This window comes from Leptodactylus fuscus, chromosome 8, assembly GCF_031893055.1.
Source record: "Leptodactylus fuscus isolate aLepFus1 chromosome 8, aLepFus1.hap2, whole genome shotgun sequence".
NCBI lineage: Eukaryota > Metazoa > Chordata > Amphibia > Anura > Leptodactylidae > Leptodactylus > Leptodactylus fuscus.
This window is the reverse complement of record NC_134272.1, coordinates 68,865,107-68,937,195: the sequence shown is the minus strand read 5'-3', so window position 1 is coordinate 68,937,195 and position 72,089 is coordinate 68,865,107.

Below are 72,089 nucleotides of genomic sequence, written 5' to 3'. Positions count from 1 at the left end.
TGGGAATTCAAAGAATATATTGGGGTTACGTGCACCCACAATTTTTACTACTGGTATACAGTGCCATTGTCTGACTGGGAATTCAAAGAATATATTGGGGTTATAAATACCCTCATTTCTTGCTACTGCCATATAGTGCCAGTTTCTGACTGGTAATTCAAAGAATATATTGGGGTTACGTGCACCCACAATTTTTACTACTGGTATACAGTGCCATTGTCTGACTGGGAATTCAAAGAGTATATTGGGAATACAAATACCCTCATTTCTTGCTACTGCCATATAGTGCCAGTGTCTGACTGGGAATTCAAAGAATATATTGGGGTTACGTGCACCCACAATTTTTACTACTGGTATACAGTGCCATTGTCTGACTGGGAATTCAAAGAGTATATTGGGAATACAAATACCCTCATTTCTTGCTACTGCCATATAGTGCCAGTTTCTGACTGGGAATTCAAAGAATATATTGGGGTTACGTGCACCCACAATTTTTACTACTGGTATACAGTGCCATTGTCTGACTGGGAATTCAAAGAGTATATTGGGAATACAAATACCCTCATTTCTTGCTACTGCCATATAGTGCCAGTGTCTGACTGGGAATTCAAAGAATATATTGGGGTTACGTGCACCCACAATTTTTACTACTGGTATACAGTGCCATTGTCTGACTGGGAATTCAAAGAGTATATTGGGAATACAAATACCCTCATTTCTTGCTACTGCCATATAGTGCCAGTTTCTGACTGGGAATTCAAAGAATATATTGGGGTTACGTGCACCCACAATTTTTACTACTGGTATACAGTGCCATTGTCTGACTGGGAATTCAAAGAGTATATTGGGAATACAAATACCCTCATTTCTTGCTACTGCCATATAGTGCCAGTGTCTGACTGGGAATTCAAAGAATATATTGGGGTTACGTGCACCCACAATTTTTACTACTGGTATACAGTGCCATTGTCTGACTGGGAATTCAAAGAGTATATTGGGAATACAAATACCCTCATTTCTTGCTACTGCCATATAGTGCCAGTTTCTGACTGGGAATTCAAAGAATATATTGGGGTTACGTGCACCCACAATTTTTACTACTGGTATACAGTGCCATTGTCTGACTGGGAATTCAAAGAGTATATTGGGAATACAAATACCCTCATTTCTTGCTACTGCCATATAGTGCCAGTGTCTGACTGGGAATTCAAAGAATATATTGGGGTTACGTGCACCCACAATTTTTACTACTGGTATACAGTGCCATTGTCTGACTGGGAATTCAAAGAGTATATTGGGAATACAAATACCCTCATTTCTTGCTACTGCCATATAGTGCCAGTTTCTGACTGGGAATTCAAAGAATATATTGGGGTTACGTGCACCCACAATTTTTACTACTGGTATACAGTGCCATTGTCTGACTGGGAATTCAAAGAGTATATTGGGAATACAAATACCCTCATTTCTTGCTACTGCCATATAGTGCCAGTGTCTGACTGGGAATTCAAAGAATATATTGGGGTTACGTGCACCCACAATTTTTACTACTGGTATACAGTGCCAATTTCTAACTAGGAATTCAAAATGCGCAAGGCTCCCGGAAAGGGACGTGGACGAGGCCGTGGGCGAGGTCGGGGGAATGGTTCTGGGGAGCAAGGTAGCAGTGAAGCCACAGGGCGTCCCGTGCCTACTCCTGTGGGGCAGCAAGCATTGCGCCACTCCACAGTGCCAGGGTTGCTTGCCACATTAACTAAACTGCAGGGTACAAACCTTAGTAGGCCCGAGAACCAGGAACAGGTCTTGCAATGGCTGTCAGAGAACGCTTACAGCACATTGTCCAGCAGCCAGTCAGACTCTGCCTCCTCTCCTCCTATTACCCAACAGTCTTGTCTTCCTTCCTCCCAAAATTCCGAAGCTTTACAGAACAATAACCCAAACTGTCCCTGCTCCCCAGAGCTGTTCTCCGCTCCTTTCATTGTCCCTCAACCTGCCTCTCCACGTCACGATTCCACGAACCTAACAGAGGAGCATCTGTATCCAGATGCTCAAACACTAGAGTCTCCTCCATCTCCGTTCGATTTGGTGGTGGATGACCAGCAACCCACCCTCATCGACGATGATGTGACGCAGTTGCCGTCAGGGCATCCAGTTGACCGGCGCATTGTGCGGGAGGAGGAGATGAGACAGGAGTTGGAAGAGGAAGTGGTGGATGATGAGGACACTGACCCGACCTGGACAGGGGGGATGTCAAGCGGGGAAAGTAGTGTGGATGTTGAGGCAGGTGCAGCACCAAAAAGGGTAGCTAGAGGCAGAGGCAGAGGTCAGCAGCTTAGGCGAAGCCAGGCCACACCCGGAATCTCCCAAGATGTTCCAGTTCGTACCCAGCCCCGAAAAACTCCCACCTCGAGGGCACGTTTCTCGAAGGTGTGGAGTTTTTTCAAGGAATGCGCCGAGGACAGATATAGTGTTGTCTGCACAATTTGCCTCTCGAAATTGATTAGGGGCTCTGAGAAGAGCAACCTGTCCACCACTTCAATGCGCCGTCATTTGGAATCCAAGCACTGGAATCAGTGGCAGGCAGCAACGGCAGGACAAAGGCCGACTGCCGTTCACGCCACTGCCACTGCCTCTGCCTCTGCCTCTGCCACTGCCACTGCTGACTGTGCTGGCGATGCACTCCAGAGGACGAGCCAGGACACCACTTCATCTGCCTCCGCCACTTTGTTGACTTCTACCTCATCCTCCCCTGGTCCTGTCTTATCTCCTTCTCCTGCACCATCAAAGGCACCATCAGGCGTTTCTTTACAACAACCCACCATCTCTCAGACATTGGAGCGGCGGCAGAAATACACTGCTAACCACCCACACGCGCAAGCCTTGAACGCCAACATCGCTAAACTGCTGGCCCAGGAGATGTTGGCGTTCCGGCTTGTTGAAACTCCCGCCTTCCTGGACCTGATGGCAACTGCGGCACCTCGCTATGCCGTCCCTAGCCGTCACTACTTCTCCCGGTGTGCCGTCCCCGCCTTGCACCAGCACGTGTCACTCAACATCAGGCGGGCCCTTAGTTCCGCGCTTTGCACAAAGGTCCACTTGACCACCGACGCGTGGACAAGTGCATGCGGACAGGGACGCTACATTTCACTGACGGCACACTGGGTGAATGTAGTTGAGGCTGGGACTGCTTCCCAAACTGGCCCGGTGTACCTCGTCTCCCCGCCTAACATTCCTGGCAGGGACACGAGAAGAACACCCCCCTCCTCCTCCTCCTCCTCTACCGCCTCCTCCTCCGCCACCGCCTCCTCCTCCGCCACCGCCTCCTCCTCCGCTGTTAGATTGACCCCAGCTACGAGTTGGAAACGTTGCAGCACTGGCGTTGGTAGACGTCAGCAGGCTGTGCTGAAGCTGATCAGCTTGGGGGACAGACAGCACACTGCCTCCGAGGTGAGGGATGCCCTCCTCGATGAGACGGCAATATGGTTTGAGCCGCTGCACCTGGGCCCAGGCATGGTCGTTTGTGATAACGGCCGGAACCTGGTAGCAGCTCTGGAGCTTGCCGGACTCCAACATGTTCCATGCCTGGCCCACGTCTTCAACCTAGTGGTGCAACGTTTCCTAAAGAGCTACCCCAATGTTCCAGAGCTACTGGTGAAAGTGCGGCGCATGTGCGCCCACTTTCGCAAGTCGACAATAGCCGCTGCTAGCTTAAAATCTCTCCAGCAACGCCTGCATGTGCCACAACACCGGCTTTTGTGCGACGTCCCCACACGCTGGAACTCAACGTTTCAGATGTTGAATAGAGTGGTTGAGCAGCAGAGACCTTTGATGGAATACCAGCTACAAAACCCTAGGGTGCCACAAAGTCAGCTGCCTCAGTTTCACATCCATGAGTGGCCATGGATGAGAGACCTTTGTGACATCCTACGGGTCTTTGAGGAGTCCACAAGGAGGGTGAGCTCTGAGGATGCGATGGTGAGCCTTACAATCCCGCTCTTGTGTGTTCTGAGAGAATCCCTGATTGACATCAGGGATAACTCAGATCACACAGAGGAGTTAGGGATAGCATCCGATCCGTCACAGCTGGAGAGTAGGTCCACACATCTGTCCGCTTCACTGCGTTTAATGGAGGAGGAGGAGGAGGAGGAGGAGGAAGAAGAGTTGTCCGATGATGTGATGGTGATACAGGAGGCTTCCGGGCAACTTCGAATCGTCCCATTGTTGCAGCGCGGATGGGTAGACATGGAGGATGAGGAGGAAATGGAGATTGAACTTTCCGGTGGGGCCAGAGGAGTCATGCCAACTAACACTGTGGCAGACATGGCTGAGTTCATGTTGGGGTGCTTTACAACCGACAAGCGTATTGTCAAAATCATGGAGGACAACCAGTACTGGATCTTTGCTATCCTTGACCCCCGGTATAAAAACAACATCTCGTCTTTTATTCCGGTAGAGGGGAGGGCCAATCGCATCAATGCTTGCCACAGGCAATTGGTGCAGAATATGATGGAGATGTTTCCAGCATGTGACGTTGGCGGCAGGGAGGGCAGTTCCTCCAGTAGGCAACCAAGTTCTCACCGGTCCACACAAACGAGGGGCACACTGTCTAAGGTCTGGGACACCTTGATGGCACCCCCTCGCCAAAGTGCCGCCACGGAGGGTCCTAGTGTCACCAGGCGTGAGAAGTATAGGCGCATGTTGCGGGAATACCTTTCCGACCACAGCCCTGTCCTCTCCGACCCCTCTGCGCCCTACACGTATTGGGTGTCGAAGTTGGACCTGTGGCTTGAACTTGCCCTATATGCCTTGGAGGTGCTGTCCTGTCCTGCCGCCAGCGTCCTATCTGAGAGGGTGTTCAGTGCAGCCGGTGGCATCATCACTGACAAGCGCACCCGTCTGTCAGCTGAGAGTGCCGACCGGCTCACTTTGATAAAAATGAACCACCACTGGGTAGAGCCGTCATTTTTGTGCCCACCTGTGTAAAGCACCCCAACATGAAACTCCATGTCTGTACTCAACCTCTCCAATTCCTCCGCATCCTCATACTCATCCACCATAAGCGTTGCACAATTCTGCTAATACTAGGCTCCCTCCACCCTGATTTCCCCCAACTCTGCTGGTTAGAGGCTCCCTCCACCATGAATTTGCCCAAACTGGGCTGTTTAGAGGCTCCCTCCACCATGAATTGGTCCAAACTGGGTTTTTTAGAGGCTCCCTCCACCATGAATTTGCCCAAACTGGGCTGTTTAGAGGCTCCCTCCACCATGAATTGGTCCAAACTGGGCTGGTTAGAGGCTCCCTCCACCATGAATTTCCCAAAACTTGGCTGTTTAGAGGCTCCCTCCACCATGAATTTGCCCAAACTGGGCTGTTTAGAGGCTCCCTCCACCATTAATTGGTCCAAACTGGGCTGGTTAGAGGCTCCCTCCACCATGAATTTGCCCAAACTGGGGTGGTTAGAGGCTCCCTCCACCATTAATTGGTCCAAACTGGGCTGGTTAGAGGCTCCCTCCACCATGAATTTCCCAAAACTTGGCTGTTTAGAGGCTCCCTCCACCATTAATTGGTCCAAACTGGGCTGGTTAGAGGCTCCCTCCACCATGAATTTGCCCAAACTGGGCTGTTTAGAGGCTCCCTCCACCATTAATTGGTCCAAACTGGGCTGGTTAGAGGCTCCCTCCACCATGAATTTGCCCAAACTGGGCTGTTTAGAGGCTCCCTCCACCATGAATTGGTCCAAACTGGGGTGGTTAGAGGCTCCCTCCACCATGAATTGGTCCAAACTGGGGTGGTTAGAGGCTCCCTCCACCATTAATTGGTCCAAACTGGGCTGGTTAGAGGCTCCCTCCACAATTAATTGGTCCAAACTGGGCTAATTAGAGGCTCCCTCCACCATGAATTGGTCCAAACTGGGTTTTTTAGAGGCTCCCTCCACCATGAATTTGCCCAAACTGGGCTGTTTAGAGGCTCCCTCCACCATGAATTGGTCCAAACTGGGCTGGTTAGAGGCTCCCTCCACCATGAATTGGTCCAAACTGGGGTGGTTAGAGGCTCCCTCCACCATTAATTGGTCCAAACTGGGCTGGTTAGAGGCTCCCTCCACCATTAATTGGTCCAAACTGGGCTGGTTAGAGGCTCCCTCCACCATGAATTTGCCCAAACTGGGGTGGTTAGAGGCTCCCTCCACCATTAATTGGTCCAAACTGGGCTGGTTAGAGGCTCCCTCCACAATTAATTGGTCCAAACTGGGCTAATTAGAGGCTCCCTCCACCATGAATTGGTCCAAACTGGGTTTTTTAGAGGCTCCCTCCACCATGAATTTGCCCAAACTGGGCTGTTTAGAGGCTCCCTCCACCATGAATTGGTCCAAACTGGGCTGGTTAGAGGCTCCCTCCACCATGAATTTCCCAAAACTTGGCTGTTTAGAGGCTCCCTCCACCATTAATTGGTCCAAACTGGGCTGGTTAGAGGCTCCCTCCACCATTAATTGGTCCAAACTGGGCTGGTTAGAGGCTCCCTCCACCATTAATTGGTCCAAACTGGGCTGGTTAGAGGCTCCCTCCACCATGAATTTCCCAAAACTTGGCTGTTTAGAGGCTCCCTCCACCATTAATTGGTCCAAACTGGGCTGGTTAGAGGCTCCCTCCACCATGAATTTGCCCAAACTGGGCTGTTTAGAGGCTCCCTCCACCATGAATTGGTCCAAACTGGGTTTTTTAGAGGCTCCCTCCACCATTAATTGGTCCAAACTGGGCTGGTTAGAGGCTCCCTCCACAATTAATTGGTCCAAACTGGGCTAATTAGAGGCTCCCTCCACCATGAATTGGTCCAAACTGGGTTTTTTAGAGGCTCCCTCCACCATGAATTTGCCCAAACTGGGCTGTTTAGAGGCTCCCTCCACCATGAATTGGTCCAAACTGGGCTGGTTAGAGGCTCCCTCCACCATGAATTGGTCCAAACTGGGGTGGTTAGAGGCTCCCTCCACCATTAATTGGTCCAAACTGGGCTGGTTAGAGGCTCCCTCCACCATTAATTGGTCCAAACTGGGCTGGTTAGAGGCTCCCTCCACCATGAATTTGCCCAAACTGGGGTGGTTAGAGGCTCCCTCCACCATTAATTGGTCCAAACTGGGCTGGTTAGAGGCTCCCTCCACAATTAATTGGTCCAAACTGGGCTAATTAGAGGCTCCCTCCACCATGAATTGGTCCAAACTGGGTTTTTTAGAGGCTCCCTCCACCATGAATTTGCCCAAACTGGGCTGTTTAGAGGCTCCCTCCACCATGAATTGGTCCAAACTGGGCTGGTTAGAGGCTCCCTCCACCATGAATTTCCCAAAACTTGGCTGTTTAGAGGCTCCCTCCACCATGAATTTGCCCAAACTGGGCTGTTTAGAGGCTCCCTCCACCATTAATTGGTCCAAACTGGGCTGGTTAGAGGCTCCCTCCACCATGAATTTGCCCAAACTGGGGTGGTTAGAGGCTCCCTCCACCATTAATTGGTCCAAACTGGGCTGGTTAGAGGCTCCCTCCACCATGAATTTCCCAAAACTTGGCTGTTTAGAGGCTCCCTCCACCATTAATTGGTCCAAACTGGGCTGGTTAGAGGCTCCCTCCACCATGAATTTGCCCAAACTGGGCTGTTTAGAGGCTCCCTCCACCATTAATTGGTCCAAACTGGGCTGGTTAGAGGCTCCCTCCACCATGAATTTGCCCAAACTGGGCTGTTTAGAGGCTCCCTCCACCATGAATTGGTCCAAACTGGGGTGGTTAGAGGCTCCCTCCACCATGAATTGGTCCAAACTGGGGTGGTTAGAGGCTCCCTCCACCATTAATTGGTCCAAACTGGGCTGGTTAGAGGCTCCCTCCACAATTAATTGGTCCAAACTGGGCTAATTAGAGGCTCCCTCCACCATGAATTGGTCCAAACTGGGTTTTTTAGAGGCTCCCTCCACCATTAATTGGTCCAAACTGGGCTGGTTAGAGGCTCCCTCCACAATTAATTGGTCCAAACTGGGCTAATTAGAGGCTCCCTCCACCATGAATTGGTCCAAACTGGGTTTTTTAGAGGCTCCCTCCACCATGAATTTGCCCAAACTGGGCTGTTTAGAGGCTCCCTCCACCATTAATTGGTCCAAACTTGGCTGTTTAGAGGCTCCCTCCACCATGAATTTGCCCAAACTGGGCTGTTTAGAGGCTCCCTCCACCATTAATTGGTCCAAACTGGGCTGGTTAGAGGCTCCCTCCACCATGAATTTGCCCAAACTGGGGTGGTTAGAGGCTCCCTCCACCATTAATTGGTCCAAACTGGGCTGGTTAGAGGCTCCCTCCACCATTAATTGGTCCAAACTGGGCTGGTTAGAGGCTCCCTCCACCATGAATTTGCCCAAACTGGGCTGTTTAGAGGCTCCCTCCACCATGAATTGGTCCAAACTGGGCTGGTTAGAGGCTCCCTCCACCATGAATTTCCCAAAACTTGGCTGTTTAGAGGCTCCCTCCACCATTAATTGGTCCAAACTGGGCTGGTTAGAGGCTCCCTCCACCATGAATTGGTCCAAACTGGGGTTTTTAGAGGCTCCCTCCACCATGAATTGGTCCAAACTGGGGTTTTTAGAGTCTCCCTCCACCATGAATTGGTCCAAACTGGGGTTTTTAGAGTCTCCCTCCACCATGAATTGGTCCAAACTGGGGTTTTTAGAGGCTCCCTCCACCATGAATTTGCCCAAACTCTGCTGGTTAGAGGCTCAATCCACCCTGATTTTCAAAACAAATGTTGGTGCCAACCTCAACTTACTACAAGGGCCAAATTCACTGCTGGTGACAAGCTCTCCTCACTGCAAGTGCCAAATACACATGTTTCAAGGTGTTTTCCTACTGTCAGAGAGGTGGTATTGAGTGTGTAAAGTGTGTAGTTGTTAGGCTGTGATGTTGGGGTAATAGAGGGTCTTTGGTGTGTTAGATGCCCCCAGACATGCTTCCCCTGCTGTCCCAGTGTCATTCCAGAGGTGTTGGCATCATTTCCTGGGGTGTCATAGTGGACTTGGTGACCCTCCAGACACGGATTTGGGTTTCCCCCTTAACGAGTATCTGTTCCCCATAGACTATAATGGGGTTCGAAACCCGTTCGAACACACGAACATTGAGCGGCTGTTCGAATCGAATTTCGAACCTCGAACATTTTAGTGTTCGCTCATCTCTAGTCAGCAATATTAGATTGTTAGGGGTCAAACTTCTAGCACCCCCTCCAATAATCGGATATTTGCATAGTGTACAGAGCTGGAAATAGACAGCACTGTACACTGTATAATGTCCGTGTCATCACTTGGATTTTGTGCTAGTGCATATATATATATTTATATATATTTATATATGATATTGTACTGCAGTCTTTTTATATGTAGAACGGACCTATAGTATTGCAGTATATAGAATTGTACTATAGTATCACAGTATTGTTCTATAATATTGTAGAATATAATAATGTTCTGTATTCTTGTAGTATCATATTGTACTATAGTACAATATTATGTTATATACTACAAGAATATAGGAAAAATATTATAAAATTATATGCTATAGTATTGCAGTCTACATTATTGCACTATAGTATTGCAGAATATAATAATTTTCTGTATTCTTGTAGTATATAATATTGTTTTATAGTATTGTAGTATACAGTATTGTACTATAGGATTGAAGAACATAATATTGTTCTGCAGTCTTGTAGTATATAGTACTGTATTATAGTATTGAAGTATGTAGTATATAGTACTGTACTATAGTATTGAAGTATGTAGTATATAGTATTGTACTATAGTATTGCAGTATGTAGTATATAGTATTATACTATAGTATTGCGGTATGTAGTATATAGTATTGTACTATAGTATTGCAGTATGTAGTATATAGTATTGTACTATAGTATTGCAGTAGGTAGGATATAGTATTATACTATAGTATTGCGGTATGTAGTATATAGTATTGTACTATAGTATTGCAGTATGTAGTATATAGTATTGTACTATAGTATTGCAGTAGGTAGGATATAGTATTATACTATAGTATTGCAGTATGTAGTATATAGTACTGTACTATAGTTATTGCAGTATGTAGTATATAGTATTGTACTATAGTATTGCATTAGGTAGGATATAGTATTATACTATAGTATTGAAGTATGTAGTATATAGTACGGTACTATAGTATTGCAGTATGCAGTATACAGTATTATGCTATAGTATTGCAGTATGTAGTATATAGTATTGTACTATAGTATTACAGTATGTAGTATATAGTATTATGCTATAGTATTGCCGTATGTAGTATATAGTACTGTACTATAGTATTGAAGTATGTAGTATATAGTACGGTACTATAGTATTGAAGTATGTAGTATATAGTACGGTACTATAGTATTGAAGTATGTAGTATATAGTACAGTACTATAGTATTGCAGTACGTAGTATACAGTATTGTACTATAGTATTGCAGTATGTAGTATAGAATATTGTACTATAGTATTGCAGTATGTTGTATATAGTATTTTACTATAGTATTGCAGTATGTTGTATATAGTATTATACTATAGTATTGCAGTATGTAGTATACAGTATTATGCTATAGTATTGCAGTAGGTAGGATATAGTATTGTACTATAGTATTGCAGTATGTAGTATATAGTATTGTACTATAGTATTGCAGTAGGTAGGATATAGTATTGTACTATAGTATTGCAGTAGGTAGGATATAGTATTGTACTATAGTATAGCGGTATGTAGTATATAGTATTGTACTATAGTATTGCAGTATGTAGTATATAGTATTGTACTATAGTATTGCAGTAGGTAGGATATAGTATTGTACTATAGTATTGCAGTAGGTAGGATATAGTATTGTACTATAGTATTGCAGTAGGTAGGATATAGTATTGTACTATAGTATTGCAGTATGTAGTATATAGTATTGTACTATAGTATTGCAGTATGTAGTATATAGTATTGTACTATAGTATTGCAGTATGTAGTATATGATATTGTACTATAGTATTGCAGTATGTTGTATATAGTATTGTACTATAGTATTGCAGTATGTAGTATATAGTATTGTACTATAGTATTGCAGTATGTAGTATATGATATTGTACTATAGTATTGCAGTATGTAGTATATAGTATTATACTATAGTATTGCAGTATGTAGTATATAGTATTGTACTATAGTATTGCAGTAGGTAGGATATAGCATTATACTATAGTATTGCAGTATGTAGTATATAGTAATGTACTATAGTATTACAGTATGTAGTATATAGTATTGTACTATAGTATTGCAGTATGTAGTATACAGTATTATACTATACTATTGCAGTATGTAGTATATAGTATTATGCTATAGTACTGAAGTATGCAGTATATAGTATTGTACTATAATATTGCAGTATGTAGTATACAGTATTATGCTATAGTACTGAAGTATGTAGTACTGTATATTGTTATACATATTGCTGTGAAAACTGTAAGAAATACTTTTATTTTTATGATGCCTGCTTGAATCCTAATAGCAGCCTTGGTTAGCAGGAATGTAAGAAGATATACTACTGAGGACATTTTAGACCCCATTTGCTAAGCTAAAAATGTCAATCAAACTGTACACAGGAATGTTATAGTATCACTTTCCGTCCTATGGGGATGAAAATCATTGTGCTCTTGTACCAAGAATCATGAGCATCATTTCACAGGGGAGGCTGCGAGAGCCATTGTTCTGGAGATAAAGTACGCAGCAGAAATGATTGTTTCAGTGCAGCGCATTTCACTCCTAACAAGGTATACTCCTGAATAGAAAAGTGCATCTCAATGATCTTTGACTTCTTTGATTATTTCACACATCAGCAAGGTTCAAGATAAGGTGGATGTTCTATTTATTTTGAGACTACTTACTTACCTGGGCTAAGGAATCGCCTTCCTTGGATCTCAGTTACTACTTCATTGATTCCAGTTAGAATGTCTGACATGACGAGACCCAGAAATGTATTTAAACCATAATATTATTAATTAACCTTTTGCACATTTTGTTACATTCAACACCTGCAGCTCAAGTCAATGGGACGGCTGCGATATCAGGTGCAACCCATAGGCATGAGTGGTACTGTGTCTGGAAAAACAGAAAAGCAGATCCTTTTATTTATAACCTCACACTTATAAGCATTGCTTCATTGAAGACAACCCCTGTTTGTAAGCATCTCCCTTTCTGGAGGACTCAAGCTGACCTTGCATTACATGATTGCCATTCATTTGAGTGGCCGCTGTGTAATACCACATTTCTCCTGTAGTGGCCACTGTAGAGGCATCCCTACCTAAGTGGAAAATGGGGCAATATACTGGGGTCAGCATTCTGTGTACAGGTTGTCACTAAGGTACACCTACATTGCCCTAAATACAATGTCTCCTTAAACACTTCATTACGGGGCTATTTGCCTTGGTTCAGAACCAGACACATTTTTTGTTTTTTTTTCATATATATTTTCATATTTTTTTTCCTTTGGATTACTCAATTAATTTTTTATTATTTTTTTCAGTGCTAAATAGGGCTTTATTTAATTTGTTTTTATTTTTCCAGGTTTTTCTTTATTTTCATATCTGAGAAAATGTAAACAAAAAAGGTAAAATGTGGTGATTTTTTTATATTTTACTAAAAAATAAAAATTTAAGTAGAGGTAATAGCAATAAATGGAGAAGCTTATTTCGAGTCTATATATAACACATTGGGGGGGATTCATCAAATCTGACATAGTATATGCCATGCTTGGTGTTCCCTGCTCTGGAGGAGGGTGCACCTAATTCATGAATTATATTTTTGCCAAGTCTTTGGTGGCATTGATTTGTTCCATCATTTACTCCACAAAAGTGGCATGAATGGTAATGACTATGATGTGGCTGATGGCAACCCTGTCCACATTGAGTAAATTGTCAAGGATGGCATAGAAATACCACTTGCAGCTATTCTTTGTAAAAAAAAAAGGGTGTAGATTCTTAGGGAATCCAGATGGAGGGAACCAGAGGATGGGACTAGTAGTGACAGATGATGTGCCACTTGCTAGGCTGAGCACACTCAACCATGCACCCCATCCCCACTCCTGGGCTGAGCAATGCTGAGGGTAGTCCTGCAACATTACCTGGATATTGGTGGTAGTAGTTTCCCCCGGGGCGCTTCCAGTTGGAGAGAATGCCTCTGAGCCTGTGTGATGGTGTTTGGAAGGGCCCTGATGGTGATACAGGCACGCCTCAGGAAGCCATTGGTTGCAGTTGAACAAGGTGATAACTTTATTTGCACCGCTGCAGACTGGACAGTAGATGGAAACTGAGTGAACTCAACTTTAATGGTCACCATTGAGACCTAGGTCTCCTACAACCCTGCCCAGTGGCCTGTGATTGGCCAGGGCTGAACCAAGGGAAAGTTTGAAACACTGGAAGGAAAAATAACAAGGGAAATCTGCAAACAATGTATTTACAGTACATAAAGGATAAGACATATCAACACAATCCAGAGGCACAACATACTAACACTGAAAGCCGTAGCACTCTAGGATGCTGCACTTTGTCAGTCGGTGAGCGTAACTTGAAGCTCCTGGGCCCTAATGCGAAATCTATATTGGAGCCCCTACCTACGTTGTTCCATTTATAATGTGGTACATTTTTAGAGGCAGTGAGGCCTTTTGGGCCTTCTCTGGATCCCCTGGACCAGTAGGTACTGCTATCACTGCACTCCCTAGCTACTCCCCCATATATTGCTAGTCACATGACACAGCTGAGGACCAGAAGGAAGAAGATAATTCACAAATACTGTTGGCAGAAGGAAGACTGCAATTTGCATCTTGTACTTTTCTAACAAGAAATAAGTCAAAAAAGTATGAGAATATTCTTTTATTTCCATTTCTGATTCTGCCAACAGTATATTATACTGATACAAAGTATGTTTTAAGTCCCTGTATTTTTATCCTTCCTCCTGAATAAACTAGAGTGCTCAGAATGTGACAGCTTGGTTGAAAAACTGCTGCTATGTAAAGCGACTTCAAAGACAACAGTGTCTGACACATTGACAACCTAAGTCATGCACTTTCATATAAACAAGGAACATAGTCCAAAAATAGGTATATGATTTTACAAATTAGCATTTGCTCTGTGGACTTGCATTTGCACAGCTTAATAAATAACATTTTATGGAGGAAAATCCTTGCTTTTCACTTTCTATATCCTTGTGGTCCCCTATGTTGCAGGACTTATATTCATAAAGAATAGAGATGAGCGAACAGTGTTCTATCGAACACATGTTCGATCGGATATCAGGGTGTTCGCCATGTTCGAATCGAATCGAACACCGCGTGGTAAAGTGCGCCAAAATTCGATTCCCCTCCCACCTTCCCTGGCGCCTTTTTTGCACCAATAACAGCGCAGGGGAGGTGGGACAGGAACTACGACACCGGGGGCATTGTAAAAAATTGGAAAAAGTCATTGGCTGCCGAAATCAGGTGACCTCCATTTTAGACGAATAGTGGATTTCAAATCCGGGTCATATGAGAATGTGAACTTTGTGACTATGAGACAGGGATAGCTGTACAGGCAGGGATAGCTAGGGATAACCTTTATTTAGGGGGGAATGTTATTAAAAATAACTTTTTGGGGCTCTATCGGGTGTGTAATTATGATTTTTGTGAGATAAACTTTTTCCCATAGGGATGCATTGGCCAGCGCTGATTGGCCGAATTCCGTACTCTGGCCAATCAGTGCTGGCCAATGCATTCTATTAGCTTGATGAAGCAGAGTGTGCACAAGGGTTCAAGCGCACCCTCGGCTCTGATGTAGCAGAGCCGAGGCTGCACAAGGGTTCAAGCACACCCTCGGCTCTGATGTAGGAGAGCCGAGGGTGCACTTGAACCCTTGTGCACCCTCGGCTCTGCTACATCAGAGGCGAGGGTGCGCTTGAACCCTTGTGCACACTCTGCTTCATCAAGCTAATAGAATGCATTGGCCAGCGCTGATTGGCCAATGCATTCTATTAGCCCGATGAAGTAGAGCTGAATGTGTGTGCTAAGCACACACATTCAGCACTGCTTCATCACTCCAATACAATGCATTAGCCAGTGCTGATTGGCCAGAGTACGGAATTCGGCCAATCAGCGCTGGCTCTGCTGGAGGAGGCGGAGTCTAAGGTCGGACCTGAATGGAGAATGGTGTGGAGCGATCTTAGACTCCGCCTCCTCCAGCAGAGCCAGCGCTGATTGGTCGAGTTCCGTACTCTGTCCAATCAGCGCTGGCCAATGCATTCTATTAGCGTGAACTGAGTTTGCACAGGGGTTCTAGTGCACCCTCGGCTCTGCTACATCAGATTGCTACATCTGATGTAGCAGTGCCGAGTGTGCATCAGATGTGTAGTTGAGCAGAACTGGCTCAGCACTGCTAAGTCTCTGCATTCGCATAGGAATGCATTGGCCAGCCTTCGGCCAATCAGCGCTGGCTCTGCCGGAGGAGGCGGAGTCTAAGGTCGGACCTGAATGGAGACTGGTGTGGAGCGATCTTAGACTCCGCCTCCTCCAGCAGAGCCAGCGCTGATTGATCGAGTTCCGTACTCTGGCCAATCAGCACTGGCCAATGCATTGTATTGGCGTGATGAAGCAGTGCTGAATGTGTGTGCTTAGCACACACATTCAGCACTGCTTCATCGGGCTAATAGAATGCATTGGCCAGCGCTGATTGGCCAGAGTACGGAATTCGGCCAATCAGCGCTGGCTCTGCTGGAGGAGGCGGAGTCTAAGATCGCTCCACACCAGTCTCCATTCAGGTCCGACCTTAGACTCCGCCTCCTCCAGCAGAGCCAGCGCTGATTGGCCGAATTCCGTACTCTGGCCAATCAGCACTGGCTAATGCATTGTATTGGCGTGATGAAGCAGTGCTGAATGTGTGTGCTTAGCCCCCAGACATGCTTCCCCTGCTGTCCCAGTGTCATTCCAGGGTGTTGGTATCATTTCCTGGGGTGTCATAGTGGACTTGGTGACCCTCCAGACACGAATTTGGGTTTCCCCCTTAACGAGTTTATGTTCCCCATAGACTATAATGGGGTTCGAAACCCATTCGAACACTCGAACAGTGAGCGGCTGTTCGAATCGAATTTCGAACCTCGAACATTTTAGTGTTCGCTCATCTCTAATAAAGAACAGCTAAAAGAACCTCAAAATGAATATCCTCAAATGTAACTATATAAACAGAGATGGGGATTGTCAAGGCTATAGTAATCGTTGTGTATATTTATGGATACAGAGCTACAGCCCTGTAATAAACTTTTAATTTTAACAGAGAAGACATAAAGTATATCATAAAAACATATTGATGATACAAACCTATAATAATTCTGAATAATATGGTACGATAAAAACAATATGGGAGTTCATAAATATATCTGTGCCAGTTTTCTGGCATCAAAAAGTTGCAATTTTTTGGAGTCAACCAATTTTGTACAAAAATATGCAATGTTTTATTATTTTATACCATTCATTGCACTTTTCTGAAATGTAAACAGGGAACAAGGTGTACTTTTGAGATTCTGGTGGGCCAATGAAGGACAGGTGCCACTTAATAAATTAGGCATATCTCACTCCAATTCGCAGGAGAGCAAGATTGCCGAAGGGATGTCTTAACGATTTTTGAAATAATACTTTATTTTTTCTATTATTTTCTGTAATTTAGGTAACCTAACATTCTATATATGTAGTATATATGCAAATCCTTTACCAAATCTGGACAGTGTTATAGAAAAATGCTACCTGCACATACAGATCAGGTTGGTCCTACACCCAAGATAGCTGTCTGGTGAACATTCATTAAACTAAAGACCCCCAATGCACAAGTATGCACAACATAGACCACAGACACTTATGACAGTGGCTTACCTCCCGTAAGAACAAAAAGATCATACATGTATGAATGCTGACACCCCTGAGTTCTGACCGTTCTTTTACCTGACATCTGCCACCGGGAGAGAGTTTGGACACTTCCATACACATTAGAGGGACAGTCGGCCCCTCTGAACTTGAAGATTGATTCAACAGTCATCTAATGCATATGGCAACATTTAGATAGATATGTAACAAACATTGGAATGTGTATGACGGTTCTAGACTGTACCCCATTGTTGGATTTATGGGAACGATGGATAGGGAATGCTGAATTAGAATGTGTTTGATGTATCTGTTTACTAAACATGCATACATACTGTATATAGGTAGGTTTGATGAGATTTGGATAACTGCTATCCAATGTTATGGGCACTTTTACCTATGAAAGGTATCTTCCAGGTTATAGATAGGTTAGATGAGATTTGGATAATAGCTATCCTATGTATATGGCCACTTTAACCCGTGAATGGCATATTTCTGGTTATCAAACTACACTTTGTGCCACGATAGGTTATGGTAATTCTACCGTTACTACAGTTCCTTGCTGTCATCTGTCATACAATTAGAGCAATGGCCATTAATGGTAATGGAGTAGTGAAGATAGACAGAGCCCCTTCCATCTGTGTTTGTTTCCATTGACTCTAATGTAAAAAACACAAAGGTCACTCTAATGTAAAAAAACACGAAGGTCACTCTAATGTAAAAAAACACGAAGGTCGCTTTCTTCCATTGTGTTCCTCTACTATTGTAATGGAAAAAAAAGTCTCGCCTACAGGTTTTTCCCATTGGAAAAGTAAAAAGTTTTTTTCCATCACCTTTTTTACAAGGGGGTAAATGCAGATGGAGACCCGATGTAGGGAGCTCTGTCTGCATCTTTCTATGACGGATAAGAGCAATGAACATTAAATCATGACGATATGAACCCACCCTTACAGCATACTATAGAATACATAGGGTTGCCTTTATTAGTGTTTAATAGAGTTAATCATCATGGCAGAATTAACAAGAAATAATCTCCTGCCCAAACTCAAGAAGGTTGCAATCCTACCCACTGCAAACAAGAACCAGGCTTGGCTCGGTATTTGTCGAGCACTTGGCTAATGTATTTACTTGGTCATGTAATAGATGCATAATATAGAGCAATGATTGTAATATCGTATATCACCAGCTGAGAGATTTAAAGCAGCTTGATACAGACTCTACTGTACTTTTGGCTTTTGATGTCAACCCATATTTCAGTATTCAAGGGTGCATTCTTCCTTGGCAATAACATTCTCTTTTATTAGCTGTCATCTACTGGACATCAGCTTGAGTTTTATAGTACAAGGGATGATCGGGTCATGTTAACCAAATGATGTGTCTCTAGATCTTCTTATATTTCATTCTGATGTCAAGGTTTATTTTACAAGTTTCACAACTTTTATACTTTGAGATGAAAAAGAAACATAAAAATATTTCTTTGAATTTTACCTTAATATTTTAAGCCGTGGTCATTTATAAATGATGCTTTATTGTTACAATTTATAGTAGCATTGTGTCTAGTGGTAATTCATCATGTTTTGTGACACCTAATATGGACATAATAGGAGAAAAGTATAGCTGTTAAAAGATGAAAGAATATGAGGTGACTAAGCTATAGCGAGTGCAGAGGTCACGGTCACATTGGGTTCTGGCGCTTGAAGGAGCCCAAAGAAGGCCATCAGCTTTTTAAAGACTATAGATAGATAGATAGATAGATAGATAGATAGATAGATAGATAGATAGATAGATAGAAGATAGATAGATAGGAGATAGATAGATAGATAGATAGATAGATAGATAGATAGATAGATAGATAGAGTGAAGGAAATAAGTATTTGATCCCTTGCTGATTTTGTACATTTGCCCCCTGACAAAGACATGGACAGTCTGTAATTTTAAGGGTAGGTTAATTTTAACAGTGAGAGATAGAATATCAAAAATAAAATCCAGAAAATCAAATTGTATACATTTTATAAATTTATTTTAATTTTTCATAGAGAAATAAGTGTTTGATTCCTCTGGCAAACAAGACTTCATACTTGGTGGCAAAACTCTTGTTGGCACGCACAGCAGTCAGGTGTTTTGTGTAGTTGATGATGAGGTTTGTGCACATGTCAGGGGGAATATTGGTCCACTCCTCTTGGCAGATCATCTCTAAATCATTAAGATTTTGTGGCTGTCGTTTGGCAACTCGGAGCTTTAGCTCCCTCCATAAGTTTTCTATGGGATTAAGGTCTGGACACTGGCTAGGCCACTCCATCACCTTAATGTGCTTCTCTTTGAGCCACTCCTTTGTTGCCTTGGCTGTATGTGTTGGGTCATTGTCCTGCTGGAAGACCCAGCCACGACCCATTTTTAATGTCCTGGCAGAGGGAAAGAAGTTGTCACTCAGGATTTTACAGTACATGGCTCCGTCCATTTTCGCATTGATGCAGTAAAGTAGTCCTGTGCCCTAAATTGTTTCCTCATTTTACCAATCTGGATGATTTTGAGAGTGATTGGGTGAAGATGCTGTGGTCAGATGAGACAAAAATTGAGCTCTTTGGCTTTAACTCAACTCGCCGTGTTTGGAGGAAGAGAAATGCTGCCTATGACTCAAACTACACCATCCCCACTGTCAAGAATGGAGGTATAAACATTATGTTTGGAGGGGATTTCTCTGCTAATGGCACAGGAATAATTCACTGCAAGAATGGGAGAATGGATGGAGCCATGTACCGTAAAATGCTAAGTGACAATGTCTTCGCACCGCAAGGACATTAAAAATGGGTCATGGCTGGGTCTTCAAGAAGGACAATGACCAAAAACATACAGCCAAGGCAACAAAGGAGTGGCTCAAAAAGAAGCACATTAAGATCGTGGAGTGGCCTAGCCAGTGCCCAGCCCTTAATCCAATAGAAAAATCATGGAGGGAGCTGAAGCTCCAAGTTGCCAAAGATCTGCAAAAAGCAGTGGATCAAAATTCCTCCTGACATGTGCGCATCTGGTGGAGGTAAACAGGGTAAAAACTTGTTCTGTCTGTGATAGATGTGAGGAAGGGATGTGGGTGACAGTAAATGTCCTGATAGACTGAAGGCTATAGTGTAGCATTAGGTAGACTGGATATAGTAGCTTAAATACGAAAGATATTCAATATGGATTCATGAACTAGTGAGTGACATAATCCACCCAACTTAAAAGGCCCTTCGAAGTTCTCCCTGATATAATCTGATAGTCATCTTTTTTCTCACTGCTGATCCATACTTTATAACCATGCTGCCCCTGCTGTAACAGGGATTCCTGCTGAGCTTGTGGCAGACTTGTGTTTATAAACAACAGCCAATCAGAGGAGGCAGAACTGCAGGGGAGGGATCGAGCAGCAGCTGGAACCAATGATGAGGCAGGGGGTGTGGCTCAGACTCTGCCAAACTCCCTGCAGGCACTGTAGCCGTAAATCATAGCTGTATTCTAACAGAGGTAAACTGAAAAACTATGAAGTTGCTAGAAGAGAAGAGGATTGACTCATCCCAGAAACTGAAAACCCTAATGCACATGTATGGAGTCATCATTCACTACACTAATTGTCATACTACTAGGTAAATGCATTATTATATTATCATATGTGCAGCTAAATATTATAAACCCTGGTCATAGGGAACATGGGAATGTATCACAAAGTCTTGTATGTGCAGTAAATTCAGATTATAAAAATACAACTCATAAATAAGAACTACAAGGTCACAGCTGCTAGAATACGAGAGCAACAAAAAACCCTACATTTCTACAATGGGGGGCCTTGGCCTTAGACCGAGGACACGTTGCAAAAATGTATTGTTTTGCATTCTGGCTAATCCCACCCACACATCGTAGAGATAACAAGTATTTTCGATCTGCACACCCAATGCTGTAAATGCCTTCTCTGTATTGTATCCAGCATCAGATTGGCACTTGCAGGGCACAAGGTGTAGCCTGCTTGGAACTTCAGCCATGGTTAATAAGTTGCAAAAAGAACATACACAACTATGTGACAGCAATCTGCTCTTTATAAAGTCTACGTCTGGTGATCTATTAACTTGTGAACCCATTCACAAAGGTGCAAAGAATGATTCAATGCCGTTCTCATGCTGTTTTACATTCTATATAAAAATCTTATGTTCCATACCTATATGGATGTCTACATACCATACATACAGTGTGTAGACATATATTCCATGTACATATTCATGTCTACATACCCATACATACAGTGTAGTATAGACATATATTCCATATCCATATGCATACCTACACACCTATATATACAGTGTATAGACATATATTCAATATGAACCCTCAATATGTCCCTGTTGTGATCATTTGTCACATAAAAATAATTGAATGCGAAAGGAATCATATAATATTATATCTAATTATTTAATACTATATATTAGACTATTGTGCTGTCCTATTTGCACTAGTTTTGTTGAATTTCTATTTTTATAAAGATAGGTATAAATATAAAAAATAACTCTACAGTCTAAAGCCAGCCATACACATTAGATTGATGACAACTGAACCCCCAATGTCCAGAAGACCAGCTGACCATCTAATATGTATGGGGATGTCCCAGCCTTCCTCCAGTGGTGGAATAAAGGATTGAGCTGTTCAATGTCACCATTCCTGATCCTTTTATTGTTAGGGGAGATAAACCACAGCCAGAGGTGTCAGACACAGATATTCCCCCCTCCGTATTAGGAAAATAGCAGAACCTGCATGTATATAGGGGAGTCACTGCTGGATATAGAGTGTGGCTAGTTAGTTATGGCTGAAAGATACAACAGATATTACAATGTAACAAAATAATTAACACATTAAACAATAGGAAGGGGTTCCTATATCATCAAATGGGGTCCTATGTCATCAAATGGGGTCCTATATCTAGATCAACTACGAGCTGGTGCATTAAGTATCCCTGTATCCAAAAACGCCCCCTCTACTAACTTATAAAAATGTAATTTTGGCTGCATGTGAATGCAGTAAAAACAAAGTCCATAAGAAACTTTTTCTTCAAATCCACCTCATTCCCAGCTTCCAAGTACGTTGTACAGAATGATAAATGGTATCATAAATGAAGAAAAAATTGTCCCACAAACAGTAAGAACTCATATGGCTCTGAGAGCGAAGAAATATAAAATGTTATGGGGTTTGAGAGGTGGAGAGACAAAAATGAAAATCAAAAAGATTTGGTTCAGGTTCACAATCCACTGTCTGTGACAGTAGAAAAGTATGATCAGGTAGAGTCTGATAAGACAGATGTCTTTCAATGGCAGTTCAAATTGTTGAAGTTGGGTATTAATCTGATTGTCAAGGATAAAATTCCAGAGCACTGATGCAGCTCAAGAAAAATCTTGGGAATGGGACTAAGGCCATTGGTAGAAAGGAAAGCATGGGTCATATGATAGACAGTGGGGGAAATGTAGGGATGTGCAGCATTTTGGAGGAATTTATGGTGAGTGTAATAAGTATAAGTTGGATTCTATGGTGGATGGGCGACCAGTGCAGCGACTGGCACGAGGTAGATGCTGGAGAGAAAGTTGAGTCTGGCTGCAGAGGGGAGAGCTTAGTAAGGGGAAGAGCGATTAGTAGAGAATGACATCACTTTGTAGGCTCGGTATTTGGTGAAGGCGCACAATGGTCTTTTGGACTTTAAGAATCCTTTAGCAATATCAAGATTTACTTTATTATTACTGACCTGTGTGAACCTTTTATATCCATCATACAGACACCATGGAAAGTGTCCAAAACACGTCTCCAACAACCAATAAGCTAGTGTAAACATAGTCTCCAAGTAGAGTTAAGTTTAACATTGCGGCCGCTGTCCAGAGATGGAACACAGAGATAACTGCTGTTCTTCCATTTCCCTTTGTGCGGCTCAGTCATGACCCTAATGAATGGCTTTGTCTAAACACGCAGTCCTCCGGCTAATGGGTGGCTCTGTTTAGACAATTAGGCCGAGCTGACAAGGAAATATTCCCTCAAACCCGGCCATAAAAAGTACATTATGCTATATTATTATGAGTCAAGTAGCGTTTATTACCTGTGCACTACAATACAGAGCGATCAATCATTACCTGCCACTGAGCTATGTTAACATTAGATCAAAGACTGAATGCCAAGTTAAACAAACAAAGACACATAAAAATCGCCTTAGTATTTTACATATATAGTAAAACGACAAAAAAACTCCAGCCTCCCATAGAAATTGATTTACATTAGCTGGGAAAAGTAGATAAAGTTTAAGGTTACTTGTGTAAACAGTCAGTAAATAATCTGCATGGATGTATGCAGAAGTAAGGCGAGGAACAGGGACCCGAGGTTCAGCTGAAACCCAAGGAGAAATGCTTTTTATAATGAACTTGGATCTTTATATGGGATCGTAAAGATAATCACGTTGCCTAGGTTAGTTTTATGCAGTTTTTACTTGTGGCCTTGGAGTTGCTTCTCGGAATTCTTTATGCTTAAGATTAAAATTGTCCACAAACTTGTTATGTGGTACAGTAATATTTGTCTATCGTGTTTGCATATTTGTTATACTTTCATATCTTCAAAAGACTAAAGCCTGGTTCACATCTGCTTTCGGTATTCCGATGGGGAGTCCACATGGGGACCGGCCGAATGGAATACCAAACGCATTGTCAAGTGGTGAGCAATAAAAGCACATGGACCCCATAGACTATAATGGGGTCCGTGTGTTTTCCGCACGGTGTCAGCACAAGTCATGCGGAAAGTAAGTTCTTGCATCATTTTTCTCACCGCATGTTCTGTGCGGTCACTGTGCGGAAAACACAGACCCCGTTATAGTCTATGGGGTCTGTGTGCTTTCATTGCTCACCGCTTATTAATGAAGTCGGTATTCCATTCAGGGGGTCCCCAAGCGGACTCCCCAAACGGAATACAGAACACAGATGTGAACCAGGCTTTACCAGTTTACCAAATTTAATAATGGTTGAAACTGGCAAATCCATGAAGGAAACAGAATCCTATTGAGTCTATCGAGATAATTTTTGGATTTTAGGTTGTTAATGTCCAGAAGACTATATAGAAGGGGGGGGAGGGGAAGTTCAGGTTCAACTTGCAGGTATTTAATAAAAAATGTATCAAACTCACGTTCCTGAAGACAGCCAATGCACGGAAAATTTTCACAGCCCAAAGACATGTATCCAGAAAAATTCACAATGTAAAAGTCCAGCAAAGACTTCTTCCATAAAATTTAACTTTTAATAAAGATGCAATTAAAAATCACAAAATTCTTCAGCAAGCATTATTTCATAGATGGAATTATGCAGTGAGCCACATGGGTGACTAGCTAGCTTACGCGTTTCGGAATAAAGATTCCTTAGTCGTAGCCATTTTAGGTTGTTAATGTCCAGAAGACTCCGTTAGTTTTATGGAAGTGTTAGAATTGTTAAGCAAAAAAGTGTCAAGGGAAAGAATGTGACACTTCGCCAGGTCCACCCAATGAATTTCAGGGCACAACCAGGTACATGGTTGAAGCCCGCCATATGTTAATGCATCTTCTACTGCTGAGTTTTTCCATCTTATGGCCAAGAGATTGAATTAAGATGGCCAGGCACATTAGATGATTATTGGGTGAACATGCCAATTTAGGATGTCTATTTAATGTGTAAAGGGTGATGGAGATCCTTTCCTCATGGAAAGTTGGTGAAGTTACAGAAGGACCATGTATATTGATCAAGCTGGAATGATGAAGTAACCTACCTATTCATGATGCCCAATCAGGATCCGATAAAATTGGGGAACGAAAAAGTGTGGTTAAGCAGAAGAGCAATGGAAAGGTAGGTGGCAGATTGCCAGGTGTGTGGCCTTGTAGCACTAGAGTGCTGACCAAGGACAACATCTGCATAGAGTTTGTACTTCCATTCAATGGATAAGGAGAAGACATTAAGTTAAGATGGATCAGACATATTACAATTTGCATACCAGATTTTTTTTTCTCCTGGGAGCTTACTCCCTTTACCCTATTAAGAACACATGCATGCAGAGATGAGAAGGTGTGTATATAGGGGGAGGGGAAAAATAACTTGGTTTAGTGAGCATTCTAAAGTGTAGGCCCACCATTGAACTACTCCCATTGAACTCTACAGGAACATATGTATATTTCTTGCCTATAAAGCACCAACATATTCAGTAGAGGTTTTAAGATGTCATCACCCAGTATCTCCAGCAGGGTGCACAGTATAAAATCCCTCTATGTATGTCTTTTGAATGTTGGAGGGAACCCTAATACCTGGAGGACACCCATGCAGACCCAGGAATAAGATACAAACTCCAAGGAGATGTTGACCTGTTGGATTCAATGTCAAGACCTCAGTGCTGCAAGGCACCTATATAATTCCTTGTGCAGTCAGCAACATCCTGCAGAACCTGAATTTGACTCCTGGTTCTTTTGATGGTAAGCTTATAGGCCGCCCCTGACATCTATACTTCCTGTAGAGCCCTGATGGTGTCCTTACACCTCACCAATGGGTGCAGTGAGAATATATCTGGTTGTGTCTTTCTATTCACACATCATATTGGACCTAACTATGCGATTATCTCGAAATGCACTTGTTTCTCCATGGTACATCCATGTGCGCCTAGCTGTGTAGGTCCTTAAATCTATGTCGTTTTTTATTGTTTAATAATTCTTGTCTCGGGAGTTGTAAAACTTTTTCATAGGTCTGCTGCATTATTTCAGCATTATAGCATTTTGAAGAAATTGGTTCTGCACAATGTCTGTTTCTTTTATAAAATCTTCCAGGTGCGTTCTGTTCCTACATAACCTTCTGCTCTGCCCATATGGAATATTGTTTAGAACAAAAAAAATTACATTTTATTCCAAGCATCAAAACATCTCGGCATTCAAAGAAGCTTAGCTGTAGGAGTCATTGTGAATATATAAGCAAGATATTATCAAAGACATAGCAAAGGTTAAAGGCTAGTTCACACAGAGTTCCGGGTGTACACATTCCGTTACACATTCCCCTGAATGGAAACCTATACACATTAGCGGTTAGATAAGAGACCACGCAGACCTCATAGACTATAATGGGGTCGGTGTGGTTTCCGCGCAGTGTCCGCACAAATCATGCAGAGAGAAAAGTACTGAAAGTAGTACTTTTCTCTCCGCATTTTTTACGCAGAAACTACAAGGACCCCATTATAGTCTATGGGGTCCATGTGGTTTCAAAGCTAACTGCTTTTTAATGCGTATGAGTTTCCATTCGGGAGGTCCCTAAGCAGACTCCCAGAAAAGAATACCAAACGCAGATGTGAACCAGGATTAAAGGGGCGAATTTGTATTTACTGTTACTGAACATGCTGAATATATATAGTTGAATATGAATAAATATAATAATATGAAGTTAAAGAGGACCTTCCACCATCTTCACCAATTCTAGCTGTTAGCATCAGTTAATAGCTGCTGCTCCACTGATTCCAGCACACTTTCAATTTGCTCTGTAGCCCCCTCCATTCCTGAACAACAGGTAAAGTTAATTTTGATGCCTGATGTGCTATTTAACCTTTGTAATGTCAGAAGGGGCGGTGTCAAGCAAGGGGTGTGATTCAGAGCTCCAATCAGAGGCAGCCAGTGTCACAGCTCAGAATCACACCCCTTGTCTGCTCCTGCCTGACATCGCCCACCTGACAGTACAGAGACTAAATATCATATCAGGCACCAAAACTAACAGCATTGATTGCTCAGGAATGGCGTTTATAGCATTCCAATTGAAGCAATGAAGCTGTGCCTAATAACAGATGCTAATAACTGAAATTGGTAGAGGTAGTGAAAGGTCCTCTTTAAGTATGCTGTACACAGTACTGTTTAAGTACTGCTAAAGTGGGCAATTGTATCATTGATTGATTGATCATTAAAAAAAAATCCCTATGGATATATATATATATATATATATATATATATACTAGAGGGAGGACCCGGCTTCGCACGGGTATATTACAATTTATGTTTGTGTACTGGCCCCATAAGAATTGTCCAATTTTGCACTGGTGTATTTTGTATGTTGTTTGTGTGTATGTCCATAAGCGTCATGTGATTATGTGTATCTCATTTTGGATGTCAGTGAAAAACCTGTGATCAGTTGTTATGGATACCTGGAGTAAAGCTGTATCTAATCCTTCCCCATGTAGTACTGTGTTTAGATGCAAGTGTCTAATTCTTGTTGGTGTGGTACTTTGTGCAGATGCACATATCTAATCCTCCCCATGTGATATTGTGTGAAGAGGCGCGTATCTAATGACTCTGGCGTGTGGTACTGTGTGCAGATGCGCATATCTAATCCTCCCCCATGTGGAACTGTGTGCTGAGACGCGCATCTAATTCTCTGGCATGTGGTACTGTATGCAGAGGCCTGTATCTAATCCTCCCGTGTGGTACTGTGTTCAGATGCACGTATCTAATCCTCCCCTGTGTGGTATTGTGTGAAGAGGCGCGTATCTAATCCTCCCCCGTGTGATACTGTGTGCTGAGACGCGTATCTAATTCTCTGGCTTGTAGTACTGTGTGCAGAGGCATGTATCTAATCCTCTAAAGTGTGATACTGTGTGCACACACGTATCTAATCCTCCCCTGTGTGGTACTGTGTGAAGAGTCGCGTATCTAATCCTACTGCATGTGGTACTGTGTGCAGACGCGTGTATCTAATTCTATGGCGTGTACAACTGTGTGCAGACGCGCAAATCTAATCCTCTGGAGTGTGGAACTGTGTGTAGACGTGTGTATCTAATCCTACGGCATGTGGTACTCTGTGCAGACGTGTGTATCTAATCCTATGGCGTGTACAACTGTGTGCAGATGCGCGTATCTAATCCTCTGGAGTGTGGAACTGTGTGTAGACGCGCGTATCTAATTCTTCGGCATGTGGTACTGTGTGCAGACGTGCGTATCCAATCCTCCCCCATGTGGTACTGTTTGTAGACGCGCGTATCTAATCCTATGGCATGTGGTACTGTGTGCAGACGCGTGTATCTAATCCTATGGCGTGTACAACTGTGTGAAGACACGTGTATCTAATCCTCCCCTGTGTGGTATTGTGTGAAGAGGTGCATATCTAATCCTACAGTGTGTGGAACTGTGTGTAGAAGCATGTATCCAATCCCCCGGCATGTGGTACTGTGTGCAGACATGCGTATATAATCCTATGGCATGTGGTACTGTGTGTAGACGCGCGTATCTAATCCTCCCCCATGTGGTACTATGTGCTGAGATGCGTATCTAATTCTCTGGCTTGTGGTACTGTGTGCAGAGGCATGTATCTAATCCTCCAAAGTGTGGTACTGTGTGCACACACACATATCTAATCCTCCCCTGTGTGGTATTGTGTGAAGAGGCACGTATCTAATCCTTCGGCATGTGGAACTGTGTGTAGACGCGCGTATCTAATCCTACTGCATGTGGTACTGTGTGCAGACGCGTGTATCTAATCCTATGGCGTGTACAACTGTGTGAAGACACGTGTATCTAATCCTCCCCTGTGTGGTATTGTGTGAAGAGGTGCGTATCTAATCCTACAGTGTGTGGAACTGTGTGTAGATGCACGTATCTAATCCTACTGCATGTGGTACTGTGTGAAGACGCTTGTATCTAATCCTATGGCGTGTACAACTGTGTGCAGACGCGCGTATCTAATCCTCTGGAGTGTGGAACTGTGTGTAGACGCGTGTATCTAATCCTAAGGCATGTGGTACTCTGTGCAGATGCGTGTATCTAATCCTATGGCGTGTACAAATGTGTGCAGACGCGCGTATCTAATCCTCTGGAGTGTGGAACTGTGTGTAGACGCCTGTATCAAATCCTTCAGTGTGTGGAACTGTGTGCAGAAGTGCGTATTTAATTCTCTGGTTTGTGGGACTGTGTGCAGACCCGTGTATCTCATTCTTTGGCGTGTGATACTGTGTGCTGATCTGTGTATCTAATCCTCTGATGCGTGTATCTCAGTTTGGATATCAGTGTTGTATTGTAAATGTGGAGTGACCGTGTGTATTGCAGTTGGAATATGAGTGAAAGTCTTGCAGGTTTGTATTGGCTAAGGGGGGGGGCACTGTGTTTGAAATGCTGTATCTCAGCAACGGTACGTCCGAGCGAGTTGGAGTCTCGTCTTAAACCTTCCCGGATATCTGAAGTATCTCTGTACCAAATTTGGTGAAGATCGGTCCAGTCGTTTGGTTCGCATTAGAGCACAGACAGACAGACAGACAGACAGAAATTCATTTTTATAATATAGGGAGATATATATATATATATATATATATATATATATATATATATACACTCACCGGCCACTTTATTAGGTACACCATGCTAGTAACGGGTTGGAACCCCTTTTGCCTTCAGAACTGCCTCAATTCTTCGTGGCATAGATTCAACAAGGTGCTGGAAGCATTCCTCAGAGATTTTGGTCCATATTGACATGATGGCATCACACAGTTGCCGCAGATTTGTCGGCTGCACATCCATGATGCGAATCTCCCGTTCCACCACATCCCAAAGATGCTCTATTGGATTGAGATCTGGTGACTGTGGAGGCCATTGGAGTACAGTGAACTCATTGTCATGTTCAAGAAACCAGTCTGAGATGATTCCAGCTTTATGACATGGCGCATTATCCTGCTGAAAGTAGCCATCAGATGTTGGGTACATTGTGGTCATAAAGGGATGGACATGGTCAGCAACAATACTCAGGTAGGCTTTGGCGTTGCAACGATGCTCAATTGGTACCAAGGGGCCCAAAGAGTGCCAAGAAAATATTCCCCACACCATGACACCACCACCACCAGCCTGAACCGTTGATACAAGGCAGGATGGATCCATGCTTTCATGTTGTTGACGCCAAATTCTGACCCTACCATCCGAATGTCGCAGCAGAAATCGAGACTCATCAGACCAGGCAACGTTTTTCCAATCTTCAATTGTCCAATTTCGATGAGCTTGTGCAAATTGTAGCCTCAGTTTCCTGTTCTTAGCTGAAAGGAGTGGCACCCGGTGTGGTCTTCTGCTGCTGTAGCCCATCTGCCTCAAAGTTCGACGTACTGTGCGTTCAGAGATGCTCTTCTGGCTACCTTGGTTGTAACGGGTGGCTATTTGAGTCACTGTTGCCTTTCTATCAGCTCAAACCAGTCTGGCCATTCTCCTCTGACCTCTGGCATCAACAACGCATTTCCGCCCACAGAACTGCCGCTCACTGGATGTTTTTTCTTTTTCGGACCATTCTCTGTAAACCCTAGAGATGGTTGTGCGTGAAAATCCCAGTAGATCAGCAGTTTCTGAAATACTCAGACCAGCCCTTCTGGCACCAACAACCATGCCACGTTCAAAGGCACTCAAATCACCTTTCTTCCCCATACTGATGCTCGGTTTGAACTGCAGGAGATTGTCTTGACCATGTCTACATGCCTAAATGCACTGAGTTGCCGCCATGTGATTGGCTGATTAGAAATTAAGTGTTAACGAGCAGTTGGACAGGTGTACCTAATAAAGTGGCCGGTGAGTGTATATAGATAGATAGATAGATAGATAGATAGATAGATAGATAGATAGATAGATAGATAGATATAGATAGATAGATATATATATATTACATTAATATTACCTTACTAATATATATATATATATATATATATATATATATATAATATCACATTACTGACAAGCATTAGATAGAGCAGCGTTTAAACAGCGTCTTACCATTTACTTCTACATGGCTGCGCGGACGTTAAAGTGAATTTACAGTAGCTGCAGTTTCTAATTGATCGATGTGTTGGTTTTCCCAATATTTAGATGATGTTCAGGACGGTTGTGTTTTGCGAGACTGATTAAGGTTTATTAAAACTGGTCCACTTTGGGTAAATCCAATCAGTAAAACTCCAGCATCAAGTTATCATTTGTGACTGCAGGTCATTAAGCTGCTTATTGTGTAGTGCTTGGGGGACATTAAATTTAGCAGTCTATTGAGCTGATCTGAAAATTCTTTTATTAACAGACACTGAGAATCATGGCTATTTCTCTTACTGAAAAACCTTGCTACGGTTATAGCCCTAATAAAACACAAATTATGAAGCTGAACTATAGACTAAAATGTACAAAAGCACATCAGAAAAAAATAAATGGATAAAATGGTAAGAGGCTTATAAACCTTTTCATAAAGGAGCTCTGTTTACAACCTGACTATTATTGTGTTGTAATTGTAGCCATATTTAAAGTAAACATATTATAGCCGTGTGATAATAGTAATAACAATGCACAAAATATTACATTAATATGGGTTCCCTTATATTATGTTACGGTCAAGTGCTGCAGAAAGTGTTCCAAAAAGTCATGTTAATCTTCTGCAGCTGACATCAGGGTTAATAAGAATCTCATATAAAAATTTTGTCCGGAATTTTCATGAGAAAGTGGAATATCTGATCTCTAGCCAAAAGGTTCATACATTCCAATAGTCGAATACTGTAGCTATGATGTATAATGCTCATTATTTAATCATCGTATACGCTCAAAAAGAGAAAAAAGTGCAAAATACACCGCAAATATGAACAAAGCTTTGGGCATAAGATTATTAGATGGTCTTATTACCCCTTCCCTCTTTACCCATGTGTACTTTATAATAAAATGGATCATTACAGATGTGTATCATGGCTGAGACATGTTCTCATGTGACCTGGGTAGACCTGTAGTTAGGGTTGAGCGATCAGGTTCCGATCCCGCCTAAAAAAGATTGGAAATGGAATTTCGATCCCGATCGCTCAACTTACCTGCACAGAACTGCTGCCGCTCTCTGGAGCTCCCAGCCGGTGTTCTCTATCTTCTCCTCTGTCATTCACACGCTGGCAGAGCGCCGTATGCGCCCCCGCCTCCCTAGGCTAGTGTTACAGATGCTGGGAGAAGGCGGGGCTTGTTGTGGCTTAGGAGAGTGTGGGTGGGTACTGGGAGGGGAGATGTGAGTGATGCACTCAAATTAGTGGACACTCATGTTTCACAGGAAGCTAAATCCTACTGAAAAAGTAATAATTCATTGTTGGGAAAGTGAACGTTGATGAACGGTTTCTTCAGATCCCAAAGTATAATAACAAACATCATATTCACCTTCACTCCCGTCTTTTGGGCCTTCTCGCAATGTCTTCCACTCTCTCTGGATCTTTTTCCAGGCTTTTGGTGACATCACGCACCCAGAAACACCACTGATGACTGCCATTGGGCCTTAGTGGTCACTTGGGGCAAACTGAGCGTTATAATGTTATAGGCCTTGACCTATAACCTGAGCGTCATAATGTTATAAGTGATGACCTTGGGCGAATGACATCACCCAGAAATCCAAAAGAGAACCCGGAGAGAGCAACAGATGCTTTAAGGAGGCCCAGAATAGATGTCAGAAGGTGTGTGTTATATCTTTACACCTCCCCTGGGCCTCCACCTATTATATTTTCGGGTCTAAAGAGACCTCAGGGTGTATCAATGTCCCTTTGGTTTGCCGGATACAAATCTGAAACTTTTGGAATATTCAGATGGAATGTGGTTTGTTATGAACTGATTCACCCATCTCTAGTGTCAATGTATTTCCTTACATTCAGGGTATTAGCAATTACACGAAGGTGACCATCCCCATCTCCTGCCATACACATCCAAATAATAACATTTGTTGAGTTCTTTGGATTTGCATCAAAGCCATCAGGATGTAAGGATCTAGTTGTTTTCATACTATTCACTTTCTCCTTAGCATATTGAAGTATGTATAGTGTTGTTGTAGATTTCATGGAATCCTCTTAGACTACATGCACACAACATTGAAAAGTCTTTGTTTTGTTTATTTGGTGGTGGTGGTGGTGGTGGGGGGGGGTTGCGTCTACACACAGCCATTTTTAAAGGAAGTCTGTCACCAGAGCCCTGTGCATCAACCCAGCCCTTCAACCCTTGTGAATCATTGCCTCCATTACCAAGAGATCATTGATTTTGTCAATATGCAAAGTAGATCTTTGGAGTAATGGCACTGCCCTTGTTGGACCAAAAACATTGTCTGTCATAAAATAGGATGTGTCTATCAAGGTTCAATGAAACCAAGTGCAGCACAATTGCAAAATTAGAATAAAAATGCACCATTTCATCCATTTTTCATGACCTTTTTTTGCATGATCTTGTTCATGTATTCTTAGTCCAAGATCTGATAGTTTTTATCATTCATGGTTCATCTTGACCTGATAGAAATACCAGCTGTACCAAGTTCAGTTGTGACAACCTCAGATAAAGTTCTTCGGTCCTTGAGATGCAGCCTGTTTATTCTTCTGCCATCAACAGATACTTTTAGTGACTATGTTCGCCTAAGACTTCTGCACTCCAGATTTAGTCCCCGTCCCAACAATTGGCCTTGCAATTTGAGCATAGGAAGGCTAAATTCACGTACCCAAATTTGGACACCACTCTGTTCATAATCCACATATGAATATTTTAATTTAATTGAAACTGCTGGTCACTATTGAAGCCAGACGGACACACCATGGGCGGCTTATAACTCTATAATGTAATTGTTTATGCTGTTATTTGGGATGTGAATACAACTTTGGATGAGGATGTTCTATAAAGGAGTATGGACATGGTTCTGGCAATTTGGTTCCGTAGTACAGAATTGTAGGCATGTTGTACGATGCCAAAAGAATTGTACATGCATTCCAGCTCCATATAAATCTGCACTTGTATAAATCTGATACAATTTGTCGCATAAAGCCTTCTAGCTTTGGGGTTATAGGCTAGAGAGAGTCCATAGGAAAGATCACCATTTGGCCCCATTGAGTATTCACTGACCTCGTATGCCATTACACACGCAGTTGTCACTACCCAGTCTTCAGCAGTTGTATGGGTTGTCACTTTGGTTCGTATGCCCTTACACACACATTTGTCACCACCCAATTTTCAGCAGTTGTATGGGTTGTCACTTTGGTTCGTATGCCCTTACACACACATTTGTCTCCACCCAATTTTCAGCAGTTGTATGGGTTGTCACTTTGGTTCGTATGCCCTTACACACGCAATTGTCACCACCCAATTTTCAGCAGTTGTATGGATTGTCTCTTTGGTTCCTATGCCCTTACACACACAGTTGTCACCACCCAATCTCCAGCAGTTTTATGGGTTGTCTCTTTGGTTCGTATGCCCTTACACATGCAGTTGTCACCACCCAATCACCAGCAGTTATATGGGTTGTCTCTTTGGTTCACAGTCCCTTGCACATGGCTAGTTCAAAAATAAGTTCTTATAAAGTTCCTAAACTTTGGGTGAACTGTAAGTTGCACAGGATGTTCGCTGCTGAACTTTCACTCTGACCTTCCATTTTTCTTAGACTAATTCCATGCCACTGCAGGTTATATCTCGTAATTATTTAGATTACCGTCACAAAATACACGGGCGATATATTGCCTAAAAAGTTTGTCTGACAATTTGTCAGTAAATCACGGCTATTAAGAGGAGATGGCTCTAGTAGCTTTCTTATAAAAGTTGCATGACATCCCATTCGGGAAATTTTTGAGTATTCTTTTAGGGACTACATCGCAATAATTAGTTTGGTTAGAAAGTAAAGACGCTCGTCTCTGTGCCGCTTATTAATAAACAGCCTTTAAATATACATGAATAAACACACATTAAAAAGATCTCATCTAAAATTTATTTAGTGTCTTTTAGTGACGGCTTTCTGAAAATTAGGTCAAAGGGAAAAAAAAGAGAAATTTACAGAAGTAAAACATTTACATATGAGATATTTACTCTTGGCATCTACATTATTTATACCGTGCGCTATGGTCATTGCATGCAAAATGATACAATTATCAGCAAAATCACTGGCAACAGTCAAAGGAATCTATAACTTGCTCTTAATGTGCTGATGGGTTAATAAAGCAAGACAGTTTTATTGCATGTGTCTTTAAACCTGCCGAGGCGGCTTCGTCTGAAGATATCCCTGCACCAGGGAAGAGGGATGCCTTAACTAAAGGAATATTATGTGCAAATAATGGAACATCCAGATGAGCTATGTCTACATAGGTACCAATCAGCCATAGCATTAAAACCACTGAAAGATGAATAGCATGGGCACGTTATAGGTGGGATCTACATGGCTGCAAGTCAATAGTCAGTTTTTGAAGTTGAATTGTTGGAAAGAGAAGAAATAGGCAAACGTAAGGATTTGGGGGCTGTGACAAAATATGGTAGACAACTGGGTCTGAGCTATGTAAAAACAGCAGATCTTGGGGGGGGGGGTTCAGTATACAGTGGTTTGTAGCTATCGATTGTGGATCATGGCTTACTGATGCTTTTAAGGAGTGTAGACCTGCTCATACAAAAAGAACTACTGCAGCACAAATTGGTTTCCATCCTAAACTCTGGGGAAACCAGACAGGAGATGGCGCAGTCAGCTTTAAAACCCATTCATTTGAATAGGTTGTTAAAGGTGACTAGAGATGAGCGAACACTAAAATGTTCGAGGTTCGAAATTCGATTCGAACAGCCGCTCAATGTTCGTGTGTTCGAACGGGTTTCGAACCCCATTATAGTCTATGGGGAACAGATACTCGTTAAGGGGGAAACCCAAATCCGTGTCTGGAGGGTCACCAAGTCCACTATGACACCCCAGGAAATGATGCCAACACCTCTGGAATGACACTGGGACAGCAGGGGAAGCATGTCTGGGGGCATCTAACACACCAAAGACCCTCTATTACCCCAACATCACAGCCTAACAACTACACACTTTACACACTCAATACCACCTCTCTGACAGTAGGAAAACACCTTGAAACATGTGTATTTGGCACTTGCAGTGAGGAGAGCTTGTCACCAGCAGTGAATTTGGCCCTTGTAGTAAGTTGAGGTTGGCACCAACATTTGTTTTGAAAATCAGGGTGGATTGAGCCTCAAACCAGCAGAGTTTGGGCAAATTCATGGTGGAGGGAGCCTCTAAACACCCCAGTTTGGGCAAATTCATGGTGGAGGGAGCCTCTAAAAACCCCAGTTTGGACCAATTCATGGTGGAGGGAGCCTCTAACCAGCCCAGTTTGGGCAAATTCATGGTGGAGGGAGCCTCTAAAAAACCCAGTTTGGACCAATTCATGGTGGAGGGAGCCTCTAACCAGCCCAGTTTGGGCAAATTCATGGTGGAGGGAGCCTCTAACCAGCCCAGTTTGGACCAATTAATGGTGGAGGGAGCCTCTAACCAGCCCAGTTTGAACCAATTAATGGTGGAGGGAGCCTCTAACCAGCCCAGTTTGGACCAATTAATGGTGGAGGGAGCCTCTAACCACCCCAGTTTGGACCAATTCATGGTGGAGGGAGCCTCTAAACAGCCAAGTTTGGACCAATTCATGGTGGAGGGAGCCTCTAAAAACCCCAGTTTGGACCAATTCATGGTGGAGGGAGCCTCTAACCAGCCCAGTTTGGGCAAATTCATGGTGGAGGGAGCCTCTAAACAGGCCAGTTTGGGCAAATTCATGGTGGAGGGAGCCTCTAACCAGCCCAGTTTGGACCAATTAATGGTGGAGGGAGCCTCTAACCAGCCCAGTTTGGACCAATTCATGGTGGAGGGAGCCTCTAACCACCCCAGTTTGGACCAATTCATGGTGGAGGGAGCCTCTAAACAGCCAAGTTTGGACCAATTCATGGTGGAGGGAGCCTCTAAAAACCCCAGTTTGGACCAATTCATGGTGGAGGGAGCCTCTAACCAGCCCAGTTTGGGCAAATTCATGGTGGAGGGAGCCTCTAAACAGGCCAGTTTGGGCAAATTCATGGTGGAGGGAGCCTCTAACCAGCCCAGTTTGGACCAATTAATGGTGGAGGGAGCCTCTAAACAGCCAAGTTTTGGGAAATTCATGGTGGAGGGAGCCTCTAACCAGCCCAGTTTGGACCAATTCATGGTGGAGGGAGCCTCTAAACAGCCCAGTTTGGGCAAATTCATGGTGGAGGGAGCCTCTAAAAAACCCAGTTTGGACCAATTCATGGTGGAGGGAGCCTCTAACCAGCCCAGTTTGGACCAATTAATGGTGGAGGGAGCCTCTAAACAGCCAAGTTTGGACCAATTCATGGTGGAGGGAGCCTCTAAAAACCCCAGTTTGGACCAATTCATGGTGGAGGGAGCCTCTAACCAGCCCAGTTTGGGCAAATTCATGGTGGAGGGAGCCTCTAAACAGCCCAGTTTGGGCAAATTCATGGTGGAGGGAGCCTCTAACCAGCCCAGTTTGGACCAATTAATGGTGGAGGGAGCCTCTAACCAGCCCAGTTTGGACCAATTAATGGTGGAGGGAGCCTCTAACCAGCCCAGTTTGGACCAATTAATGGTGGAGGGAGCCTCTAAACAGCCAAGTTTTGGGAAATTCATGGTGGAGGGAGCCTCTAACCAGCCCAGTTTGGACCAATTCATGGTGGAGGGAGCCTCTAAACAGCCCAGTTTGGGCAAATTCATGGTGGAGGGAGCCTCTAAAAAACCCAGTTTGGACCAATTCATGGTGGAGGGAGCCTCTAACCAGCCCAGTTTGGACCAATTAATGGTGGAGGGAGCCTCTAAACAGCCAAGTTTTGGGAAATTCATGGTGGAGGGAGCCTCTAACCAGCCCAGTTTGGACCAATTCATGGTGGAGGGAGCCTCTAAACAGCCCAGTTTGGGCAAATTCATGGTGGAGGGAGCCTCTAAAAAACCCAGTTTGGACCAATTCATGGTGGAGGGAGCCTCTAACCAGCCCAGTTTGGACCAATTAATGGTGGAGGGAGCCTCTAAACAGCCAAGTTTTGGGAAATTCATGGTGGAGGGAGCCTCTAACCAGCCCAGTTTGGACCAATTCATGGTGGAGGGAGCCTCTAAACAGCCCAGTTTGGGCAAATTCATGGTGGAGGGAGCCTCTAAAAAACCCAGTTTGGACCAATTCATGGTGGAGGGAGCCTCTAACCAGCCCAGTTTGGACCAATTAATGGTGGAGGGAGCCTCTAAACAGCCAAGTTTGGACCAATTCATGGTGGAGGGAGCCTCTAAAAACCCCAGTTTGGACCAATTCATGGTGGAGGGAGCCTCTAACCAGCCCAGTTTGGGCAAATTCATGGTGGAGGGAGCCTCTAAACAGCCCAGTTTGGGCAAATTCATGGTGGAGGGAGCCTCTAACCAGCCCAGTTTGGACCAATTAATGGTGGAGGGAGCCTCTAACCAGCCCAGTTTGGACCAATTAATGGTGGAGGGAGCCTCTAACCAGCCCAGTTTGGACCAATTAATGGTGGAGGGAGCCTCTAAACAGCCAAGTTTTGGGAAATTCATGGTGGAGGGAGCCTCTAACCAGCCCAGTTTGGACCAATTCATGGTGGAGGGAGCCTCTAAACAGCCCAGTTTGGGCAAATTCATGGTGGAGGGAGCCTCTAAAAAACCCAGTTTGGACCAATTCATGGTGGAGGGAGCCTCTAACCAGCCCAGTTTGGACCAATTAATGGTGGAGGGAGCCTCTAAACAGCCAAGTTTTGGGAAATTCATGGTGGAGGGAGCCTCTAACCAGCCCAGTTTGGACCAATTAATGGTGGAGGGAGCCTCTAAACAGCCAAGTTTTGGGAAATTCATGGTGGAGGGAGCCTCTAACCAGCCCAGTTTGGACCAATTAATGGTGGAGGGAGCCGCTAAACAGCCCAGTTTGGGCAAATTCATGGTGGAGGGAGCCTCTAAACAGCCCAGTTTGGACCAATTCATGGTGGAGGGAGCCTCTAAAAAACCCAGTTTGGACCAATTCATGGTGGAGGGAGCCTCTAAACAGCCCAGTTTGGGCAAATTCATGGTGGAGGGAGCCTCTAACCAGCAGAGTTGTGGGAAAGCAGGGTGGAGGGAGCCTCTAACCAGCAGAGTTGGTGGAAATCAGGGTGGAGGGAGCCTCTAACCAGCAGAGTTGGGGGAAATCATGTTGGAGGGAGCCTAGTATTAGCAGAATTGTGCAACGCTTATGGTGGATGAGTATGAGGATGCGGAGGAATTGGAGAGGTTGAGTACAGACATGGAGTTTCATGTTGGGGTGCTTTACACAGGTGGGCACAAAAATGAAGGCTCTATCCAGTGGTGGTTCATTTTTATCAAAGTGAGCCGGTCGGCACTCTCAGCTGACAGACGGGTGCGCTTGTCAGTGATGATGCCACCGGCTGCACTGAACACCCTCTCAGATAGGACGCTGGCGGCAGGACAGGACAGCACCTCCAAGGCATATAGGGCAAGTTCAAGCCACAGGTCCAACTTCGACACCCAATACGTGTAGGGCGCAGAGGGGTCGGAGAGGACAGGGCTGTGGTCGGAAAGGTATTCCCGCAACATGCGCCTATACTTCTCACGCCTGGTGACACTAGGACCCTCCGTGGCGGCACTTTGGCGAGGGGGTGCCATCAAAGTGTCCCAGACCTTAGACAGTGTGCCCCTCGTTTGTGTGGACCGGTGAGAACTTGGTTGCCTACTGGAGGAACTGCCCTCCCTGCCGCCAACGTCACATGCTGGAAACATCTCCATCATATTCTGCACCAATTGCCTGTGGCAAGCATTGATGCGATTGGCCCTCCCCTCTACCGGAATAAAAGACGAGATGTTGTTTTTATACCGGGGGTCAAGGATAGCAAAGATCCAGTACTGGTTGTCCTCCATGATTTTGACAATACGCTTGTCGGTTGTAAAGCACCCCAACATGAACTCAGCCATGTCTGCCACAGTGTTAGTTGGCATGACTCCTCTGGCCCCACCGGAAAGTTCAGTCTCCATTTCCTCCTCATCCTCCATGTCTACCCATCCGCGCTGCAACAATGGGACGATTCGAAGTTGCCCGGAAGCCTCCTGTATCACCATCACATCATCGGACAACTCTTCTTCCTCCTCCTCCTCCTCCTCCTCCTCCATTAAACGCAGTGAAGCGGACAGATGTGTGGACCTACTCTCCAGCTGTGACGGATCGGATGCTATCCCTAACTCCTCTGTGTGATCTGAGTTATCCCTGATGTCAATCAGGGATTCTCTCAGAACACACAAGAGCGGGATTGTAAGGCTCACCATCGCATCCTCAGAGCTCACCCTCCTTGTGGACTCCTCAAAGACCCGTAGGATGTCACAAAGGTCTCTCATCCATGGCCACTCATGGATGTGAAACTGAGGCAGCTGACTTTGTGGCACCCTAGGGTTTTGTAGCTGGTATTCCATCAAAGGTCTCTGCTGCTCAACCACTCTATTCAACATCTGAAACGTTGAGTTCCAGCGTGTGGGGACGTCGCACAAAAGCCGGTGTTGTGGCACATGCAGGCGTTGCTGGAGAGATTTTAAGCTAGCAGCGGCTACTGTCGACTTGCGAAAGTGGGCGCACATGCGCCGCACTTTCACCAGTAGCTCTGGAACATTGGGGTAGCTCTTTAGGAAACGTTGCACCACTAGGTTGAAGACGTGGGCCAGGCATGGAACATGTTGGAGTCCGGCAAGCTCCAGAGCTGCTACCAGGTTCCGGCCGTTATCACAAACGACCATGCCTGGGCCCAGGTGCAGCGGCTCAAACCATATTGCCGTCTCATCGAGGAGGGCATCCCTCACCTCGGAGGCAGTGTGCTGTCTGTCCCCCAAGCTGATCAGCTTCAGCACAGCCTGCTGACGTCTACCAACGCCAGTGCTGCAACGTTTCCAACTCGTAGCTGGGGTCAATCTAACAGCGGAGGAGGAGGCGGTGGCGGAGGAGGAGGCGGTGGCGGAGGAGGAGGCGGTAGAGGAGGAGGAGGAGGGGGGTGTTCTTCTCGTGTCCCTGCCAGGAATGTTAGGCGGGGAGACGAGGTACACCGGGCCAGTTTGGGAAGCAGTCCCAGCCTCAACTACATTCACCCAGTGTGCCGTCAGTGAAATGTAGCGTCCCTGTCCGCATGCACTTGTCCACGCGTCGGTGGTCAAGTGGACCTTTGTGCAAAGCGCGGAACTAAGGGCCCGCCTGATGTTGAGTGACACGTGCTGGTGCAAGGCGGGGACGGCACACCGGGAGAAGTAGTGACGGCTAGGAACGGCATAGCGAGGTGCCGCAGTTGCCATCAGGTCCAGGAAGGCGGGAGTTTCAACAAGCCGGAACGCCAACATCTCCTGGGCCAGCAGTTTAGCGATGTTGGCGTTCAAGGCTTGCGCGTGTGGGTGGTTAGCAGTGTATTTCTGCCGCCGCTCCAATGTCTGAGAGATGGTGGGTTGTTGTAAAGAAACGCCTGATGGTGCCTTTGATGGTGCAGGAGAAGGAGATAAGACAGGACCAGGGGAGGATGAGGTAGAAGTCAACAAAGTGGCGGAGGCAGATGAAGTGGTGTCCTGGCTCGTCCTCTGGAGTGCATCGCCAGCACAGTCAGCAGTGGCAGTGGCAGAGGCAGAGGCAGTGGCAGAGGCAGTGGCAGTGGCGTGAACGGCAGGCGGCCTTTGTCCTGCCGTTGCTGCCTGCCACTGATTCCAGTGCTTGGATTCCAAATGACGGCGCATTGAAGTGGTGGACAGGTTGCTCTTCTCAGAGCCCCTAATCAATTTCGAGAGGCAAATTGTGCAGACAACACTATATCTGTCCTCGGCGCATTCCTTGAAAAAACTCCACACCTTCGAGAAACGTGCCCTCGAGGTGGGAGTTTTTCGGGGCTGGGTACGAACTGGAACATCTTGGGAGATTCCGGGTGTGGCCTGGCTTCGCCTAAGCTGCTGACCTCTGCCTCTGCCTCTAGCTACCCTTTTTGGTGCTGCACCTGCCTCAACATCCACACTACTTTCCCCGCTTGACATCCCCCCTGTCCAGGTCGGGTCAGTGTCCTCATCATCCACCACTTCCTCTTCCAACTCCTGTCTCATCTCCTCCTCCCGCACAATGCGCCGGTCAACTGGATGCCCTGACGGCAACTGCGTCACATCATCGTCGATGAGGGTGGGTTGCTGGTCATCCACCACCAAATCGAACGGAGATGGAGGAGACTCTAGTGTTTGAGCATCTGGACACAGATGCTCCTCTGTTAGGTTCGTGGAATCGTGACGTGGAGAGGCAGGTTGAGGGACAATGAAAGGAGCGGAGAACAGCTCTGGGGAGCAGGGACAGTTTGGGTTATTGTTCTGTAAAGCTTCGGAATTTTGGGAGGAAGGAAGACAAGACTGTTGGGTAATAGGAGGAGAGGAGGCAGAGTCTGACTGGCTGCTGGACAATGTGCTGTAAGCGTTCTCTGACAGCCATTGCAAGACCTGTTCCTGGTTCTCGGGCCTACTAAGGTTTGTACCCTGCAGTTTAGTTAATGTGGCAAGCAACCCTGGCACTGTGGAGTGGCGCAATGCTTGCTGCCCCACAGGAGTAGGCACGGGACGCCCTGTGGCTTCACTGCTACCTTGCTCCCCAGAACCATTCCCCCGACCTCGCCCACGGCCTCGTCCACGTCCCTTTCCGGGAGCCTTGCGCATTTTGAATTCCTAGTTAGAAATTGGCACTGTATACCAGTAGTAAAAATTGTGGGTGCACGTAACCCCAATATATTCTTTGAATTACCAGTCAGAAACTGGCACTATATGGCAGTAGCAAGAAATGAGGGTATTTATAACCTCAATATATTCTTTGAATTCCCAGTCAGACAATGGCACTGTATACCAGTAGTAAAAATTGTGGGTGCACGTAACCCCAATATATTCTTTGAATTCCCAGTCAGAAACTGGCACTATATGGCAGTAGCAAGAAATGAGGGTATTTGTATTCCCAATATACTCTTTGAATTCCCAGTCAGACAATGGCACTGTATACCAGTAGTAAAAATTGTGGGTGCACGTAACCCCAATATATTCTTTGAATTCCCAGTCAGAAACTGGCACTATATGGCAGTAGCAAGAAATGAGGGTATTTATAACCCCAATATATTCTTTGAATTCCCAGTCAGACAATGGCACTGTATACCAGTAGTAAAAATTGTGGGTGCACGTAACCCCAATATATTCTTTGAATTACCAGTCAGAAACTGGCACTATATGGCAGTAGCAAGAAATGAGGGTATTTGTATTCCCAATATACTCTTTGAATTCCCAGTCAGACAATGGCACTGTATACCAGTAGTAAAAATTGTGGGTGCACGTAACCCCAATATATTCTTTGAATTACCAGTCAGAAACTGGCACTATATGGCAGTAGCAAGAAATGAGGGTATTTATAACCCCAATATATTCTTTGAATTCCCAGTCAGACAATGGCACTGTATACCAGTAGTAAAAATTGTGGGTGCACGTAACCCCAATATATTCTTTGAATTCCCAGTCAGAAACTGGCACTATATGGCAGTAGCAAGAAATGAGGGTATTTGTATTCCCAATATACTCTTTGAATTCCCAGTCAGACAATGGCACTGTATACCAGTAGTAAAAATTGTGGGTGCACGTAACCCCAATATATTCTTTGAATTCCCAGTCAGACACTGGCACTATATGGCAGTAGCAAGAAATGAGGGTATTTGTATTCCCAATATACTCTTTGAATTCCCAGTCAGACAATGGCACTGTATACCAGTAGTAAAAATTGTGGGTGCACGTAACCCCAATATATTCTTTGAATTCCCAGTCAGACACTGGCACTATATGGCAGTAGCAAGAAATGAGGGTATTTGTATTCCCAATATATTCTTTGAATTCCCAGTCACACAATGGCACTGTATACCAGTAGTAAAAATTGTGGGTGCACGTAACCCCAATATATTCTTTGAATTCCCAGTCAGACACTGGCACTATATGGCAGTAGCAAGAAATGAGGGTATTTGTATTCCCAATATATTCTTTGAATTCCCAGTCAGACAATGGCACTGTATACCAGTAGTAAAAATTGTGGGTGTATATAGCCCCAATTCTATTGCTAGGGGACTTGCAGGGTATTTCTGGGGTGAAGGTGGGGGGGCACACCGTTGGAACGGGTATCGGGGTATATATCGGGTATACGGGAATACACTGACAGTGTATTCCATTCAGGATCCTGGGAAAGCTGGGTTGCGGCGATTGAGCCCGTCAGTGCCACGTTACACTGACAAGCTTCTCCCTGGAATTTAGCTCTTATAAGAGCTGTTGGTTGTCTTCTCCTTCCTATCCTAGCCTGTCCCTGCCTACCCAGAATCTAACCCCTAGCTAACTGGACGGAAACCTCCGTCCTCGGTGAATTGCAAGCTCAGAATGACGCGAAGCTGGGCGTCGCTGTTCTTTTAAATTAGAGGTCACATGTTTTCGGCAGCCAATGGGTTTTGCCTACTTTTTTCAACGTCACCGGTGTCGTAGTTCCTGTCCCACCTACCCTGCGCTGTTATTGGAGCAAAAAAGGCGCCAGGGAAGGTGGGAGGGGAATCGAGTAATGGCGCACTTTACCACGCGGTGTTCGATTCGATTCGAACATGCCGAACAGCCTAATATCCGATCGAACATGAGTTCGATAGAACACTGTTCGCTCATCTCTAAAGGTGACCGCTGGTGTCCGTATGCAGCCTCTCCGCCTAGAAACCGTTTTTTGGTTTTTTTGCAATGACACAAAGTCCTGTATGTACGACTTTGTGTCCGTGAAAAAAATAAAAAACGTTTCCAGACGGAGAGGCTGCATACGGACACTAGCGGTCACCTTTAACAACCCATTCAAATGAATGGGTTTTAAAGCTGACCACCGGCATGCCATCCCCTGTCCGGTTTCCCCGGGGTTTAGGATGGAAACCGCAGGATGGACAGCAGTGGTAGTGTGAATGCCGCTTTAGTGATGACTTTATAGAAAGGTGTCCGAAAACAAGGAGGATATGCTATAAAAAAAAAAGTGCATAATTCAAATTGCACCAAAATTAAGTAACTATTGGTAATTCTAGCTATATAATTACTATATTTACTACATTGGTGGGGGTTGGACTGCTGGGACCCATACCAATCTTGAGAACCAGAGTCCCATGTCTCCCCTGTAAGAATGGAGCAGTATGAACGGAGAATGGAGCAGTTGAACCCCCACCAATCTACCTGTTATTCTCTATCCAGTGGATAGGGAATAACTTTTAACAACCAGCATAACGTATTACTTTATCCTATTGTATTGTCCATTTTATGTTTTCTTTAAGGGGTCTATCATTAACACCATTTATCCCCTATCCAAAGAAGCATTTATTCCGTATCCACAGAAGAAGCATAAAGTCTCAGATCACTTGGGATCCAACCACTAGAGATCAAGAAAGTGGGGACCATATATGGGGAATTTTGAGCCCCTGTTTTCCTAATCACTAAGTGTCCCAGCAGTTGGACCCCCCAGCAATCTGACCCTTATACCCTACTAGCTGGTACCCGCGACTTCGTCTGCGGTGATTGTAGAAGTGGGTATATACAGACGTGGGTAAGGTTTTCGTACTGTGTATAAGGTATGGGATATGAAATGTAACTTTGTATCTTGTTTTTGCTGTAATTCAGAGAATACGTGAGACCTTTGTGTTGCAGTTACTTTGTATTTGAGCTGCTATATATACGGTGTTGTGAGAAACTTTACATAGTGACTTTGGGACAGAAATATTTGAAGTTAACCCTTTCCCGCCGATGGCATTTTTTGATTTTCGTTTTTGACTCCCCTCCTACTAAACCCCATAACTTTTTTATTTGTCCGCTCCCAGAGCCATATGAGGTCTTAATTTTTCCTGGGACAAATTTTTCTTCATGATGCCACCATTATTTATTCTATATAATGTACTGGAAAGCAGGGAAAAAATTCAGAATGGGGTGGATGTGAAGAAAAAATGCATTTCTGCGACTTTCTTATGGGCTTTGGTTTTACGGCGTTCACTGTGCAACCAAAAAGACATGTCCCCTGTATTCTGTGTTTTGTTACGATTCCGGGGATATCAAATTTATATGGTTTTATTTACGTCTTGACTCCTTAAAAAAAATCCAAAACTGTGTTAAAAAAATTATTTTTTGAAAAGTCGCCATATTCCGACAGCCGTAACTTTTTTATACATGCGTGTACGGGGATGTATAGGGCGTCTTTTTTTGCGGGGTCGGGTGTACTTTGTAGTTCTACCATTTTCGGGAAATGTTATTGCTTTGATCACTTTTTATTCAAATTTTTAGCAGAATCAAAACAGTGAAAAAATGGCGGTTTGGCCCTTTTGACCATTTTTCCCGCTACGGCGTTTACCAAACAGGAAAAATATTTGTATAGCTTTGTAGTGGGCGATTTAGGACGCGCGGATACCTAACATGTATGTGTTTCACAGTTTTTAACTACTTTTATATGTGTTCTAGGTAAAGGGGGGTGATTTGAATTTTTAATCCTTTTTATTTATTTATTTTTATATTTTTTTTTACTTTTTTTAAACTTTTTTTTTTGCATTTATTAGACCGCCTAGGGGTATTGACATGGGTGGGCGGTGTCGCAGATTGTCAGAGCAGTGGGGGTCGGCAAACATGGCTGCTCCGGAGCATTAAAGAGAGCCTCCTGGAGTATCATTAAGGTGAGGGGCAAAGTGGTAAAGTATATGTATATGTGATTGTGTGGGGTTAGGGGCGAGGCTGTAGAGGGCAATATGAATTTTGTGGCTTGCTATGGTCCAAAGTGTGTGAGATTGCAGAGATGGTGGTGTGAGTTTGGGTTTTGTGGGGGTCCTGGCACAAACGTATGTGCGCTATTGTGACGAAAAGTAGCCTATTGTTTAATCGAGTGTAATGACTATGTTTGTGGAAAATTTCAGCCAAATCGGTGGAGCGGTTTTTCCGTGATTGAGGAACAAACATCCGAACATGCAAACATCCAAACACACAAACCCACAAACCCACAAACTCACAAACTTTCACATTTATAATATTAATAGGATTCTGTAGATATGCAATAAGTGTCCTTAATGATAAAAATTCTTAAAGTATTAAATAGGTGACCATCTTCATTTTTGGTCTGGGGAAATTTTATTGCCAAATTTCTTCTTATTTCTAAGACTAGCTTCACATTGGTCCTCGATCTCCGATGGGGGTTTCTGTTCCCCATTCCGCTTAAAAGATGCAAGCAGGACGTTTCTCTCCACATCTATTGGTAGGAAACTCATAGTCTTAAGCGGATTTGGTTTCCGTTCTTCGGAAAGAACAGAAAGCCGAACTCTAGTACAAACCTAGCCGTTAGGTAGGATGGGTTCTATTTGGTTGGTTTATATATTTGATATATTGATTGTGTTCTTATTATAATTAGACTGTAAATCCATTGACTAGTGGAAGGTTGATTGTGTATATGGGAAAAACAGGAATTTCCTAATACTAATACATTATATTCGGCTCACATTCAGTTGTTGGATGACATCTCATCCCCAGCTACACGGCATTAGCACTCCTACTTCAAGGAAACATCAATTATTATAAAGTTCTCAGTTTTTCAACGTGGTTACACAGACACCGATACTCCCCATCAATGACTTATTAAAAACCGAAATAAATTCATGATGACATTACAATGTTACATGCTCAAGAGTTATGGATACAATTTTGTAGGCATAAAAGTTCTCAATTTTTTTTTATATTGCTTTTATTTGCTATACTTTACTATGAACAAGATTACTGGAAAAAGAGTAGCATTATGACTCACAGCTCCTGGGATTCTCCACCACAACTTTATTGTTCCAGAAAATTTTGGTCAACCCATTACTTAGGAATGCTTTTTACATTCCACCTACTGCATTTACCCTAATGATAGACCACTGTAGCAAAAACTAAAAAAAACCTTAAAAAAAATGTTAAAGTAAAACACATAAAAATTACATTTTAAAGAAGCTTCTGCAAGTATCACGAGAACAGTAAAGGTAGTCATTTAGATGTTTACAATTCAGGAGTCGCATTTTGGAAGAAAAAATATGCCTGATGCTTTTTTTTCATTCATATGAAAGGGGGTCTATCATTCAGATTTTCCATTTTTAGCTAAGCCTATTAATAGTAGTATTTGATCAAGTAGGTATACGATAGAATACTATGGTATTCGAAATACTTGTACTCGGTCGAATACCACGCGGTAAACACAGTAAAAATTTAATTCCCCTCCCACCTTCCCTGGCGCTTTTTTTACACCAATAACTGTGCAGTGGAGGTGGGACAGGAACTAGTACAATGTAGGCATTTAAAAAAATGTATACAGTACAGATGAGCGACTAGTGAAATATTCGAAATTCGATTTGAGTAAACCTCAATATTTGATTATTTGATCGAATACCTACTCGATCGAATATTACTCGCTCGCCTATATTCATGGAGCCTTTAGAAAGGCTACTAGCTTCTGCCCGCGACTTCGTCTGCATGGACTTCAGAATTGGGTACAGAGAGAAATGAAAAATGTGTGTGTAATAAAGCATTTTTTTTAATGTAGATTGTGAGCCCCACATAGAGCTCACAATGTACGTTTTTCCCTATCAGTATGTGTTTTTGGAATATGGGATGGAAATCCATGCAAACACGGAGAGAACATACAAACTCCTTGCAGATGGTTTTATGCCCTTGGCGGGATTTGAACACAAGGACTCCAGCGCTGCAAGGCTGCAGTGCTAACCACTGAGCCACTGTGTGGCCCCTAAAACATAGAAACTTGTGTTTGGTGACAAGTGAAAGAAGATATTGTCTCTAAAGTTTCAGTCTTACCTGTATTATTTCCAGAGATATAACTGAAAACAGAGTCGGGATTGGAGTATTTCTATGCAGACTAATTTACAAGTAGATGTTATAGAGCAGATTAATGTATAGATTTGAGGGAAAAGCTTCTCCTGTTCATCCACTATATGAGTAATCTCACCTGATCCCTCCGGTATGGCCAATGCTATTTTGAGCCAAATAAATAAAATATCACATGAATGTCAAGGTGGTGAATTTGAACTCAACAACTTTATTAAGTGAAATTAAATTAAATCCGATGTTTTATTTATTTCTCCTTCTCCTCCTTCTTTTTTTAGTCTTCTTCTTTCTGCTGTTCTCAGATGTCTCGCCTTCCTCGACCCGTCTCCTCCTGCCAGATGATGTTTGGGGTTCTGCAAAACAACACAAGTTCACAAGGTGTATTGTGAGAAGAAGACAAGAAGAGTGATGGAATCTCGCTATATCTCCCCTAGGTTTTTAACTTCTATGCGGTACAGGGTGCGCAGTACTTACCGGGGTCTCCAGCGGACGGCTCACCCTCAAGTTCTGCTATGAACCTCTGCAGGTCTTCTATTGCTGTTAGAATAAATTGCAAGAATATTTCATTATAATCTCACAAATAAAAATCTGTTTTAGAAAGTTGATCCAGGGTTCTAGAGGCCGACTAAGCTTCTGACTGTATAATGTATATACTGACTTACTTGCAGTTGGTCGTCTCCGTCTCCTTGGTGGTCTAGGGGGCTGCACGACCTCCTCACCCAAGGGGTGCACATTATCTGCCGCAGAAGAGGAAAGTGATAAGATCTGATAATATCCATGATACATATATTACATTGTTGGATCAGTTATGATCATTGTTGGAGCAATTGTCACGTAATTGTCATGACATCAGCAAATTATATGTAAATTACAGTCATTGTATCGTGTAATATATGTAACACATTTCACATTGCCTTACTAAACTGCAAAGAAGACTTCATGGATATATATGATGTAATGTGCATCTCCATTTCATCATAAAATTATTGTCATCTATAGAAGATTCTACAAGTCTCCTACTAGATCTGCATGATAAATGATACTTACCCCCGCGGCCCACATCCACTCTTTCCTCTCTAATCCTTTGAAAGTTGACAATTGCTGCAGAGAAAGCAAAAAACAATCATAGGTGAATGACCATCGGGCGGTGACAATGGGGTTATTATATAGTGACTGACTGCTACATGTACACCAGGTCTCAATGTATCTTTCACATTATTTCATTCTTCAGGTCCCGAAAAACGGAAACCCATTCCAATTAAAATGCTGTTACCCGCGGAACGCTGCAAATTCCATAGACTATAATGGGATCTGCCGGATTTCCGCCCAGTTTCCACCCAAAAAATGCAGAGTTCAGGGACGGAAACCCTGAACTTAGAGCAGGTGCAGGTGTGGACCTAGCCTATCATTGTATTATTGACGCTGACTCCACCTCCTCTTATATATGGGATGACATCCTCATATAGACCATATATTGATGACATCACAACATTCTACAATGTTCTTTCATATTCTACTTAGAAAATGTGTTTGCTTTCTATAGATTTGTGTAATAGTGACATTTACGTATAATTTTCAGGATTTTCATGTTTTTAAGCTTCAGTCTGAATAATAATACATATAAGTACAGATCACTACCTCCTATATATTTTCACCAGCACCAAATCGATTTACGCCGAATTGCACTGGTTTGGTTACCTCTATATTGACATTACTACAACTTGATATTTTGACCTCAATCTTCTGATTTTATTCATAACTGTAACTATAAATTATCATTAACACCGAAAGAAAAGTGTATCTCTTGCTTATTTAGTGTCTAAGAACAGGAATCTATAGGCTGATAACATTATTTGATAGGGTATATAATGTATAGGTATGTCCAGCCTACAGAGAGGAAACTTTCTATCCATCCAGGCCACAGTGATAGGGCTTACAGACGTAGCAGCAGCACCTTGTATTGTCGGGGATCCATGAGCTCCTCTCCCAAATAAGAAGACATAGTATTAAAAATGGTACCTGCTAGGTAGGGCCCTGTTACACATTTTGTATTGTGGCCTATGACCTACAAGTTACACCTCTGATATCATCTATTAATATATTTTCCATTACTCACCATTCTCCCCACATCCCCAAAATTGCTCCCTTGCAATTTCATCAGCAGCTGCCTCCCACGCTTCCTCCGGGATATCGTCTATGTCTTCCATCACTGTCGCAATACCAATTCTGGTTATAGAATGTCTGTGCTGATATGTTTATAGATATCACATTGATGACATCACAACGTTCTGGAGTGTAACCCCCGATGTGTCATACTGCCCTCATTTACATAAGTCATTCTGTAGCCTATAGATGTACACAGTGATGGAGTATATACTGTACATGGCATTTCTTCTGTCACCTATTAATATATATATATACTAATTATAAATGGAACAGAAGATTCTTCCCCATTAAGAGAACGGCTTTCATCATAACCTTGTGTGATACAGAAGTTACACCTTACACTGAACCTGTATACTTACAATGGCAACCGGTGAACTTTATTCCCATTGAATGTGAATGAACCAAAAATAAGTGAAAAAATAAAAGTGTTATGGGTCCTTAAAAGTGTGCAAAAGTAGATAACAATTCACTATCACTGTAATTGTACTGACATGCAGAATAAAGTTAATATCGTCAATAATATCAATATAAGGGGAGATGGACATAAGTAGTCTCATGCGCCTCCCCTGGGCTCTGGTTCCTCATCTTCTTCTTCTGGCCTCCTAAATGACATTAGGAATTGCTGAGGCGTGCTTGGTCATGTGGGTAATGCCGACATCTCTGATGTCATTCAGGAGGCCAGAAGAAGACAGAGGCATGTTTGTGTCCCTATTTTGGATCCACATTCACCACCACCATGGAGTCAATGGAAATTTGGCCTAGTCCTCTGCATTGAGTAGTGGGTATTGCTTGTATGTTTAGCTTTGGCTGTTCTGCTATATATACTTGTGAGATATTCTACCTCTCTAGTGCCAGTCATTCAGCACAGAGCCCCCTCCAGCCGACTCCTGAATCTCTAGTTCCACCAAATCTCTTCTTAGTTGTTCTAAAGCTGTTAGAACAAATTACAAGAATCTATATGTACAATCTTTCATTATAATTTCGGAGGCATTTATTGGAAGTATACATTGAGAATTCCTTGAGATGTATACCCATGGCCTACACTGCAATTTTAGTGTGAATGCACCCTTAGATTATCTCTACCTATACTGAAAATTGGGTCCATATTAATCCACTAATATACATTATACAACCAATATAGTGTATATAATGATCAAACCCACAGGTGGTCTCCTCCTCCTCCTCCTGCGCTCCATCTCTATTCCATTCATGATGTTTTCATCCACTATCCCCTCCTAGTCCAAGAGGACCAACATATCTGTAACAGTGAAGAGATGAAATATGACAACATCCATGAAACGTATATTACATTAGAGTTATGACCATTGATGGAGCGATTGTCATGTAATTGTCATGTTACCTGTATATGATACAGTATATAAATGACTAATTTATTCTTGTTATTTATGTAACAAAATTCACATTTCCAATCAAACTAGACCCCCAAGATGTAATGAACGTCTCCATTCCATCATGAAGTTATCTTCGTCCATAGAAGCTTCCATTCCATACTGGCTATTTTTACCCAATTGAGTCAATCACACCATCGTGGTTTCCATTATGGAAGGAATCCATGACACAGAGCCTAACTTCTTTTCCACTGAAAGGCATTACTAGCCCTTATAGATAAGACCCCACAGCCGACCTCTATTCTTTCATATTTAGACTTCTATTGTCTGTCTGGAATGAATGTTGGTCCATCATTGGTACAAACAACAGTAGCAAACATACAACCAGCAACAAAGCCCAAACATATGATCTATACCCCATTCAAATTTGAAAATATACTGGAAGTGATCCAAAGGAAATAATGGCAACTTTATAAAACGGATTTCTAAAAGTTTTAGTATGTTTAAATCAAAACTATTTAATATTTGTAAAAAATTTTAATGATTCAATTTGATATATTTTTTTTTTACATGGGGGACACCCACCGAAATATACATTCTTGATTCTTGATGTTCGTTCCAACCTATGAGGCTTCTGTCCAGCCCATAGTTGAATAGCACATGCCCACAATATACAAATCACCCACGGGTCTGTCCATCTAGCCTATACACAAATGAGTACAGGCGACAGATGGCACAACAGGAACAAACGAATTAATGATGACAGTATCCCTAAACTCTATATCCCGATTCTACTTCTAGGTCACAGGTAATGAAGGAAGAAAAATATAGTCCCATACATGTCCACATCACCATCAAAATGGTATCTGTGACCGCGCCCCCTCCCCGAAAAAACCTTGTATTCCTATGTATGAAGTCAAAACCATATGAAAGTCCACCATGCAGCTCCATACAACACTGGGCCACAAAAGGGATATTGGAGAGGTGGACAACCTCTTTAATATATACATAGTACCCGTACATACACAGGGTATATAGAGCCAATCTCTTAAAGGTAGACCGTTTTATTTGCATCACCCCTTGTCTCATGTCCTGTCTTTTTAATAAACTTTTTAGATATGTCATGTACACCAATAATTAAATCAAGATGTGCGTGCAATATATTTCTTTCCAATTTATATGTGGAATCCAGCCTGAATTCCCAGTTTTAGCCCATTATTACACATCCAAGGCCAGTGCCAAGGCAAGACAAAAGGACAATTACCCAGAGGTCCTACAGGTCTCCATGACCCGCAAGGTTTGCTTTTATTTCCCAATTAACTTCACAGTGTCAGCACTTAATTAGCATACATTAATAGGCAGAACAGTAGCAGCTTGGGTGCTAATTATATACTAATTAATAGTTATGTGGCTAGTAGTTACACTAAACTGAAGTATCTTACTCAAGCAGTCTGTTAAGATGGAATCTCAAGACTACAATAAAATGGCAACCATAGGATGACAACTTTTTAGAGATAAATATAGAATATAACTTCATTACGAAGGAGCATAAAGGAAGTGTAAGATGAATGTGGAATGTGATTACTTTACTCTTGGGTCAGCATATTATTATTCATTGTGGTTATTATGGGTCAGATGTAAGCAATATGCTTCTTCACAATGGTATAGAATGATAATTACCCATCTTTTGGTGTTTTTAATGTCAGCGTCCGTCTTGTAACACCATGTTGCTTTTTGGTCTAAATCTTGTTCTAGTCTTTTCAGATACCAAGCTCCAAGTCTTCTGTATAGACATAGGGTTAAGGGCTTTGTCTTCCTTTGCATCTGAAATGTAAAATACGTAACTTTGCAAATGGTCTGCTTTGAAAAGTCTCCTAGAATTTTGCATCTTTAACACGTACACTTATACATCTCCATGGTACCAGACTACAAACCATGTGTAGTCTGATCCTAAAGTCATATTGTCTCTAATCTCAAGGTACATTGGCACAAAGTCGGGTAAAGTTTTGATACAAAGTAAAAATTGTTTGTTGTCTGTTACCGTCCATAGGTCTGCATTGAAGTGGTGCATACCAAACAGTAGACAATATATTAACTTTAATGATGTCATACACCCTGGAGTCACCCCTGAGGCCTGTGTAAGGATGCCCTAGAGAGGTGAACCAAAGTGCCTCCACTTATTATACTCTGGGGTCTGAGAAGACCCCAGAGCAGGGGCGTAACTACCGCAGAGGCAGCAGAGGCGGCTGCCACAGGGCCTGGGCCATTAGGGGGCCCGGTGACAGCCGCTACCGCTGCGTTGTTGGTTTTTTTTTAATAGGCCGTTACGGGCCCTATTTACTTGCTGATCCTGGCTGGGCCAGGATCGATAAGTGACACCGCGGGCCCCACAAATACTATCATTATACTATAGTATAATGATTGGCAGACCGGGAGAGGTAAGAGAACGTAAAAAAACACTGTTACTTACCTCTCCACGATCCTGCCAGGCCTCCGTCCTACTTGTCTGACATCTCTAACGTGACATGAACCCGGCCTACTTCCCGGGTCATGTGATGTCCGATGTCATAGAAGAAGCTGCGTTCCCAAAAAAACAACAGAACTGGAAATATCCTAAATGGTATCCATGTTTCATCACATTGATTGGATTTTATGCAGTGTGAAATAAATGTTAAGTTTTAACTAAAAGACCATTGGAGTGGAGCTGGATTTTCTTCACATGTTTCCTGCATTTGTGTCCCAAGCCGATGGGTCGTATCCGGGCTTCCTCCAGTCTTCAGAACTCAGTTCACACCATCGTGGCAGATTTTTTGAGCATTTGAAGGTCAAGTAAGTGGGCTGTGTCCCCTCCTTTTCCCACTTTCCTGTTTAGTCATAGAAGGATGGCAGTGGAGAAGACAGCATAGGAGCAGGGGGACAGGTAAGAAACAGTAATTTTTTTATGTTTTTATTCCCCGGGTCTCCGATTATTATATTCTGGGGTCTGAAAAGACCCCAGAGTATAATAATTGTTTATGGGTGTCCACTATGGGCTATAATACTGTGTACAGGGGACACTATGGGGGATAATACTGTGTGCAGGGACCACTATGGGGGATAATACTGTGTGCAGGGGCCACTATTGGGGATGATACTGTGTTCAGGGGACACTATGGGCTATAATACGGTGTACAGGGGACACTATGGGCTATAATACTGTGTGCAGGGGCCACTAAGGGACGTAATTCAGTGTGCAGGGCTTACTAAGGGACATAATAGAGTGCGGAGGAGGGGGTTGGTCGAGGTCTTCGGCGTCAGTGTCGGTTGAGGGGGGGCCCCATGTCAAAAGTTCGCCACCGGGCCCCGCTATTCCTAGTTACGCCACTGCCCCAGAGTATAATGGTTTTTCTTGGGTGACAAATCCCACAAGTTTCAGGTTCAGGTCAAATCTGAAACTTTTGGAAAATTTGAGTCGAATCCGGTTTTCTTGGATTCAGTTCGACTCACACCTGGGGCTGAGGCCTACTCAAGACCCGCACTAAAATAATAAAAAAAAGTTAAATTACACCCCCATCACAGGTCCTAGTTCCATCCCTGGTAATGCAACACTACGTCAAATGGAAAGGAAAAGCTATTGTAAAAGAGTTATTTAGTAGAACTTTTCCTTATTAAAAAAAAAAAAAATGTGAAAAAGAGAAACATTTTTTGTTTACATTTTACTGTATCTATAAAAAAAATTAAAAAAAATGCAAAAATAAAAAAAAAACATAAAAATAATGGCCTATGTGTCACCGAAAAAGGTACAAAAAAAATTGTTATACCACTCCAAACCCAAAAATGTGTTCAGTCTCAAACTGGGTAATATTGGCCCCGGTACAGAAGTGGTTAATCTACGCTACCTTATTGCCTTCCAAGAATTTTGCATTTAGAAGAGTCATTTCAAAAACTGTTCGACATCAGAGATACGGAATCATTTTATGGGTCCAGAAAATCCTTACTTTGCTCCAGCAATCTGTATTGTAGTAAGTTCCACTTTCGCACAAATCTGGTTCTCCATGTTCATCACAATAATGGCATTTAACACAACAATGAAAAAGTAATAAAATCCTTTTAGTTAGCGGAGTGACTGTACATGATGAAACCTTCTGGATGTTAATTGCACCAACGGCTCCCTAATGAAAGTTTGTGTCTATTAAATCTTAACAGGCGTAGCTGTAAAAAAGGCGCCAAGCTATCTGCTATGTGCAGGAATGTCCAAGACAGCAGTTTAGAGCTTGTAATACAATGTAATTATTCTGGTTATTAGAATCCAATGAAGAATGTTTAGACCCTACAAATGAATTGGCTTTAACTTTGGGTTTGTATAGAAAACACTTTTATGGCACTTATATCAATAATATAGAAGCTGAAAATATATCAACTGTTTTATGTTGATATAGAAATCTGCTCTGTTTTATTTGCTTTGTATACCGGGCAAGATGCCCTGTATACATAGCTCCGGCATAGCCAGGAGGAAGCAATATGTGCTCAGCAAATTGAGGTTTTGCTATCTTCAGGGTGGAAATATGGAGGGAAGATGTTACCCCGGATCATGCATAGGATAAAAGAGCAAAATGTTGTCCTGGACAGAAGTCAATTGGCTTGTAGAATTATAGGGAGGAAGTAGAAGAATATAAAGCATATCCTTTACTTTTGATAAATAATGAACAGTAGTCCCAACCAGTAGCATCTCCAACACATACGTTGTGGAGCAACCCTGGATATTTTGTCTTATGACCTCATAATCACTAGAGATGAGCGAGTACTGTTTGGATCAGCCGATCCGAACAGCACGCTCCATAGAAATGAATGGATGCACCTGGCACTTCCGCTTTGACGGCGGCCGGCCGCTTAACCCCCCACGTGCCGGCTACGTCCATTCATTTCTATGCGAGTGTGCTGTTCGGATCGGCTGATCCAAACAGTACTCGCTCATCTCTAATAATCACCTGTATACACTGTCTACCAATAAGTATTGGGACCCCTGTGGTAGAATCGAAAAACAGCATTTCTTCCTATCCAATAGTTGGTAGACCCCAGCAGATGCTTCCATATGGATGGGATTGAGCGACACAATACTCCTGGATTCCTGGTGAAACTCCTGGTGTATGTGAGCCATCGGTTGGGTGCGGTTTCTCTGGCCAGCCCTCATCAGTCTCTGTCACCCAGTTTCGGGGGTCTGCTGACTCGGGGCACATTCTGACAATCACCATTCACCTTCCACTTCATAATCACATGGGCCACGGTCGATTTTGGGTACTTCAGTTCACTTGCTATGTCCCTGAAGGATCGACCATTTCTGTGGTACCTCACAATTACCCCTTCCTCGAAATCGGACAACTCTGCACTTCGTGGCATCTTGCATGCGACTAATGCCAATGCTGTTTCCTATTTAACAGCAGAAGGCATGACATACATCACAACCGCAGATAACTTCATTTGCATGGGTGTCCAAATACTTATTGGTAGACAGTGTTGGAGCTCTATGGGTGGGGACATCATTACCAATGAGGGCATGTTGGGAGAGTATTACTATTGTGGCACTATAGGGTTACTATTACAAGGGCATAGCATTACTAGGTGCAGTGGTAACGCTACCAGGCCTCCAAATGACCCTCTGCCATATCAAATATACCACTATTCTAAATGGCACGTTAGGTAACGGTCCCATTACAGATTTTGCATTTGGTTCCACAAGCTTCACGTTATTTCTCTGAGGAGCACTATGTAGAGCACTATTACTCACAGGGCACTCTGGAGGCATTGTTACTATTAGGGATGGCATTAGGGAGGCATGGCTGGTGGTGAGCAGCGCTCTCATTCTCTTCAAAGGGAGCACCAGAGAGATAGCAGAATGCTTTACTTCAGCTATCTCTGGTACTCCCATTAAAATGAATAGGAGCGCCATTCACCACCAGCTTATAATAAGCCTGACCGTGGGTAGGATGAATGTGCAGCAGAGGGAATGGACCCCCTATTCTCTGAATCGTCAGTCTTACTCTCACACCCACCCTATGGATAGAGGATGAATACTTTTTGTGATCTAACCTCTTTAAGTAATGCTTACAGTAAACAAGAATATAATGTAGATCATCTATTCTATAGATATTTATTACTACATGAACTTGATCTGATCTCCCTCCTCCATCTGCTTAGATTTTTAATCATTTTATAGCTAGTCTTAAATTGATAATTGTAGTTGTATCTTTTTTTATTTATTATGCAAGGGAATGTGTGGGCAATATATGCAATTATCATAATTTTGTGGCTGGTATTGTATGGAGATGATACTGTAATTTGTCAATGGCTTGAGTTTGGTATGGAGAAACTCAAGTGGCCTGCACAGAGTCCAAATCTCAATCCCCCATGGATTTGAAAGTTTAGTGTGAGAAGACCTTTAGGTTCAATTCTTGACCTCACCAACGCTCTTCTGCCTGAATAGGCACACATTTTGACAAGCTTTTTTGACATCCCCTCCCAGAGATGTAGATGGTATTTAAGCCACAAACATAAATCCAACTACATATCCATTTAAGTGGCTTTGGGATGTCCAACAATATGTGTGATGGAAAAATGAACAAAACATCCATACATTAAGCCTTTAAGATTGAATAGAGAGACTCAATTCTGGACTGAAGTTCCTTGGACCCACCAAATTCTGCGGCCCATCCTCCAACAATCCCATAGTACCCTCCATTATCAGGTGTCTTCTGCTGGACCATTATAGTGTTAAGCCTAAACCCAATGGAGGATCCTCTTGATCTTTGGTGGGCTAGTCCAATACTGGATAGACTATGTTTTGTCCTTAAAGTAACGTGAACTGTTACTTTAAATTAAGACCCCTTGTATCATCTTTTATTTAATGCTATATATTATCTCCGTCAGGAACACTTTATTATGTAACTAAATAAGCTCATTGTTTTGTAAGCAATAATCATACCTGCCATGCCAGATATACGGTAATTCAGCTGCCTTATCATTTACTACAATTGCCACACACAATCCTATGTGATACTTTTGCTGTTTCTCATCTTAATATAATTGCCTGTCGAACTCTGAAAATTGCATTTGTGTCCTACTTTTCTGTATCTCGGCTACACCTCTAACTAAAGTAATAACCTGTCATTCTGGAATAATTAATTTAAAACATTGGAAGAATTGGTTTCCTGCCACGGCCCTAGAACAGTACACACCATTTTTTAATTTCGTAAGCCATGCTGTTTCTTGTCACATGGTATCGGTTAGATCGTTCTAAATCCACATCCCAACATCCTTAGAATTGCTTAAACTTTTGTTTTACATGTTCATTTTTAGACACCATTGTAACCTCTTAATATAGTTAAAGGAAACTTGTTATGTTTAATTTGCCGTCTTATCTACCGGCATCATGTTATACATAGAGCGGGAGGAGCGGAGCAGATTGATACATAGTATTTTGAGAATAGATTCAGTATAGCTTGTATTTTATTCATTTTTTATATATCCTGATTGACAGTTTGCTTTGTCTATACTCTGTATAAGATTGGCCACTTACAACTAAACTCTGAATGAGCAGAGGTTTATAGAGGACCTGTCACCATGTCTGAAAACCAAGAAGCGCTAATAGTGTGATACTGTGGTGGATTAAGCAAATATTGTTAGATCATAACAAGGGAAGGCTCACCTTTTGTGGTAGTGACCACTATGAAGACATATAGTTGGGGTTCTCCGGTAAATGGCAGAATCCCCTCTGCTGTAGATAGATTCCAACAGCAGCCAAAACTCTTTTACACCAGACCACAGGTGGTGACGTCTATGAAATCCAGGATAAATCAAAGAAGACGGCAGGAGACGCACTGGTCCAAGGTCTTTCCTTAATTCGTCATACAACGCGTTTCAGGTTGACCCCCCTTTCTAAAGTGTAAAAGTACACCATGTCTGAAAAGACCAGTGAACCACATCATATGATCTGTCACCCTGAGCATTGTGGTGGTTTGTTTATCCAAATCTGTTCAGCCATTCCAAAGATATAAGCCTTTTTAGTGTTGATGCACATTAGGATATACTAGCCAAGTGGGCAGTAGCACTGCTTGATATACAGCACACAGAGAGGGATATGCATCAGCAGCACGCTGGGGAAAATTTCTACAGCATGATCAATAACAGAATCCTCACCTTCCTCACACAACACGAGGTCCTCAGCAAGAGCCAAGCAGGGTTCATGTCAAACCACCGCACCACAGACCATATGTACACCATGCACTGCCTCATCAAGATCCACGTCCACAACACCAAAAAAGACAAAATATTTGCCTGTTTCGTGGACTTTAAGAAGGCGTTCGACTCAGTGTGGCACACAGGCCTGCTCCTAAAAATCCTAGAGAGCGGAATAGGAGGAAGAACGTATGACATCATCAAGAGCTCCTACACCGGAAACCAGTGCAGTGTGAAGGTGAATGGGAAAAGGACAGCATACTTCCAAAAGGCCCGAGGGGTCAGACAAAGCTGTAACGTGAGCCAGGCCTCACCCTGAACGATCGCAAGGTGAAGTTCCTGCTATACGCTGATGACCTCCTACCCCTGTCCCCCACAGAGAAAGACCTCCAAGAAAGCCTGTCAGTGCTGGAAAAATTCAGCACCACATGGGCTCTACCCATCAATCACAAGAAGACCAAAGTCATGGTACTCCAGAAGAAGCCCCCACCCCAAAATTCAAACTGAACGACTCCACACTGGAGAAAACCAGCAGCTACACCTACCTGGGGCTGGAGCTCAGCCAATCAGGAAGCTTCAAAGCAGCAATAGGAACCCTGAACGTAAAAGCCTGCAGAACCTTCTACGCCATCAGAAGACAACTACAGTATACCACCTCAAACCACCAGTGAGGGTCTGGCTGAAGATATTTGATGCAGTCATCACTCTGATCCTTCTCTATGGTAGTGAGGTTTGGGGCCCAGCTACCTACCCAGACCAGCCAAAATGGGACTCTAGCCCAACAGAGACCTTCTACCTGGAGTTCTGCAAATACCTGCTCCATGTCCACCGCAACACCTCCAACATAGCTTGCAGGGTAGAGCTAGGCAGGCTCCCCCTATGGCTCACCATACAGAAGAGGGCACTAGCTTTCCAGGCACACATTCAGGGCAGCAGCCCCGACTCCTACCACCACAAAGCATGGCTAAGCTAAGCCACATAACTCGAAACAAATCAGACACCCCCCAACCAAACAACAGCCAACAGCTAAACCAAAAACACCAAAAGATGATGACCAAGGCCTAAATAAAGGTGACCACAGAGGTAAACAGAGAGCAGTACATAGAAGAATGGAGAAAAAAAATTAAATAACTCCAAGAAACTCACCATGTACCAATCCCTACAAAGGGACTACACCATGGCCACCTACCTGGAGAAAATATGCCACCCCAAACACAGACAAACCCTGAGCCGGTATAGACTGGGTGCCCACAACCTAGAGATTGAAACGTGGTGACACAGGCAGACATACAAGCCACGGGAGAACAGACTATGCCAACACAGCGACCAAGGGGCCCTAGAAGACGAGGCCCACTTCCTGCTACACTGCACCAAATACTCAGCCATGAGGGATGTCTACTACCAAAGACTCTCTGCCCACATCCCAGACTTCACTACAGATGAGAAGAGGAAACTCTACATCCTACTGGGAGAAGAGAAGACCACTGTAGATATCGCTCCCCAATACGTGTCCAGCTGTTACCAAACAAGAGGAAGATGAGACCCCAGGGACTACCAAACCCCCACCCACCACCCAAAGACCGTAAAGCCCCCCCATCACCCGTCTACCCCACACCCACCCGTACCCACACATTCCAAACAAGAACGATGAGACCCCAAGGACACTCGAACCCAACCCCTACCCACACACCTCGTACCCACCCCCTTCCACCACCCCCAACCATTCTTTGCTTTGGCAACACCAAATGTTTTTTCTTCGGTAATGCTAATAAAGTACATTTTATTTGATTTGATTTGACTCTGCCCCAAGAAAAACCACAGTGTTTCCGCCTGCTTTGCTAGCATACTCTGATTTGCATCAACATTAAAAGTGCTTATATCTTTGGAATGGCTGAATGGATTTAAATGAACAAATATAGATGATGTATGTCATTGGGCTTATCTGACCTGATAACAAGTCCTCTTTAAATGAATATAATATATATTATGCTGAAAATTTTCCCCAAAACAATATATCCAACTGTTTATCGATATCATGCTGACTATAGGTACTCTTTATTAAAAAAAAAAGTTTACTATGTAACCTTCACTATATTCATATTCTGAAATTATTGAACATTGCCAATACTTCTTAATTGTTAGGGTGAGTTCACTACCATTGTTAATGTCCATTGCTGTCATCCATCATAGAATGACAGCAACGGACATTAACTGTGGCAGAGAATGGACACAACAATGGTAGTATGAACCCACCCTAAGTGATTGTACCAGCAGTGTTGCAAATGTAATTGACATCCCCTCCCAGGACAATGGTTAGATTTTGAAAATGCTCCAATCTCGGCTGTTTGACCCTTTGCTAATGGGAGTAACAATGATTGTAACACCTCTGCAGCATAAACAAAGAGAGGAGACTTAGTCTGTTATATTCCAATCACTCACAGCAGTGTAATCGCCAAGACTTAATGTATGGACCTACAAGTCCCCAGGCTTGCGCAATGAAAATACCTTAATAGGACAAAAAAAGGTTTAAAGAATCCATGAAAAAAAATCAATTTTGTTTCAAACAACATACTATAAATCAGTGCATTAAAATCTTCCTTCTATTCATTTGCTCGGATGAAGGTGGAACCCAAGCCTATAGCACAATCCATGGCAGAGACAGCAGCAGTAGGATTTCTGTATTCTTTGACCTCTATTTCCTATAATAAAATGAAAGCAAATGTATCAGATGTTTTTATTACTTGAAATTGTATACTGATAAATCTTTTTTTCTAGTATGAGTTTATCTTTCCCATTATGTGCTCCACAGCTGTAGATATTGGTACCGTTACTGATCTCTGCGCCCACTGTCAGAAGGGCGTTCCTGACAGTCTAACTGGGCCGGCTTTACGAGCGCTCCCATTGAAGTGAATGGGAAGTGTTTAGAAGCGCTCGCGTTTACGGCTCGGAATGAGCCGAGCGCTTACGCCGTGTGAAGGGGCCCTTACTGCCCAGAGATAACACTAAGCTGTCATGAACACCCCACAGTACTAGTCTATGGACAAGTACTGTCTGGGGACATTCCTTACAGCCCAGCTAGACTGTCAGGAATGCCCTTCTGACAGTGGGCAGAGGTACTGATATCTCAACCCTGGGGCACATAACGGGAAAGCTCACAATGCGCTGAATTCAGCACACTGTCAGCGTTCTAGATGTATATAAAACCGCATGTGCCCAAAGATATGTAACAGAAAAGTAACAGATAATTGTGAAGTATACAAAAATGATACATAGTTTTAAAAATGTTAATACAATTAAAATCTGAAAACTGTGACATCTAAAAGTATTCATCCCCCTGTAATCTGATACCCAATAAATTCCAGTTCAATCAGTTGCCTTCAGAGTCCAGCTGTGTGTAATGTAGTCTCAGTATAAATACACCTGTTCTGTGAAGGCCTCAGAAGTTTTGCTAGAGAACACTAGTGAACAAACAGCATCATGAAGACCAAGGAACTCAACAGACAGGTCAGAGATAAAGTTGTAGAGAAATTTATGGCATGGTTAGGTTCTAAAAACATTTCCCAAGCTTTGAGCATCCCAAGGAGCACTGTTCAACCCATCATCCAAAAATGGAAAAAGTACTCTACAACTTAAAATGTACCAAGACATGGCCGTCAATCTAAACTAACAGATCGAGCAGGGAGAGCACTGGTCAGAGAAGCAGCCAAGAGGCCCATTGCTCACTCTGGAAGGGCTGTAGAAATGTACAGCTCAGGTGGGAGAATCTGTCCACAGGACAACTATAAATCATGCACTCAACAACATCTGGTTTTTATGGAAGAGTGGCAGGAAGAAAGCATTGTTGAAAGAAAGATATAAGAAGAGCCAACTGCACAAGCCATATAGAGGACACAGCAGACATGTGGAAGAAAGTGTTCTGGTCAAATGAGGCCAAAGATGAACTTTTTAGCCTAAATGCAAAGTGCTATGTGTGGGTAGAAAAGTAACATCACTCTGAACACCGTCCCCACTGTGAAACATGGCGGGGGCAGCATCATGCTGGGGGAGGCTTTTCTTCAGCAGGGACAGGGAAACTGGTCAGTGTTGATGGGAAGATGGATGGAGCTAAATACAAGGCAATCCTGGAAGAAAACTTATTGGAGGCTTCAAAAGACTTGACAATGACCCTAAACATACAACCAGAGCTACAGTGGAATGCTTTAGATCAAAAAATATTCATGTATTAGAATGGCCCAGTCACAGTCCCATTGACCTGAAAATTGCTCTCCATTCACAGGCCATGAAAATTTTGGGTAACCACAGTAATCCATGGTATTTTATAGGGGTCAGTAATGTAATGACATCAGAAATGTATTATTGTATTTAATTATTATTATTATGTATCGCTATATATACATCCATCTATATCAGATGTCTCTTAGTTACATCCTCATTTTACAGCGTCTCCTTTAAGGTAACAGTCGGCTGGGTTGGGCTTTAAAAGCAGAAGATGGATTGCTGATTTTTGGTTTAACAAGCTCAATTCCCCGACTCCTAGCCTGAATTAAGCCATGGTTTGCACTACAAACAGAAAAGATTATAGACATCTAGGATACTCATGTAGCAGCTATAATTCATTCTCATGTAACAATGATCCCACTTTATTTCCACAAGTCAGAGGTCAGCATAACCTTATTTTTTTCTCATCAGGCTTTCCCGTCTTGCTGCATTGCTAAGCTTTCCACTACTTCCACTACCTCTTGCAATACACCAAGGATTTATGTTTCAACTCTGCATGTATTAAGAATGCAGCCATAGCAACTACTAGCATTAATGAACTATTTGCTTATGCAGTAATAATTAACTTCCATTACATTACTTTGTGTGATTACTTTCTTAATTGCCTGAATTATGCATCCATTTAATATTTAATAACCATTCTCAGAAATCAGACAGTGTTAAAAAACAAATTGCTCACAGTTTCCCCGCAATAATTAAGCGCACAAGAATAAATGGAACCTTTTAGAACGAATGTCGTGAGATTATTTCTTTGCATATAGAACACAATTTTAAATTAGCTATTTATTAACTTTAAATTTAAAATCAAATAGAACATTTTTCACTTATGCCGAGGGGAAATCAACCTTACACTACCTGAATTAAATGTTCTGATCTCATAAGGAATTTTCTAATCTACCGTAATATTAATTCATGAACAAACAGGGAAACAAAGAAGATAGTTCCTTTGCAGGAGAAAGTATTGAAAGTTGCCGTAGCCAATCAGATGGCGCCGTTTGTCATTCGACGCTAGCGTTTGGATTTCCGTTCTTTGGGTATGCTTGGGGACTCGAAAAACGGAAACCCAATCCAATTAAGGCTAGGGCCCCACGTTGCGGAAACGCAGCTTCCGCCAAAGACAAGAATGGTTCCAAAAGGAATGGGAAATACATAGGAAGCTCTTACACTTCTACCTTCTGCTCAATCCACTCCTGGCTTTGGCTCAAAAAACTACCACAAAATCTGCAACAAAAAAAGAAGCGTTTCCGCAACGCGGGGCTTCAGCCTAAAAAGAAGTTACCTGCGGGAACCCACAGACGCCATAGAATATAATGGGGTCTGTCAGGTTTCCGCCCAAAAAATACGCAGAATAATGTCCTGCTTCTTTAATCTCCACATTTTTCAAGTGGAATGGGGAACGGAGACCGACCGCTAGTGTGAATCTAGAATGCGTGTACACAAACACTGCATGTACACAACGTACGGCCTCGAATTAAAGGTGATCCCTACTTTACAACAAAGTTTGCTGAGCCTGCCAATTTCAGATGGACTGGTTGACTATCTTATGTGTCTGGAGTCCTCCAAGTCTCCTCGGACATATGATAGCAAAGAAAAGAAAGATTGGACATGTTGAATTTTACATGCCCAGTCCGTTTTTAGCCAACCCCAAAGGTGTCAGGCAGCAGTTCACTCCCCTTTCCCTATATAAAGCAGACTCAGCCAAACTTCAATAGCTATGGGAAAGTTTTTTCAGCAGCTATTGAAGGATTGAAGGTGACTCATGACCACATGGCCATATTATAGCTTCATACAACCGCCAAGTTGTGGCATCCTCTCTTAGATGCGAAGTTATGGAGATATTCTCCTTCAGAAGCAATGCTATGAAATAGCTTTATAGGAGGGAACAGAATGGATTACCATATGGCAGCAAAGGAAGTCCCCATGGCTCCAAACTACAGATCTACAGGGATTCGATGTGTCATTATATAGTTTCATACACATGGCTCTATCTTGAACATGGATCCTTAAGAATAAGGTTAACAAAAAAGTCAAATTTGATTCTTGTACAGTAGTTGTTTTTTTTTTCTTTAGGTGACAGTAACGACAAGGCAAACATGTCTTGAACTCCTGAACCCAGTGCAAAATCTGCAATAGGCTAAGGCCCCGCGTTGCGAGTCGCAGCCAAAAAGTGCTGAGGAAAAAAACCACAGTGGAAACCCATTGTGGTTTTTCCCGCAGCGCTTTTCACAGAAAGTCTGCAGAATTTTTCTCCCCCTGGTATACCTATAACCACCAGCGTTTCCATAGGTATAATTGACATGCTGCCGTATCCAAAAACTTGACGGTATTGGAAATCGCAGAATTTCCACTGCAGGTTTTTTCTGCAGTGTGTGGATGGGTTCTCTAGAATCCCATACACTTTGCAGAGACTATAAAATGCTGTTTTCTCAGGGGCGTTTCCACTGCAGCCAAACTACAGCATTTACGCCACGTGGGGCCCTGGTCATAGGGTACCCCAGCTATAATACTGTTTTCTTCTTAAGTGGCCGAGTTGGCTTTAGGCCCAGATGAATCTGAGGCCTCTGCGCCATGCACTAAACTGACGTATATGGTTCTATAATTTTAGGCTATACTTTTTCCACAACCAAATCTAGAAGGGGGCAAAAATGAATTATTTCAATGGTCCCATCCACTATCCTATCATTGTCAATTCTGAGGTTTGCACTTATGGTGACACCATGCAGATACCTCCAATATTAGGATTCCAATGATGTGCTAGTAAATAACAGAAATCTCAATGACCTTTAAGACATTCACTTTCATTGGCAAGTACCAAATGACCAATCAAAGGGAATTGATTTGTTGATAAGTGTTTCTGCATATTTGCAGGTACATCCCCCCCGCATGAACATGGTTTTTCCTAGATAGCAATTGGAAATCAGGATAAATAGAGTAAAGGAGAGAGAACAAAACAGAGCACAATGAATAACCAGCAGTTCAATAGGATGGACCTTTAACAAATGGAACACTTAGCTTTTTGATCAAGTGGCCTCTCTTTGTGTTCTCTTTCATTCGAGGAGCCCTTGTTGTACCTTAATTGAGCTGGAGAAAAGCTACTGGTTTATTTGCTAAGTGATAATGCTATTATGTTATTGCACATCAGTTCCCAGCAGTATACAGGGAAAGTCACTGCCTTAACAAATAAACGTGTAAGTGCTTTTATACCGGGCCCGGCTAACGGAATCTATTTAACAGCGAAATCTTTGTGCTAAAATTGTGCTGTCATTCTACATTCATTAGAGAAGCCATGTAAATCTGTTTAGCTGAAACCAATCCAGTTTTTGAGGCTCGGGGCCAGCGCGGTTGCATCGCCTCCATTCCCCTACTCAAAGAAAATGTGTAGTATAGCAAAAAAGATGCTTTAGCTTCTCCCCACTGAAGCATACTATGTAGACACAGAAGAGGAGTGTGATAAAAGTATCATGCAAATCTGCGCTATCTGGAGGCAACCACTGTGTTGTCTTCCTCACCCAACGCTCGATGCCAATTCGGCTGACGGTTACAGTGGGTAGAATCATTAGAATTTGCTTTTTAAATGATCTCTCGGCCCACGAGGCTGAAACCTGCTAGCTATGCAAGCTTAGAAGCAAAATGATGGCCGCACGTTGACGCTTCAGAGCTCTCATGATAGTTTCCGTCTGTCATTATTTACATCTGACTAGATGCGTCATGTCAAGTATCTAAAATGCACTTTAATAAGACGCTCTTGTTTTTCTCCGGCTTTGGAAACCAGGCTGAAGGGTTTTTTTTTTTTCTATCTCTATTTTTTTTTTTTTTTTCACTTAGGTGAAGCTTATTCAATCTTTCTGTGTTGACACGCCGGCAAATAGAAATTGTTTGGACTTGCGTTGCGGTACAAGGTGGTATTTTCACAAGCTAGCCGAACATTCTTGGGAAGAAAAAAAAGTCAGCAGAAATCAATAAATGGAAATGTTTGTAAAAGGTCATTTTAATTTTATCCTCCGTGATGGTGTGTTCTATCATTACATTAAATTCTTTGGAAACATTTCTTTTGTTTTCGGTAGGCTGGAGAAAAAATAATATTTCATATTCGTAATTCTCTTTTATTTCGCGGCTGGAGATATAGATGTCAGGAAATAATATTTTAGGAAATGTATTCGAGACGGAGAACAAAGGGCTTTTTATTTCCATAGAGATGTGCAATAAGGTTAATATATTGGGAATTATTATATTGTATGGATATCACAGCGAGTGTCTGCCTTTGTCAACTACAGTATTTAGGATTAGAATCCTAGAGATCACCGGCTAAACAAGATAACCATATCAGTAAGTGAAATGAATAGTAGTTGTGGTCATGTAGTCGGTTTGTTGCTTTGTTGCTTATTGATGATCACAGGCAGATAATGCAATGTCTAAAGGATCCTTGGAGAAAGTGGACATAGGTTTGGTTAGACTCGTACCCTTTTGCTATTGGACTTCTCCTTCCAGAGAAACTATATGATTAGGAGAGTGGTCAAGAGACTGGACCAAAGGTCACTGAAAGGGAAACCAAACACCAGCTCTTTGCTCTTTGTTATGGACCCAGGTACCATAAAGAAGCTTCCATTTTGATCTTTGCTGTGGGGACACCTCTTGCCCATGTGCACCATAGTGGAGATCGCTGCCCAATACGTGTCCAGCTGTCACCAAATAAGAGGAAGATGAGACTCCACGGACTGTTATACCCCAAACCACCCACCCACCCCACCTCCCCATATAACGGCCACCAACTAAGAGGAAGATGAGACTCCACGGACTGTTAAACCCCAAATCACCCCCCACCCCAACCCGACCCCCCCATACAGCTGTCACCAACTAAGAGATAGATGAGACTCCATGGACTGTTATACCCCAAATCAGCCACCCCACCCATACTCTCCCCCTCGACTCCAACTCCCCCCCCCCCCACTTTACTAGCTTTGGCAATGTCAAATACCTATTCAGACGTGCCAATAAAGCCTATTTGATTTGATTTGGTTTGTCATTACCATATTCAAAGAAAACTTGCCACATTAAAATTGCAGTCCAATGCAGATGCCATGTTTTACAGTAGAATAAGCGGAGCAGATTGTATGTGGGAAAAGGCTCGGTACAACTAGTAATTTATGCATTTGACTCTCTGCTCATTCAGTGCTTAGGAGTCCAGTGGGCGGTCCTTTTTAATGATTGACAGCTATAGCTGCCTGCACACCCATAAAGAGAAGGTTGTCAATCACTGAGTAGGACCGCCCACTGGACTCATAAGTCCACAATGAGCATAGGGCTTAAATATAATTAAACAAATATGTATAATAATCTGCTTATTTCCCACTGCCTGCAAATTTTGGCATATTACAAAATTTTGATAGAATAAGCCAGGCCATATAAAAGCATGGTCTAGTGTTTGGAGTTCACTTAAGACACATTATATTGTCCATTAATTGTAATGAAATTGCTAAGACAGCAATTCCCAGAACGGTTAAACCCTGGGAGGGGCACAAGAGACAGTGAGCCCTAAGCTGAAGCCCCCCGCTTTCCCTTCCTATTGCCAGGCCCTATCCTAGGTAATAGGCGACAACCACGAGGACAAACCCTCCCTGAATACGTGAAACACAAAACGCAGACAAGACGAACAACAACAAAGGGAGGTCAGCTAGCCAGGGTTCGGTAACAGGAGAGCGATGCAGTGCCAAATCGGAGTAAAGAGAATAGTCAATGAGAAAAGCCAAAGGTCAGGTATAATAGTATAAGCAACAGGTACAGTAAGGGCAGGTATGCGCACGGCAATAACAAGCACTGGTGTTGTGAATGGGAACCAAGGCTAAATAGGGAGGAAGAACCCGCCCATGGAGTTCACAGGAAGGCAGGCTGTCAATCAAAGGGCAAGGCCAGATTAACCACTAAATGGACAGAGGCAACCTAGGCAGAAGACGGGTGTGGTGCAAATCCAATTAAGGACTAGAGCCGTGTTCACACAGTGCAACTAAAAACTTTACGCAGATTATCAAACTGCACGCGCCTCCTGCGCCGCAGCACACGAGCAGAGGGTGGCGCAGGGGCCCGAACAGGCAGAGATGTTACATTAATACTGTTAAAATGACTGCTGCACATCTCATTGTAAGTATTCCTTACCTAGAGATCTTCGCGTAGATTTGATCCCACGTAGAAGGCTGTAGCAAAAATACTACGGGAAAAACCACGGTAGCAACGCATCGTTCCCTCTACAGATTTTCTATTTCATACCCATAGGGAAACCACCACCATTATAATTCATATGCTGCTATTTCCAAAACTGCAACAGTTTTACAAAACGCAGCATGTCCACTGCGTGTATTGTACCACAATCTGTGGATGGGATTCGCTAACAACAACACTTTTTTTTTGCCACGTGGGTCCCTATCCTAAAGGGGTTTCCCTACAAACATAACCATAAGGCAAATAACGAAAAATAATTAAAAGTTTAAGCGTTTTATTTATTTTCTCCAGCATCTTAGTGATGAGTGCCTTTTGTCTTGTCGGTTGTCGATGGACGCAAGAACTTTCTATAGTCCCAAACCCAATCATGATTTCCTTATTGTCTACAGGCAGGGACGCTAAATGCATAAGATGATAACCTGTCCAAAATAAGGAAATCTTGGCAGGGTTTCTAACAAGACCCAGACCATAGAAACTTTCTGCATTCATGGTCAAATCCATTGGAAAGCAATCAAGATAACAAATGTCACCTCTAAGATAGTAAAAAAAAAAAAAAATCTTTAAATCACTGATAAATTTTTAGTTACTTACAAAATTGTATAATTTCATTTTAGTTATCTACAAATTTATATATGTTATTCCCATGGGAAAATCCCTTTAAGTATGCAGGTATGCATTGCACAGGCTATCAGATCTCAAAAAATGTTATAGTCATTCAACTCAACCATGCCTTTAAAAAGAAGTTTGGAGATGTATAAATATTCCTAACTTTGAGTCTATGCTTCTGTGCAGACCTGCACTACTTTATGGTAAGGGCCCCTTCACACGGCGTAAGCGCTCGGCTCATTCCGAGCCGTACACGCGAGCGCTTCTAAACACTTCCCATTCACCCAACATTCAGGACCCCCCATGTCACTGGCAGGACAGGCAATGATCAGTCATAGTACTAGTTACATATAATAATGACACCCAGTACTCCAGTCCCAGACTCTACAGCAGTGACTGTACACTATAAGAGTACAGGCACACCCATCAAGAAATGGGGAATCGGGAAAACCTATGAAGTGAATGAAGAAAGTCTTCCATGTGTATCTATGATAAGTGAAAATCATTGCAATGCATTGCAGAATTCCAGCAGCATGGAGCAGCCTGTGATACAAGTTAATACCAGACCACCCTGGGAGCATTCAATAGGCTCCTGCCTGTCACAGCAACTGATCACCGACCGTGGATTATTCCCAAACGCTGGC